We start from the raw sequence: 58,820 nt of genomic DNA, 5'->3' as shown, positions 1-58,820 counted from the left end.
TATTTAACTCAGCAAACTGCCAAAAAGAACTAATTGATCAGCAAAAACTTAAATTAATAAAAGCAAACTTGCATTATCAGGCTTTGCAATTGTATGTATGTATGTATGTATGCATATTTTAGTATTTTTCAAAATTACTTTAATGCTTTGCGGTTTTCTAAAACAACAAACACGCAACTGACGCCAAAACGTAAGCACATACGGATGTCATTCATGGTCACTTGAATGAGGCGCGCATTTGACGCTTGGAAAAATATTAGCTTTGCTCAAAATTTTCTAAATAAATAATAAATATCGCTTGACGTATACATGTACGTATGTATATACATATGTGTATTTCATTCAAACATATAAACGTGTATATGTATTAGTGACGCACAACCGAGGAGCCGGAGAACCGGGTACTTTAGAGAACCGGCCGGTTTTACAAGAACAGAAAAACGGATCTAACTCAACCGAAGCTCACTTCAAAAAGAACCGAAAAACGGTTCTAGAAAAACCGAAACTCGATTCTAAAAGCAAGGACCGAGAACGCCGTCTGGTTTTGGTTTAGTTCTAAATGAGAACAAAATGTAATGTCAAGAACGTTCCCACACAAAAGAACCAAATGGGAACATAATTGTTGAAAGCAGTTTCAACGGGAACAAAATGAGGACAATTTCATTTCCTGCAAAAGAAAAAAAAAACAAAGTTCGCGTTCGTTGACCTTATTGGCATAATTATCTTTAAGTCTTTTTTCATTAATTTGAATATATACAAGCATTTCAAACAAATGCAATGCTATGCGAAAATTTTGTTCTCGCTTCCAGTCTTCGCGAATACTTCAGAGAAGATTTGTTCCCGTTTCAATCTCTATCAAAAAGTCCTGAGACTTTGGTTACCAAGTTTCTCTTCGAGAGAAAGTTTCTTAGACTTTTGTTGCCAGTTTTGTTCTTTGCCAGAACGTTCCGGAGACTTCTGTTCCCATTCTCTTCTCTTAGAAGAGAGTTTTCGAAAGTATTGTGCGCATTTTGTTCGGCTTGGGGAACATTCCACAGGGCTTTCTTCCTATATAATTCCCGTTGAGAACGTTATCGACAGTTCTTTTCTCACTCTCATTCTTTGGAAAACACTCACGAAGGTTTTGTTCTCATTTCGGGTTGGGTACTTGGGAACAAAACTACGAGTTTCGATCATACCTTTTCTTCTCAGTCCCTGTCCAAAAGACTCAAAAATTATCTCAGAAAAACAGAAGCCCTAAGTCCAAGCAAACTGAAAAATCATTTAAAATAACCGAAAATAGTTCTTCCCACAGAACTGAAGATCGGCGCCGAAGCGCACATTGTACTATGGGCCAAAAATTTACTTTTTTTGCATAAAATTTAAATATGAAAATATCAGCCCGAAATTCGATTTTGATTTGTATTATAGAGTTCTGAGTCGACCTACCAAATTTTGTTCGGTTCAAGGCACTATATCATATAGCCGCCATATACCCGGTCTGGCCGACTTATGTATATACATACACCAAATTCGTTGTTTTTCTTAATATCGACTTGAAATTTGGTTTGTGTACGTATTATGGAGTTCCGAAATGACCTACGAATTTTTTTTCTTGCCTTTAATGTTATGCTAGTTTTCTACCTTATCTTTGACATTTTGAAATCGCTATCAGCTGTTATTTGAATGCGTCAAAAGAGCAGCGACAGCATCAGAAAAAACATGCTTTTAAAATTTAAATGGAAAAATTACTGTGGTTTAATTGAAATCTTATTGTGGAAAACGCGTACTTAAATTTTATTTTTATAAAATTTTTGTAACACAAATGTCAACTAAGGAATGAATAAAATATATTTACATATTTATTTTCCTTGCAAAAATATGAAAAGAAATTAAACTTTTAAAATCGTTTCGTTTAGCTATTTCGATAGGGCCTATTTCTGTTACCACTTCGTCAAACTCCGGTTCTCTGGCAACCTGAGTTCACAAAACCGGTTCTAAAAATACTCGGAACCGCACATCACTACTATGCATAGCAAGTGTTATATATGTACATATCTGTGACACAAAACAACTTATAAACAACTTATCTCGAGTTAGGCCATTTTCTTTTTAAAGCAATATTTCATTGAGTTCCTAAACTATTTTTTCAAGATTAACTACCCAAAGGCGTAGTTTAAGATGCTCTTTTAATAAAAGTTAATAAAAATTTCAATTTTTTTAAGAGAAACTTATTCTTTTTTAATCCAAAGTGAAACCTTCTAAAGTCACTTAAGGTGTTTTATCACATTGACACAGATATATATGTATCTACGTATATACATATGTCCATTCCTATCCAAAATTTTTCCTCGTTTCTGTCTCTTTTATTACTTAATAAGCCAAATTTCGTGAAATACTATTTGTATATCCACGGTATATATGTACATATATACTAACGTACATACATACATACAATTATACAAAGCACAATTATTAAAAAGATATTTCCGATTCTCATGCGCTTGTCAAGGTATTCAGTAACGTACGGTTAAGTTCACGGTTAGTTGCGTATCAACTAATAAACAGCAAACTAATTTAGCTTAAGCAAATAAATTTCACAAAATATTAGTGTTTTTTATACGCATTCGTGCGTGTGTGTAAAATGGAACGCATTCAAGGCAGGCGTCGCGCTGCGTTGCGTTGGCGTTGCCATTGTCATTGGCCGCCGCCCCCGCACGCTTTTCATCTATAGAAATCCCTTAATGGTCTGCTTGGTTATATTCTCATAATATTTGCTGCGACGCCAAGCGGCATTTGGCTTTTGACTATTAGTATTATTGCTGCTATTACTGTTAGTGGTATTGGTATTGTTGTGATTTTGCGTTTGCTGCTGTTGCTCAGTACTTGAACACGTGCTCACCTCCGGCGTCACCGATGTGACCGGCACTACTTCCGTCAGCATCTCTATGGTTGGTGCATCGACTATGCTAGATGTATCCAAATCAGAGTCTGACTCCACGGGTATGCTACGAAAATTATATTGCTCCATATCACCATCACCAGGTGTGGGTGTAACACTTTGACTGTGCAACTCCTCCACGTCAGCAATGCTGCTGCCATCACCATCGCCATCGCCATTGACAACGCCTTCATCAGCGGTGGGTGGTAACGCGTAGGCGCCACCAGCACACTCTTCTGGCTCTTCTGTGTGTTTCGGTTGACGATGGATCGTTTGTGTTTGCTGTGGTGAAGGCATCGATTCTTGTTGTTGAGCTGATACGAAACTTTGCTCTGAGCCATCGAAGGACATATTAATGTCAGCGGGAATTTCATAAGTAGATGCGAAGGTGGAATCATCAGCTTCACTCACATCAAATGAGTTCTTGTCGGAACTAATGTATGAGGAGGTGCGACCAGATACGGTTTGATATGAGGATGAATGTGAATGCGGCGTGAAATTGCCTTCGGATGCTGTAACAAAAGAGTCATCCTCCGTAGAACGAGAGTGCCAATCCTGGAGAAGAAAAGAAATATTATGAAAATAAAAAATATTAAGATTAAAAAGGCTTAACGGCAACAGTAGCCAATTATAAATGTGAGCTTTAGTCTAGAGGTTGCTTTACAATCATGCGCAATTTGGTATTTATTTAAACATAAATTTGGCTTGAAAATGAATTAGTAGGATTATTTTAACATGTATGTAGGTGTCGAAAGTTTCTTACACAAACAAGTACTAGCTGCGAATAGAAAGCATGCCTCCAAACTTCATGGCGTTGATCGCTTACGCCGTAAATAAAACATATATGCTGAACAAAGTGCTGAAGCTCGAACAGGTGCGGCCGCCTGAAAAGCATTTTGTGGTACAGTACTCTTAAGCGGTAAGAGTAAAACTATACAGCAAGCTTTTCAGGCTTTCAGTAATCTATTCAGCCATATGTTTTATATTACGGTTTGAGTGCCGGAAGCGACGGCACCGGAAAAGCTTGTTGTGGGGTTCTACTATAAACTCTTTGACCGACTTTAAAGACATCATATTTTTGGACTAATCGAGTCACGTAGAAGTTTTTGTAGCCGAAATCGATATTGTATGTAAGTATACAGGGTGTCCTAGACCACCCGTCCACCCTCACTAAAAAGGAGGGGAATGTTTTTGATTGAAAAACGCAAAAATATGACCGACCAAATCAGGGATGTTCTATCGGGGATGCTTTATATTTGGATACTATTTTTTGAAAGAATGAATGTGAAAAATCTCATAGACTGACAAACTGCCGCGCCTACTACAATAGGAGGAGAACATGGATTCAATTAAATTCCATTGGTAACTTGGTTTTAATCAGAAAAATTTAAATGTGACACGCCCACTAGTTAATACCTGCTCTTTAATGTAATTTCTTTTCTTGAAATGGAGAGCATCGAAAGCCGTTACCCCGTCAGTGTGAGGCTTTAGCCCATTAAAACCCACCACTTCTCATCCGGATTTCCCCCTGGTACTACCGTCAAGTATTTCCTTAGAAGGCCGTTTGGATAAAATTGCTCGAAAAATCCTGGTCACCATTTTCAGAAGCTTTTCGCTTACCAGCAGCTGTTGTATAATTTCGGCTGATACACCACAGATAGTCTTCCACGCCTTCCCGCACTCGATCATTTACAGAACTAAGTTTTCTGGTGAAACGTTAAGTCTCCAAAGATTCTTTCAATTTTCGTCGGTGATCACTAAAACTCGGACTAGCAAATATCACATGCTCGACGTCTTCTTCGATCTCTGGGCCGCAAATCTCGAAAAACGGATCTTTCTCGTGCCCGTGGAGTTAACTTCTAAAGCAGCTGTGGTCACTAAAAATTTGCGTAATGTAGTGGGCGGGGAAATGTTTAGGCAAAGATACTACATGCCGAATTGAAGTAAAATCGGATTTCAATTACTACTTTTTTCAAAGCTTATATGAGGACCCCCAATGTGAAGCATCCAGTCTAAGAAATATAAATACAGGGGTACCAGGTTCTAGCAGCTGGAACTTGTTTCAATAGTTTACCCAGGGTTTAGTGAATGTCGTAATTATAATAACACCTTGGGTACGTTGGCGCAAAATAGTTACACTCAGGTTCTCAACTCTGAAATAACTAGGAAAAATTAAAACTACGACCTCAAGTGATTTTTGAATACTACTTGTGCCAACGATAAAGACACAGTCCAGCGAATTAAAATACAGCGGCGCCGCCGGCTTGGCCATATCGTTCGAATGAACACAAACGCTGCAGCCCTGAAAGAAGTACGACCGGAGTACTTTGTTGAACTCGGCTAAAATTGCTTAGGCGGTTACAGAGCCAAATAAGAAGAAGAAGAAGTTGTGAACAGCAGGCAGTCTAATCTGAACAAGAGCAGAATATCGCGAACTCTTTAGCCATCACTCTATGAGCGGAGCCTAAAGATTTTTCGGAAACACTGAGCTAAAAGCCGCAGCCGTTAGGTTCGGAGCCGCACTTAGGCCGACTTCTGTAGAAGTTTGAAAGGTGAAGAAGAGTAATAATTCATATTGTACAATGCCTGGCATTATTTAAACAAAAACACATCAAATTGCGGGGAAACTATTTCTGCGAGGCCTGGACGACTTAGGCACACACTTCTCTAATAAGAAGATCAACGCATCCTTAAGGAGGGCTCCCCAAGCAAAGAGTATGTGGGTATTCAATTGACTACAAGTGGTCTGTTCTTGAATACTTGTAAAGTATCACGAATCGGTAAGGACAGCTTCTAAAACTAATCAAGTAAGACGCAGCTCTAGATATTGATCTCAACATATTTTCCTCTTGTCACATGGTTTTGCGGGGCTACAACCTCAACATTTAGGGCCTTATTTTCTGGCAATATATTTTATAAGCGATTCCAATCGTTACCGTTTGTTCAACATCGTCTTTCTTTCCCCAAAGATAACCATTCAATAGTGCCACATATGGCAATTAATAATATCCATCTAAGAGTGCACCTAGCTTAGTAATCTAACCTGGTTAAACTAAACAGATTTTCCGGGAAAATCCTGTATGAAAACAATATTCACATGCAAATAAAAATATTTCGAATGTTCCACCATCAATTTAACTCACCTCACTGCTGTTACTCCTCATATTCTCCCGCTTCTTCTCGGCACTGCTTGTAGCATTCGCCTCCAATGCTTCCGCATCTTGCTGCACATCCCGTATAGAGGCGTCCAAGGATTCGGCCACCTCGGCAATCTCCTGCAATTTATTCGAAATGGCCGTACACGCAATTTCATTGTTACCAGTGGGTTTTATAACGATGGTGCTGGACTCAGCAGTGCTCTCACTTGTCGTTGTGCCATCCGGAGTGGAGGTTTGAGTGTGCGTATCACCGGCAGGACTAGATGCATCCGTTACCAGCTCATCAACTGCAATGCTAGAAGTAATTTGAACATTTTCATTAGCACCTAAAATAGCTTGTTGTGCAATTTTTGCTGCTACTAAAGGCTCAGGTGAAGTTTCGCTGGTGTTGGTTGATGTCTCAGCATTATTGCTGCACTCAGCGACAATTAAGGAAACTAAATTTATATGCGGTTGCCCTATTTCGTTCTCATTTCGGGCTGCCAAAGTACTTTCCCCCATTGTGGTGTCTTCATTTTCGTTAACTGCATGTGCAGCTTCACTTTGCTTAACACCAACATCTACCGATACAGTGTTGACCTCAATTTTCGCCTTGTCAACTTTGACAAGCTCGCGCACCCCATTTCCGTAATTTGCCACAGCTTCTTTGCCGGCTGCGGCGCCTACATCTTCTGCACTGTCGTTTTGTCGTGCTGTTTCTTCACTTTCTGGCGTATTTATAGATTCTCCTGTTTTATTTTCGTTGAGACTTGTGTCGAAAGTGCTTTCAGTGGGATTGGACGTGCTTGGCTGAAAGAATTGCGGGAGCAGCGCTTCGCTACTCTGCTTTTGACTAGCGACTTCTGCAAAGCGGTCTGCCGAAGATGTTAAGCTTTCAATGCAAGTGTTACCAGCATTTTCAGGCGAAAGGCTTTTGTAGTTTTCGGAATCCTTAGCCTTTTCGTAATCAAGATTTTTTTCTAATTTTGTCTGATCTATGCCGCCATTGCCGTACGCGTTATTGTTAGTCGCGACTTCCGGTTCCGGTTCCGGCTGAGTTTCGGTTTTTGCTTTCGAAAATAGATTGCGAAATCGCGAAAACATGTTCGGTTATTCGATGATTTATTAATTTTGTATTTCGATTTTCGTTTTTAAATTATTTTACTTTAAAAGGTCGGTGATTTGCAAAAAATTGTTTCGTAAGTGTGCCAAGCGCTATACACTTTTCTCTTCAGCTACAATTATAATAATCTAAAATAAATTACTCGTTAAATGCGTGCTTTCATTAACTAGCAGTTGTCATTTTCTCAGAGCATCAAAACATTTCTATTTTTAACCAAATATTCAAAAGATTTATTATGCTTAAGTATTAGCCACAACCGCCACTGGCGCTCCGCTACTTTTGTTGAGTTATTTTTAAGAAACTTTTAGATATTTCAGCAGCTTCTTTCATTCAGTAACTCTTTTGATTAAACACGTCGCTCGCTACACACTCCCCGCCGTACGCTCCCAGCGCGCGCGCTATTTTCTAAGTCGAACCCTGCGGCCGTAATACCGACAACGATTTGCTCCGAAAATATTTCTACACTTTTGGTATTTTACTTAATTGTTGAAGAACCACGCTGGATCGCGCACTAAACTATACTAACTTGCCTATTGTGTCTGTCTATCATAGTGGTCCTCTGCGAGCTCTGAATTTTTCAAAAAATATGTATTATTAAACGCGTATTCCTGGCAGTCGGCGAATGCGACAGTGTTTTTGGTTTTTGTTGTTTTTGGTTGCTGTTTCTTCGTGAGTGCGACGCGTGGATGGGTAAAATTATGTGACGTTTTTTTTGTGTTTTTATTTTATTTTATTTTTTCGAAAATTTAGTAAAAGCAAAGTTTTGGGTAAAAGCAATTCTCCCCTTGTGTGTTTTCCGGCGGGCCGGTATTTTATTTGAATATTCAGATAATTTCTACAGTAGCCACTTAAATACTATACGTTTACTTAGCATAAGCAGGGGGACAAATGTTTTGGATTTTTTTCCCGTTTCTTTTAGTTTTAATTTTTGCTTTTGCCAACAGCTGCATTAAACTTCGAGCAATTCAGCTTAACGGAAAATATAAGGACTGACGCATTTTAGCTGTATTTTGTTAAATAACATACGAGTCGATATATAAAGTCATTCATTTGCTGTGTTATCTAATTACTGTTGAATTTTGTTCGAAATTTTTATTCTTGGAAAATAACAATTTATTTGCCATACCCACCTATTTGGAACCTCGCAATAAGCATACATACATTTTTCGAGCTAGGCATAGAAGAAAAAATTTAGATGTATTACAAAAACTAAAATTGAAAAACTTTGATGACCTTATAGGTTCTTTAAATTCTGAACCAGCCAAAAGAATGAGATAGAGGAGTTCTTTGGAAAAAGATTAAGTGAAAACGAAAGTCAGGAGGCTACATTTGACATTAGCAGCCTCATGCTATTTTCAAAAAATTATTCTTGTAACGCAATAAAAAAAATATATAACTGAAAGCCCTCTCAACTGGTGGAGTATCAAATCTGATATCATTAACAAAAAATGCCTTCGCATATTATATACATCTAGGGTAATAATTTTTAAATAGGTGGCAACCTTAGTCAAAAAAAATTAAGCCTTATTGCATATCCAGAGACGATAGCCTGCCACTTAGAACCTCATGTTTTATCTAACGAACGGTGCGGATCTCATAATTCTTAACAGGTGGCAATCCTACTCTAAAGATATTACACTAACGCACATCTAAAGGCCAAGTCCGTTCATTTGACACCTCACTTTCTAGTCCAACGAACAGCCCACATCTTGACACCTCATTTCATTAAACTGAATTAATTGTGTAAATCTGATATCATTCGCAAAAAATGCCTTCACATTATATATGTATGTATGTAAGGTAGTAATTTGTAAATAGCTGGCAGCCCCACACAAAAAAAAAATAAATAAAAGCTTATCTCGCATCCGGAGACCATACCTTTTAATTTTTTAGTAAAACTAATGGTGAAGATCTTATAACTTTTTAAAAGTTGGCAACCCTACTACAAAAATAATACATTATTGAACATTTAGAGGCCAAACCCTTTCATTTGACACCTCATTTTTTTTGTAATCCAACGAACGTTGCCGATGTTATGCTATTTTAGACAGGTGGCAACCCTATAGAAATTCTAAATCCTATAATAGGTGGAGATTGGGCTTCGACCCGTTGGTGACCGACTCCCTATGAATGCCATTAATAACTCGCTGGTACGTCGCCAGGTCCAGTGGTTGGGCGATATAAGTCTGGGCCGCATCCATGTACTCGAAAAGATCCCTTCTGACATGCCTCGGCGGAGGCTCTTACTCAAACTGGGGTATGTTACACTGCTCACGCCTGTGACATCCAAGCAGATACTTCTTGCTGAGCACTTTGTTATGCTGCCGGGTATTTGGACGTCACTGTGTACCCGTAGGTGGGCATGGTTCTCGGCAACCACACAGGCGCGGCATAGCTCAGAAACGCCAGGCTAATTGCTTTGTATGTTACCAGCAGCGTTGAGGTGAGGTGATGTGAAGTGAGATGAGTTGGGTTGACATGAGTGAATATTATAACGTGATGTAAAACAACTTAATTCTCAGGTTGATCCCTACCTTTTACCTTTTATCTTCATCTCTACCTATCTCTATAATTTTCTTTATCTCTATTTTTATCTGCGCCTTTGTGTTCATATTCACCTATTTTTCATTTTCATCTTTTTTTTATTTTTATCTTAATCTTTAAATTTATTGATTTTTCCTGAGCTTTGCGCACAGTTAGAAATATTATTTTTACATATGTTCTTTGTTGTAGCATGAACTACATATATTTTTTTACATTCGCGAAAAAAAAATTAAAACAAGAAGTTTCACAAAATCTGAGAAAGCGACGAACGAACACATGAATCTCTTTTAGTGCATTGATTTATTGAAGAAATTGCTAATTTTAACTTTTTATGTTGACAGTTCGGTCATAAAATTAGAATACGTATTATAATTATTCTAAAAGACTTCGCTAAGTCTTATGAACATACGTACATACGTAAATATTAAATTTGAAAAATCGTTTAGCTTTGACAATATTTCAGTCTTTTTGCCTTAGCGACTCAGGTAGCACACTGGTGTATAACTTGGTGTAAATTTGTGAATTTTGGTGCAATTAATCAGATTTATACCGAAATTCGTAAATCTACACCAAGTTATACACCAGTGTGCTACTTGAGGATGCAGCACCAATTGATGTGTCATACAAACTTTGGGAAATCAAATTGCCAATGCTTATTTAATGTCAGTATGTACTTCCCCGCGGGGGAAGTAGCGCTGAATTTTGGTCAATCAAGTGGCATTGAAATTATTTCAGCGTCCTATGGTGACATGGACTCCTTTAATGCTGTTCGCCTTGCCATGGCGAAGAGCCTTAAATGACGACATGGAAATTCCCAAAGGGAGCTTCTAGATCGTGATGAAATAAGAGGAAAGCTTCATATCCTTCGCAATCGGGAGGAAAGCTAAGAAACCAAGCTAGTATGTGAGCAAAACTTCCCGATTGGAAAGTATGTGGAGATAGCCGCACCAGCAACACCCTAAGCCAAGGTGTTGAGGTACCCCTGCCGATGGCTGAATGGTTAGCGGGTGTATATTGAATAGCCGACCGCGAACGGTCCCCTTCGATGCCCGGGCAAGGTCAGAGGTATAAGTGCCTTCTCCACGTATGCCGGTTCTGTGGACGAGTGACGAACCCGCTCGAGGCACCAAATATGAAAGACGAATTTAAAAAACAAAAACAACAAACATCAACTGAAACCAAACTGATGACGAATACTGGATGGACAATTGACTTTGGCACTTACTTATCGGAACCCGGGCACCGTCGTTACGGAGTCTGATGAGGACACCCTTCTTACCTCCAGCCAGGAGACAATCAAAAGTGTTCCCGGTTGTACCAACCATAGTACACCAGAAGCACAAGCAGCAGAACAACTTATTTCTAAGGATGCCAAACCAGGTATCCCTACCAGCCAAGAACTTCCGCCTTCCTCCAAAGCTGCCGGCAGTACCAACCACAGTACAACGGCGGCGGGAGCAGAGCTACCTAAGGGCGGTCTACATGCTGGACAAAATATCTAGAAATTCGGTTCCAAGCGGCTCCTATGAGTTGAGGGGGTTGAATACTACAAAAAGGTGGTAGAGTAATATGAGATGTCCGTGAAAGAGAAGCAATCTTCAAACCCCAATCCACCTGACATGAAGCAAAAGGGCGAATCTCAAAAGAGAAATCATTTCACCAACGACAGCACTACCGGCAGAGAGAGCAAGAAGCCTAAACAGGCTCCTTCAAAGATAGTCTCTCGAAAACTCCGGGGGTGGAGATCGACGGCAATCTATCGAGTCTCATTATGGACTACGCCCTCGATAACTCGGCGGGTCCCCATCCGGAATATGATTCCTCTGGTTCCTTTCGTGGATACAGGGTTATCAGATGCGCGGACTAGGCTTCTTTGGACTTCTTAGCTGGGTGAATCGCTAAAATAAGTGAAGCATTCGTCAGCGCGTAACTCGCAAACAGACACATACCGTGTATAGCAGGCTGCAGCTTATAAAAGTTGATCAGCCAAATAAAACCAGCAGACCTCTTCTCAGATTATATACCTCCAACGACAGATTTCAGGAGAAACTTTCAGGTGAAATTTCCTTCAAGACGTGATTGGAGTAGGGGCAGGATAATCGAGGAGAACTCCACTGAAATCTATACTGACGGGTCCAAAATGGACTGCGGTGTAGGTGGGGGGTATTCTCTGAAACGCTGAAAGCCTCTCTGTTGTTTCGAATACCTAACTTTGCTAGCATCTTCCAAGCGGAAGTACTGGGCATCGAAGGGGCCTATATAGCAATAGAGAGGAACTGCGTATGAGTACGAAAATCATACATTTTCTCAGATAGCCAAGCGGCACTTCTGGCAGTTGCCTCACCGGTGACAAAATCCAAAACAGTCAGAGATTGCAAATGTGCATTAAGCCCGGCGGCCGAGTTAATAGACATCACTTTCATCTGGGTTCCTGGCCAAAGGAACATACACGGAAATGAGAGGGGTGACGAGTTGGCTAAGGCCGGACCATATTTTGATAAATCCGAAGCAGAGACTATAAATTGTCCACTGAGACTCATCAAAAGGGAACTACATCTGCAATTCACACGTATGGCTGATACACGTTGGAACAACCTTCAAACCTGCAAAACTGCGAGGAACATATGACCGAATTATGACAAGCAAAAGACAGAAGAACTTCTCAAGAGGTCGAGGAAAGATATAGTCAAATGAATAGCCACGATAACGGCCCATTGGTGAACATGCAGCTAAAATGGGCCTTCTGTATAACCCTCGGTGCCGTAGCTGTAATCTTGAGGAAAGTAAAGAAACGGTCATTCCCCATTTTTTGCGAATGCCCAGCATTGGCACAAATAAGACAGAACACACTCGGAAGTTTTTCCATCCAAAATCTTGAGGAGATTTCCAAATTCACCATTACTAGCCTAAATAGATTCATCGGAAAATCCAAATGGTTTGACGAACCCAACGAATCATGAAAGCAGATAAAATCAAGGGTCCCAGAGAAAGCGTATCAAAATGGTGCTTTCAACACAAATTGGGCCCTGTGAATGTACTCAGGCGACCAACCATGGTGACATGGATTGACTCCATACTCAAGAGCAGAATAATCAACGCGACCATAGGCACAGGATCTTTAAGAAGGAAAACCATCAGGGGCACGCTCAAGGGCACGTACTATCCCCACTCATCTGGCTCCTGGTCGTGAACGAATCCCTGGAGATTTTTAAAACTAGGAGAGTTAGGGTTGTCGGCTATGTCGACGACAAACTTCGATCTAACTCTTACGTGGGGACCCATATCTATAGATTAGTATACAAGAAAATCCAAAAAGAAAACCAAAAGAACTCGTTATGTAATATGCTAAAAAATCGTATTATTATTCTAATAGCTATTCTGCTCCAATAACGACAATAAACATATTAATAAAAACTAATTACACGAAACTAATGAATTTCAAATTGTTCCCACATCACCTTAGAAATAGCTTTAAATCACGTAAAGCAATTTAATCGCATTTACAGCGCACGTAGCATAATTTCGCTATAATCATTGCTTTGGCGTCAGAAAGGTAGTCAATAACCTCGGCCTACAGACTAACTGGCTACACTTTCAATATCTACATATGTATGTGTGTATAACATTTTTATGCACATACAAATGTACTGTAGTTATAAGTGTTGGTATAAATTCATATAAAAGTGCAGTAAGAGCAAATTAAAGTTTAGTGTTGTATGAATATTTTATTAATGCACATTAACAACTGCAACAAAAACTGAAGACAGTCCCGTTAGGAAAATATGTAAGGATAAAGCGCATAAAATTCGTTTTTCTGAGTGGCAATGTGGCAACTATTCACATTCAAGATAGACATTATGCATTAGGGATGTTAATTTTTCGATTTTTGTGATACCAAGATTTTCGGAATGTCGTTGGTTCAATCCCGAGATCCCGGGATCAGTCCCGGGATTTTGGAATTTATGATTTTTCGAAAAGTTAACATGGAAATTGCATCAATATGGATGGAGAAGCTCTCCTACCATATATGTAATAAATAATATGTAAATGGGTTTGGAACGTACTTTTTTATTTAAAGTGAAAATTATTTCATAGGTAACAAAACGAAAGACAGTTATTAAATGTCTGTGCACGTATTAATACTTTAGCGTGTACATTAGACTGGGTCGAAAAAAAAAGTTGCTAATGTCCGCCCCTAAATTTAAAGATTATGTTGAGAGGGTTCTGGAAAAATTTTTTTTTTTTTTTTTTAACCCTCCGAAATACAGCCGAAATGGTTTTTTCGTTGTAACTTGGTTATTTGACGGCCGATTTTTAAAATTGATATGTCATTATTTTTGTCTTGAGAAGCTTCACTTTTCGTTCTTATGTCTTTTTAAGCTTTGAAGTCGCGTTCGCATGATAAGGGCAGAAACAAAATTTTACCCCCCCTAAAGTATATTTTTTTCCTTACCAAACGAAAGTACTTAAAAATTCAAGAAAATGTTGCCTTCAAACTATATTACTAAAATAATAAACAAAGGAGTTATAGCACTTTTAATATCACAGGTCAACATGAGTTTCAGATGTAAGTATAATAACACAGTACAACAAAAATTGATTTTTTTTATGCAACAGAGTAACCTAAATTTAAGGATTATGTTGAGAGGATTTCGAAATTTTTATTTTAGGGGAGTGCAAAACTGACGCTGTCAATAGCGAGCTAACCTCTTGTAATTTAATCATGCCAATAAATTTTATAAATTGTGGAAGTCAAAGTAAATAAGTGAGTCAAACCTGTTGTTTCGTATTGATAATAATAATTTATAATTAATACCATAAATTGTGCTGGTGAAATAAAATTAAAAAGTGACTTAACAGTGTGTGCAATTTAAAAATGGCTTTCGTTAAGCGCGATATTGATATTAAAATGTTACCTACGAAACGTGGTGTTATTGAATATTTTTTGTTCCTTAAATATTACGGCTCTGCAAGTGTTCCAAAAAATCGAAGTCTCAATGAATATTTGCCAATAGTTATGAACACAATTTCAAAGTTGTGGCAGCAGGCAAACATCCCTATAGTTACAAGAACTACGCTCCGGAGAAACATTGAAAGCCTCCTTCAAAGTTATTACAATGTAAAAAAACATCCTTATGAATATAATGATCAGGAATGGAATAAAATATTGTTAATTTCAAAGTGTAAGTGCATTATGGACTTAAATCGACAATGTGATTGCCCTAGTGCAAGTAAATAATGGTGAATGCGATGAATATCTCGCTAGTAAGAGCCCCGGTCCCGTCAGTACAGCTCGGTGGCTTACAACAGCTTCCAGGTTACTTCGGGTATATGTTTCCAAAGAAAGCCCGTCAGCGGAGTTGCGAAACATGGTAGAGTTTGTTGTGAAAGTTTATGCACCATTCTGGTTTCTTGTAAAGAGCCAGCCACAAGCAATTCATGGAAGTAGACACGTTTTTAAGTATATTTGCTGGATACGCGAACTATCAAATGCTGTTCAAGCCATTATACGTTCAGCTATAGAAAATAATGCATATTATTTTCACCCAGCAAATATATTATTAGCCATGATAACCGACGCTGATCCAGAGATACGTAATGATGGGTACGAAAAAATCAAAACAGCACGTCAATATCCACCAGCAGGGCTTCGCGTGTTCAAGGTCCCAAAGCGTGGCGTAATAAACTTTGAAAGTAAGTCGTATGTCAGCATGATCGATTGGAGTCAGTTTAAGATTACGGAACCCCCTTGTGTGCAGTTCTACCCAGATAGTGAACTTACAATGTTTCAATTTTCGGAAAATGAAGTGATAAATATCCCAGGTAAATATCTTCAAACTAAAAACTTCACGGGTCTTATAGTACTTTTAAATCATTTTTTTTTAGAGTTCCTCTGTCATTCCCAGAATACCGAACGGTTTGTGCGTGTTGTTAGTGAGTCTGCAAGTGCTGTCACTGATGAAAAGCGCCTGGGCCACATTTTTGCAAAATTAGAAAGCCGAGACCAATATAAAAGCCTTGATTCGCGCCAAAATTTGCTTAAGTAGCAATAAATATTGTAAGTGAAATAACTTTTTTGTTGATTATTTTAGTAATATAGTTTGAAGGCAACATTTTCTTGAATTTTTAAGTACTTTCGTTTGGTAAGGAAAAAAATATGCTTTAGGGGGGGTAAAATTTTGTTTCTGCCCTTATCATGCGAACGCGACTTCAAAGCTTAAAAAGACATAAGAACGAAAAGTGAAGCTTCTCAAGACAAAAATAATGACATATCAATTTTAAAAATCGGCCGTCAAATAACCAAGTTACAACGAAAAAACCATTTCGGCTGTATTTCGGAGGGTTAAAAAAAAAAAAAAAAAATTTTTCCAGAACCCTCTCAACATAATCTTTAAATTTAGGGGCGGACATTAGCAACTTTTTTTTTTGTATGGGGACCGACCCAGTCTAGTGTACATGTCTGATAAAGTAATTTAAGGTATGTCGAAAAAAGCTCGATGCAAAACAAAAAAAATTTTTGAAAAAAATTTATTTTCTGGTTAAAAGCAGTTCATAATACTAGCGTCAGAAATAAAAGAAGCGCCTTAATTCGACCAGTTTTGTCTATATTCCTTTTATTTATTCAAAATTTAATTTTTTTTATAAAATTCTACCTCATATTACATATAATTAACTGCATCTAAACGGGCATTTCTCTGACGTCATGATGTGTTTAAAAAGACTTTGTAATTTTAAAGATATAATTAATTACAAAATTTATTTAAAAAATTCAGTGCAATGTAAAACCAAAAGATGGGTACCATATGAAAGAATTTTTTGGGTTCACAAGGACGAATAGGAGTTGAAAATGTCCTTTTAATCTGTTTTATTTTTTTAAGCTAATAAAATTAGTCCTTAACATATAATTTTTTCAGAAATAAGAATTGCAAAATTTCAAGGATATTCAAGGACAAAATTATAAAGGAGCATACCTTCAATAATTCAATACCTACCCGTCCCTTACGCACCAAAAATGTAATCCGTTTTAACTCTACATAATCTTCTCTTTCATTTGATACCCATACTGGTTTTTTAAGTACATTGCACTGAATTTTTTTAATCATTTTTTTTATTAATCATATCTTTCAAATTTCAAAGTTCTTTTAAAAAATCCTGACATCAGAGAGAAACATTAAGAACGCAATTGTACTATATTTGGCCCTTGGGTTCGCAAATATTTTAATTTTTTTTTGTGCAAAACTGCATGTCGACTGCTGAGTGGAAGATCGACCTATCTCGGTAGCCAGTTCGAAAACGCTCTATCTCAAACAACTTTTCAAAAATGCCCTATTCCAGCTGTCGATTCAAAAACGCCCTATATCAGCACATTTTCAATACATTTTGAAGTGAGATAGGGCATTTTTGAATCGAATTCTGAAATAGGGCGTTTTCGAACTGGCTGCCGAGGGAGGTCGATCTTCCACTCAGCAATATTAAATACACAAAAGAAATATAGCCAAAACTGGTCAACTTGAGGCGTTTCTATTATCCCGGGATTCTAGGCAAATAATCTCTGGATTTTCGGGACTTAAAAAAGACCGGGATCCCGCGATCTTGGGATTAATATTCCTATTATGCACTGTTTTAAGCATTCACTTTTGTACCCAGCTGTACAATTTACATGCATACCAAAAAACAAAAGAAAAACCATCCGTTTTTTTCGGTATATTGTTGGTGCTTTCTGTTGTTTAGTTTGTGAAAAGCAAATCCATATTTTCTGCAGTAAGTCAAGCTGTTCCTCCGCTAGGGCAGGAACCTTTCCATGGTGCGGGGGCTTAGTCGAATCATAATCAGACCATATCAGCGGATGGTAGTGTAATCGTGTCTTCACCTCTGTGTACGAGTACTGTGCGCGTGCACTCCATTTCCTACGGTACTACGGTACGCGGTGCTGAGTCCTCTTGTCCGTTCCTCTTTAACGGAGCCGGAATCGACTCCTGAGCAGGGTGGGGTAACTGCTGCTGCAAGGCGCAGTTACGGTTCGGAACCGACTCTTGTCTGCACCCGTATCGGGAGGTGCGGGCGGGAACCCAATGTGCACATACCCGGGGTAGGGACGCTAGTGAATACGCCAGCAGTCAGAGCGGGAATAGGGCCACAGACGAAGTCGTCTGCGGATGTGGACAGGGGGGCACCAGACAGTATAAGCGGCACCATCGAAGGACTTTCAACCAAGCTCGTAGGGGATTCAACCGTTAGGCCTAAACGGCGCGCTGGGCTAGCCAGAAGAGCACGTAAGAGCCAGGAGAGCTGTAATGAGGGTGCTTTTGAGGTTGCAAGCGCATCCCGTAACGACCCTTTTAAACGGCAGAGGTCGCAGGAGGGGGAACCCCCTCCCTAACAATCCCATAGTGGGAGAGAAGCCTAAGCTTTTCACCGATATCGCTAAGCAGGCGGGCTCTATCACTCTGGGCGTTTTGGATCGTGGTAAGGAGGATTGCGCCATCGCCAGGGAGTACTGGAGAAAGGCGCCGTCAGCTTTATCCCGGGTGTTTATGAGAGTGGTCAGGGATAACCCTGTACCGCCGCCACGTTGCAAGAGTGCCGGATGGCACCACGGTATCTTTAAGAGTTGGTATGTACCGTCGAGCGGTCGGTCTCTTTGTTTAAGGCGGCAGTAGTCCTGGTCGGGTACGTCTGGAAGGGAGCCAGACTTGAAGACTTGAAGCTGTAGATAAGAAGGTGCTTCACTTGCATCCGCGTTCTCGAGTGTAGCTTCGCTCTGAACATTTCTTGCCGAGGAAGATCGAAGAGATCTTCCGCTACTGAAACCCTGGTCTTCCAGCGCACAACTGGAAGGTCATTCGGTTCGCGAATTCCGAGGGATCCTACCGGCAAGCGCTGATCGTACTTGTATGACTAAACCATTCACATCTCGGTTATATGTGGCTTGATAAATGAAATGTTTAAAGACACTTTTATCAATGTTGATAAATCTGACTTTTGGCAGGTTTTATTACACAAAATCCACCTATGTGCATTCGTCGGTTTGGGCCAAGACCAATAGATTTCGCCAATCTCCCTTCTACTTCGCGAGGTTGCACCAGTGCAAGAAACCTATCTAGTAGGTCTCTTTCTTATGTTAAACCAAAAAGCTAACTAGTCCTAATTCAATTGCACAACAATTCTACAAAGTTCATACCATCTAATTTTCCGACAGGGTATCTTAACATAAGTACGTATGTAACTCTATATGTATGAGCATCCGAACAATCCCTGCATAATTAATTCATTTGCGTGCAACGAACAAACAACTCAGTTCTTTGAGTTCTGTAACAGAATAAAAGAAGTTGGCGTAAAAAGAGGAAGTAAAAGTACAAACATAAATGCTTCACACGTGTGTGGGTAGTCACGCGGAAGCAGACATGCCGTAGACAGTCTTTAAGAGTAGCGCTAAAATGCATTAGTACTATGTATGCGTGAAGGTGCTATGAAATTAAAATTGTCACACATTTAGGACCGTACTATAGAGCTACATACATACATACGACAAAAGACGAGTATCACGACAATAAACGAAATTAAATCGACATTGTAATCGCATTACGTTGGCCTTTACACCCACAAACAAGAATGTGCATGCGTGTATGTAGGTTTCGGCGCAGGCGGTTGACATTTCAAAGGTGCTCGATTGAGCGTGTGTGGCCTTAACAAATTGGAGAAAGACATGATTTCCTGCACTGTGAGATATTTAGTTGAATATAGTGGTTTTTATTTGTTTCTAAATTTATTGGCGCACTGATTTAATTCAAAAAGGAAGAGTTAATAAATCTATTAGGATACTGGATATTAATATAAAAAAGGTAATTAGAAAAATTTTTGTCCCGCGGTACGTGAGGTTTCGAACAACCTTTCTTTAATAATAAGTAAAAAATTATTAAAAATCATTTTCTGTTATTAATGAAGAGCTGTCAGCTTTAGAGTGCTGTTTGAGAGTGTTTTGAGATTCGAGGTTTTGCCAAGTTCCGTCGATATACATACATGACATGCTTGCCGTAAAAGGTGGCTAAATACCACTGGCGCCAGTAGTCCGACTGCAATTGGCGTGCCTCGGGAATTAGCAGGATAATGGAATGAATACCCTAGCAGTTTCGTAAAACAGTCAAACCATATGATGGATTATATCTACTGCAGGTGGTACCAACACGAGCAAAAATCCACCCACACTTGGGGCAGGGTCATAGATTCTAGAAGGCCTTACCATCACACAAGTCTACCGCGTTTATACGAGTATACGCGTATCCTGGAGGAAAGGGAAGTGGTTTGGTCTTTTCACTCTTCTTCAGCGACGAAGTCGGACGGAAGAGTTTGAGGATACCTTGTAGCTACTCCAAATCAACAATATGGCAATGGATATCCTGTACACGAGTCTTGGGAAAATGCCATGGGGCATTAGTGGTGATGCCTTCGTCGCAATAAGTCCAACCACGCCAGCAACATAAAAACTCACTCTAGACATGGAGATAGCAAATAATGTTGGCTTTCCTTAAGCCTACGCGATGTGGAGAAAAATGAGCTGGAGATAGCATCTAGCCACGGGTAGGAGTCAGAGCTTGGAGGTGAATGGGTGTTTTAAATAAACCTCTAAAAAATTAAAGTCCCCTCAGACAAGCACTTCCTCAACTTAGGGGGAGTCGGACATTGAAAACTATTTGCCTTGATTGATTCTAACTCTTTTAACAGGTGGCAACTCTCTTCAGAAATTTTTTTTTCGAAGAAAAAGTTTCTTTAACCACTCTTGCTTGACTCGCATATCAAAGTATGTATTTCATTTAACTTGTTAATTAAATTTATTTATAATTTCCTAAGAGGCGGCAGCCCACTTCGCAAAACTATTTTCGAACCCAAGCTTTCTTAAATCCATTTCAGTCTTTAACCTTTTTAACAGGTCGCAATACCCTTAAGAAATACTTTCGAAACAAATAGTTTTGGACCTCCTTTACTTTGACTCACATATTGTTGTAATATTTTATTAAACTGATTATTGGATTGATTTTTACTTTTCAAAAAAGGTGGCAACTCTCTTCAACAAATAACCTATATGTTAATCTGGGTTATAACCTATCTTAGTGTCTAATTTCATTGAAATATATCCCGACGTTTTAGCGTAAGAAGTATACTCACGCACTCACAAACTTTCACATTTATAGTAGTAGTAGGAAGTAGGATTATTACCTAAACACAAAAATTTTTGCCCTATGGAATCATTGAAGTAATAATCGAGATCTCTACTGGAAAATATTAGCAGAAAAGCAATTCAAACCAAGGCAGCTCGGATCATATGCTGAGCTCGAAGAGAACGTATACATAGTCAACCACGAATACTCCCAAGTGCCAAGCCAGTGTGCTTCTCCATTCACCCCAAAAAAAAAATTCACTAATCATCTTGTTACATATGTTAAATTTAAGAAATTACACGCCTTACGCATAAAGCAAACACTTGATAGATAGCGGTGAGCACGCGCTTCAAAAACTACTTCCAAGTAATCAAGACTGGTTGACCGTCGGCCGTCATGCCTAGTCTACGCTCCGTGGGTGGCCAGAACGTACGGCAAGATTGTAGCAACCCATTCAAGAATGGCTAAACGCTTTTGATTAAGTTACACACTTTAATTTTCAGTTAAAACCAGTTTTTCTGTGCACACATATGTACATATAAACATGTGTCGTTATGTATGCAAGTAAAGTTTTGTGTTGAAGAGTTATTCAAAGGTTTAATAATTTTTTGTTTAATAAGAAGTACGTTCTACAATGTAATTTAATATTAACTAATTGCTGTAGTATTATGAAATTAATTTCGTTTACCAAACTCGGAATCACAGGTTGTTGGGAAACAATCAAAATTTTATATTTAAGCCTATCTTTATACCAATCTCAAGCCACAATTCACATTGAAAGCCATTGCAGATAGACCCCTAATTAATTTATACTTCAGCGGCTGTACCTATTACCAATTCGAACGTACTTACCGCTGCAACAGCCTGGCAACACTAAAGACACCAACCAACAAACTAGTAAATGTTTATCGATAATAACTAAAAACTAAACAGAACTTTTTAGAGTACGCACCTCATCCCCGTAATAGCGTCCAAGACAAATGGTTCTTTCAAACGAGTTTTCAACAATCTGCCCAGTCGCACCATGCGACCCACTTCGAGCAGCAGCTGTTCGCGCACCACCAAATGTTTGCGCAGCTGATCACGCAACAGTGCTGCTGTTCCACTTGCTGCCGAGGTCGTCGGCGTTGTCATCGTTGTCGTCGTCGTCGTCGTCGTTGAAGTTGACTTGTCTGCAAATCCACCAACACTATGGCCACCTTCATCTGCGTCTTCACCATTTCTACTACCAATGATGATTGGCGGGGAGGCTCGCGTATCCGATTCACTGCTGATGCCGCTACTGCTGTTCGGCGTTTGCTTTAGATTGCGCACCGATAAGCGTAACTCCTGCAGCTGTTGGCAATATTCTTCGACGCTGCGATGGAATACGGCTGAAACGCGCAAACGCGTCATATGTTCCTGACTTATGGCCTGCAGTCGATGCCAAGTGTGTTGTAATTGCTGTGACAAGCGTTGTGGTATGGCATCAGCATCGAGACGACAGGAAATTCGTAGCGCCTGTGAGGCTTCCAACAATTGACAGCCATAGTTGTAGATACTCTGCAACGGGAAATTTACGTATGTATGTTTATTGGACTGATAAACGTTGCTGAATATGTACACAAGTAACTATGTATGTAGTATTTAATTGTATTTGTGCACAATAATGGCGCACTTAAGACATTCTTTGGGGAAAATGAGGGTAACTGCATATACATATATGCAAATATGCATGCCTCACGGCAGCTGCAACATACATATATACTCGTACATACATACAGACATACATACATACATACGAGCATTACATACTTATTAAGGAATGACGCGCGAATAAATTCTATTACTTTGCTACAGGTGCAAATTCGAACGGTTTTCAAACCCGGAAGATGGATAAAATAACGTTACGCGATTACGTGTTTATGTAAAATTATACACGTACATATGTATGTATTGAAGAAAATCGCTGAACATTTTTTTAGACTCAGGTATACAATAAGTAATGTAAGGACCAAGTGAAGAAGGATCTGCCCGCAGAGCTTAACGGTCTCGACCCATCACTATAAGTGGTTGCAGTGCTTTGATCGGGTCAATTAAGCTGGCTAACCACCGCATATGGCTTCACAGAGACCTCAAAGGTTACCAGATAAACTACGACCACATTAGACAGCTAATCCTGAGTACCGGAAGCAATGTTGAAGGATATCGAACTCCTCTTGGCAAACTAAATTACCTTGTTGTACGCTATCTTAGCGGCGGCTTCCAAATAAGGCAAAAGGACTACTCCCAGCAGACTGATCCGCAATCTGCTGTGCACGCTGCAACACCCGCAGAATATATGCTATACTGTCTTTCTTACCTTCTGTATATCCCACAGATATTTTAATTGGCCAGTGCTAGTTTAAAGGCGCGCGATGCCAGCAGGCAAAGTCCGGTTATAATAACCCCCAGTAGCCTAGTGGCCACCATCTTGAGGGAGAGTATAAACTTTGTGTGATCGAATGTTACAACGTTCTGCACATAATCCTGCACACCTTGCAACTTTGCGTTTTAATACACACCTTCGTCGCCTTCTTCATCATGAAAGGGTCGAGCTACCGTTTAATGGGATGGAGGGAAATCGGTACTTCCTCCATCAGCACATTTTCCGACAGAGTCCACAACGCCGGTGCGCCCGACAACCAGTACAGATTGACGTCAGTACCACTATGTGGCAAATCCAGAGCTGCCCTGCATTGCTCCACACTTCTAAAGGAGCCTGACTGTTGGTATTGAGATTCGCCTGTTTATTTGATAAGTTTCTGCTCAGTAGCTCCGCCGCTTTCCTTATGGAAAAATACCTCCGCCTGGAAAATGCTGCAGTAGTTCGACAGCTTATAGGATTTGTTAAAACCGACCTCTGCCGCACAGTGTGGTAATTGAACTTACTTCATGAAATTTAAAACCCCTCCCCTTGAAGGTCATTTGAAAGGTTAAAGTAATTTTTTATCCAGCGAAAATAATTTTTCTGAATTCTTCCTCTCAAAAGCCTTAAAACACTATTGAATTTTTCTCACTAGCTGTTCTCGTTCTGTCGCCCCTACGCTTTCTTCCATCTTCGACCCATCTATATAGACATTCCCCGAGGCAGCACTCTTCATCTCCTTACGTCGCACTTCGAACTCTGCAGTAGCTTTGAACTTTGTCCCAAAGTGCAAGTCCAGAATCATGTAGTTAACCCTTCCGAGTAAATTTAACGCTATACTACTATGTACTGGCCCTGCACATTAACTCCCTCGTTGGATACAGCCTGGTGGCAGTAATTAATTCTTGGCCGATAGGTCCGCCGGCAAGAGATGCAACATGGTGCAAAATTCTGCCATTGGTGTAGTGCTAAGTGCCCAAGAGATGCCGATCATTGATTGCCTATATACACTTTCTTTTCTCCTAAGCTAAATTTTCTTCTCCATTGCTGCCCATCAAACCAATACCCCATGCAGCAGTATCACCTTGGCTATCGCCGTCAAGATCCAGTGAGAAGGAGAATTTGATAAGCCCTAGGTTCAGCCCGGCATCTTTTTACACGCATAGAATATCAGTGAGGCCTTCTTCGCCCTCTCCTCTACATAAAGACGCCGCGTTAGCTTACTATAGAGTATTATTCCCAGGTAGTTGGTGTTTTTCTTCAGCTGTAGGGTCACTCCATCCAACTAAGGTTTAGACTAGTTAGTAACCTTGTATCTCCTGGTAAAAAGTACCAGATGCGTAGTTTCACTTAAATGAGCTGAGTGTGAACAGTCACTTTTCGCTTCCCTAAGTTCGGCAGATCTTCCTTCCCTTTTCTTTGATATCCTGTTGACCAACAGCGACCAAAGCAGCCTGTTTGGGGTGGTCACCCCTTACCCCAACGCGCCGAAATACTTCTTCAGCTCAAAATAGTGCTTATCCAGTTCGAAATTACGGAATAAACACTTATCGCCGTCATTCCATCTAAAATGGCTCGATTTGGGATATTTCTGAAGGCTTCCACTACTTATATCTAATGTTGGGAGTCCCAACACAAATTCTCCGTTCTCCAGTGCCGCGTCTATTCGTCTAACAACATTATGTAGGGCGGTATCTACCGATTTTCCCTTCGCGTAAACGTGTTGTACCCTTGAGAGCATGCGTCCCGCTAAGTCTTATAATAATAATAATCCGAACGGTTTTTACCCTCCATTCCCGCCCATCCGCACGAGGGGCGCAGTCCGCATGACGTACGGAACCAATATTTTAAATTTTTGTGCCGAGTCACGATAGGCAGGAGTTTGTTAAGTGTCGAGATCTAAAACTGTTCAGCTACAGAACTAAATTCATCAGCTGATTTTATGTATTTATGTCCATAATTCACTTATTGAGAGAGGAGAGTATCGCTTTCTTAATGCTGAAAAGCGGATCTGATATATCAAACGTGCTGGAGTGAGAGTTAAAATCCTGGCATAAGCAACGGAGTGGGTCGTGCAATTCAAAATTGGTTTTACAAGCTTTCAGAAATATGGGACAAAAGTGTCTTGATACGCGTGAGGGAACATTAAAGTTTACATCAGCCAGAAGAGACGGACTTGAAATTGAGCCTGTCAGTAATTTAACCGTAAAAATTATACCAAGCATTTCCCTGCGACTGGCAGGTGTAGGAAGGTTAATAAGTTTTAAGCGACTCGTATAAGGTGGAAGACTATATTGAGAATCCCATCGGAAATTTCTTAAAGCAAAAAGTAGGAATTGTTTTTGAATTGATTCTATCTTGTCTGAGTAAATTTAATGTATACGTCTTTTAACTACTCTAGGGTCTATTGAAGAAACGATCTTAGGCTAATAAGAATATAGCCCTTGTGAAATGCGTGGCCACTTCTTCCCACTTTTAGCAGAAAGACCGCCCTCACAGTCCTCCAGAACGTTGGAACGTCAGCCCGTAGTCATCTGACCCGTCTTCTGCAACATCGCAGAAAAGATGTCAGCCAGAGGTTGTAGTGTCAAATTAGAAGAAGAAGAAATTACCAATGAAGCATTAGTATTTCTAATTATATCATAACAAGAGCTCGAGTAGCAGCAATGTAACGTTATTATGCCAACTTTTCATTTTCTATCTCCGTTCCATCACAACTTCCTCATTTTCGCCAAAGCAAATCGGCGACAAGAAAAATACAAAAACAACAGCACAATGTGCAGATTATTTTGTTGCGCTAAATTACACCATTCGCCGCATTAATTTAATGGGAGCAGAACCAGAAATGCCGTGAACAGGTTCCACATAATAAGAGGGCAAACCGAATACAAAAGCATGCAACAAAACCTAAAAATCAAAAAAAAAAAGAATATAAACCGGTGATGAACGGAAATTGGACCGCTTTAATTCACCGACCATAACAATAACACGCCAGCAAGAAAGCAACAACAATTCGAACAAAAAAAAAACTATCAACAACAATGCCAACAACTCAGGATGCAAAACGTGATTATAAACTGCGATAAATCGCGTGCATTCCACTGACCATTAGCAGCAACTAACTGCAACCAAACAACCACTGACTATGGACAAACTTAAAAAAAAAAACAAAAAAAATACAAAACAAAACAAAAAACTAAACAAAACGAAAACAAAGAACCACAGTGTAAAACAACTACTCCCAGATCCAACGGCAACCTGCCACACAGCTTGCCCACGGGCAGCTGCGAGTGCGCACAAGTGCAATCCCCACACGCTTGCCAAACAAACTTACACACAAATACAACACAACACAACACCACACCACACCGCAAGTATTCCCTCAATGACCAACTGGATGAATGAGTTTTTGTTATTTTTTTTTTTTCCTTTCTATACTTTCGAGCACTTACCTTTCCAGTTTCTTGAAATGTCTGCAATTCATCCTTCTGCACCTGTATCTCGTGTATATTGCAGCCGACGTGCGAATGGCACTTGATCATGACATTATACAAATCTTCCATCCACTTAATGGCCATGCGGCCATCCTGTTCGTACGTGTAAATGTGTGTCACTTGTTCCAAGGTGAGTTTCTGCAGTTCGACACTGTCGCTGAAGATGTTGCGCCGCGCCAATGTTGTTTCCAAAATATCGCGTACATTGCAAATGTCGTCGCTGTAGTCGATGTGTAGGTCACGGCCAAGCGCATCTTTCACCGGCATCGCCAGCATATCGCTGAGTTTTTCGCCCTCTTTAACGAGTTCGCGTTCCAGGTTGGCTGTTTGGTGTGCAGCGTGCAGATTTCGCGAATGCATTGTATCGAACACAATTGGGCGATTAATTGGCGTCCGCAAAAAAGTGTGACAAAAAGGAAAGGGAAGAAGGAATGCAAAATGTAAATATTTTTAGTGAAATTTTCATGCAAAGGCATGCGCTTAAAATAGCCTTACATACGAGTACGTATGAGCATACAAAGCCATAAATATGTATGTATGTATGTATAAATAACAAGATTGGTGGATGCATATTTAAAAACAGAAAAAACTTAATGCGTGTAGTCCCTACTACCGGAAGTAGTGAAACTTAATGTGAAACTTATAGAAAACTCCATAATGGAAGACGTTAGCAATAAACACTCTACTATTGATTTTTCAAATAGCTGGCAACCCTCCTACATGTAATTACAAGTTATGGCCGAATCCAATACCATTTCGATTGATACCCATATTGTAAGTTATCATTAATCTAATTACATAATTGTAACTAAATTAAATTTAAAACAGGTGGCAACCCTTTGAAATGTTTATTATTTTTTTATCATAATATCTTTTTACAATAAACGAGCACTCCTTGTATATGGGGCGTTCCATACCAAAATGGACGGGGTTCACTCTTCATGTCAAATCAAAATATATTATTAAAAAAAAATCACAAATACACACATCAAAATTCTCTATGAAAATCAATATTTTGTTATTTTTTTTCTTCACATAGAACTTTTTTTATAAAAATAATACTTTTTGAAAAAATGCCATCCCAAAAAAAATAATCACAATGGTAGCTCTGAGTATTGCACATTAATTAAGTATAGTATTATGAGATCCATTCTACAATAATTTAAGTTATGCATTTTTTTACACCGAAGTTGAGTAAAATGAGTACATTATAAATTTACAATTTTTTTTTATTTTATTTAGAATTTTTTTTGAGTATACTGTTTTGTAGCCCATTAAATTTTAGTATAAAAAGTGCAAGTTTCAAGCCACTGCAAAATTTCATTGATTTCGTATTTTAAAAATCCCGAATTAAAAAAGAAATAATAGGGTTGCCATCTATTTTGAATCGCATATTTGTTTATTTATTTTTTATAAAAAAAAGGTACAATATTACTATTCATGATTACTAAGAGAAGGTTCTTAAACAATGCTTTTCCTATATACTAAGTGTTATCCCTTAGGAAAGATATAGGTGAGAACTTTGGTCCGAAAATATTTTCGATCAGGGTTGCCAGGCTTCTATGTAATAAAAATGTTTATTTTGTTAATTTCAATTAGCATTTTTTTTTTTGTATGTATACGGTATATATACCCTCAATATATGTACTACTCATTCCAGCGTATTTCTAAATAGGGTTACCACCCAAATTTTAAAGTAAAAAATTTACTTCATTTATATATAGATATCTAACTTAAATTTTTTTTCCAAAATACTTTTTTTAGCTATCCAAGTGATCAGTATTTGATACCCAAACCTTGAAAACTTTAAAAAGTATATGCACTCCGAGCAAACTCGGTCAACCTGATAATAACTTACTATTTCAAAAAAAAAAAAACATATAAGTCAAAATTTCAAACTTTCGACGACTTTTAAAAAATATTGATTAAAATTTTAAACATTTTAATCAGATTTTCTATAATTGCCTTGAGTATGCCGTTTTGTAGCCCATTAAATTTTATTACAGTCGGTAACACTGAAAAAGGACACAATGTGAACTAGTTGGGCTGAAACGCAAAATGGTAGCATTTTGGTTTACAACTGGTAGTTTTCCCAGCAAGGTACGAATAACCTCTGCAGCAATTAAGACACACCCTAGGATAGCCCTCAGATAGTCTCTATTGTTACCAGCGCTAGTCTCTCATAATTCCCGTGCCAATGGTTTCAACTGCCATCTTTAACATTGGCGTGCCATTGGAAAAGGACCGGTCCAATCAACACTGCCCGTAAGATAGTCCTGGACTAGTCCAATTTTGGAGATTTTTTTCGTTGGAGTAAGATTGCGTTCTGCACTTCGCAGATGCTTTTTCATAATTCGGAAACACAAAAAAAAAATAAACTTTATCATTTTATAACCATGTTGCTTCTGACGGCATTTGAACCCGGACCCTCCTGAAAGCTAACAAATAGTGGCAAGCATCTCTGCGCACTGAGCTACAGCCCCGCATGTAAATGCGTGTTTAAATATTCACTTTGCATTAAGGCCAGACCAAGGGATTGGGACATTTATAGGGTGGTGTTCTTTAATTAATTTATTTTTTTGAGATGCAAGCGAATGTCCAATTCAGACCAGTCAAATTTTAACCACTGAAGTACTTACTAGTCCTTAACGGAAAATTGGCCGCCTTATTGCTACAGGGTAAGTGCAGTCAGCAAACATACAGTACAGATGTATAAAATCGATAAGGAAAACCTAGTAGTCGTATGTAAAAAATTACACTTGAATTGGAGTGATTCTCCCGAAGGCACACAAAGCGTTCTCATCTTCGATCGACATCGTCAACATTTCTGTGAGCGTGATTTTTGTTCGTCAGGGCACGATTGCAATTCTGGCCAAAATGTACAATTTTTGTGTAAATTTTTTTCCAATTAGTATACTAGTGCATAACACTCAAATTTGGTAAATTTTTGAAATCTGGAAAAATTTGGGGATGGGGTCGGGCCCAGATTTTTCTGAAAATTAAGTTGGAAAATAAAAGTTGTTATATTTTTTCAAATTTGATAAATTTTTAACCGACTTTGCAAAAAGAAGAAGGTTATCAGTTCGTCGGAACATATATATGTTTTTTATGTATGTTACCGCATAACTTTGGACCACGTTAACCGATTGCTATATTTCTTTTTTTAAAGGAAAGGTGTTACCTCACAGGTGGTCCCAATTCCCAATTAGATTCAATACAAGCGATAGGTTAAATAAATTACTTCAATGTGAATATAAATCAAAATCGCTTTGAAGAAACTTTATTTCCAAACTGCATGTAGGAGGGTTGCCACCTGATTTTATAATTAAATACAATTTGAAATAAGAGCATTAGGTAATTTAAATATGTATCAAAATACAAGTGTCAGACGAAAAAGTTATAACGAGGTTTTGGTTTAAAAATAATTTGAACAGGATTGCCAACTGTTTGAAAATTCGAATTAAATCAAATTATATGAAATATTGAAATATTGGCGTCAAACAAAGCAGTATTAAGAAATATTTACACCTTTTCCAACTCTATTTCAGAAAAACACAAATGTATTTCAGAAAACCTCAAATGTATTTCAGAAAAGGGCAAATGTATTTCAGAAAAAAATCAAATGATTTTCAGAAAAGCACAAATGTATTTCAGAAAAGCATAACTGTATTCTAAAAATATTCCTTCCATCTTAACCTCGAGAAGGTTGGACAGTCTCAAAGAAAGTGTGGCTATGATTCCGCGATAATACCAATCGCACAATGGCCTGTCAGAACCTCCAACGTATTTTTCGTGACCTTTAAGGATAAAGATGGATCTCTCGTGACTTGCGTTGCAAAAAGTATTTTAAAGTGCCCTATGAAAATATTTTCTGCAGCAGAGAAACGTCTTTTTACCATTTTATGTCACAAATGAGCATCGGTGTCTTTTATCTTCGGTACAAAGTTTAAAATTTGGACTTACATGGTTTTTGTTCAAGTCTTCTTCAGCTTAATTGGCGCTATAAATAGGTTATGGTTGGTATTTTTTAATGGGAACACTTAAAAGTACGCACACATTTTTTTGTATCGTGGCCTTGTCGGCATTGTCAGTTAATTAAAGCTGTATCCGCTTTCAATAAAGTTAAACCCCCCCCCCCCCCCCCAAAGAGCCTCCTACCATTCGCATTCACCTGTATTATTCGTTAAATAATAACATACATACATACTCATATGTACTCATTTGTGATTCGTACCTGTATGTGAACATTTGTCTCTAACCGCCATTCACCACTCAATCTCAATCCCCCTTCTCAACAACTTACCTAAACTCATTTGGCTCTCCTTCAATTGCTGCAAATTCTCCGCTGCCACCTCGAAATTCTCCTCTGCTATCTTATTTCCCATGACTAGTGTTTCGAAAACCGCAGTCGTCCGATCGAAATACTCGCTGACGAGTCGAAAAAACCGCAACGATGTGATGAGCACATTCCGACGCCGCTCAAGCCGTGTAGCAAACGAGCGGCAAACAAATTGCATGAAATCACGCTGCGACAACAAATCCTTATAGGCGTATGTATCCTTGAACCCGGCGAATGCATCGATTTTATACAGCAATTCCGCATAGAAGCCATACGTTTCGCGGCACTCCAGCTCGAGTGCATCGTGTGCGGTACGCAGCGTCTCGCAGCTGTGCACATCACCGCCAATGCTATACTGGCGACTGAGCAGCTGTTCGGCTGTCTGTAGAATCCAATTTGTAACGAAGGCGACACCCTCTTCCAGATGTGTCAGTTCGCGTGCTTCACGTATGCTCTGCAAAAGTTCCAGCCACGCGGTGCGTATTTCGGTTTGCTTACGTTCGATTTGATTAAGCAGAAGTTCGATGCGTGCGCGTGCACTTTGTAGATCCGGCGGCAGGGACAAACGTGCAGCGGGCGAATTGGTTGAGGTGCAGGTGGCATTCGAAGGTGACTGAAAGCTGTGGCCATTTGGATCGTGGCAGGAAAGCGCAGATACGGCATTTATACTTATGACAGTGGACGTGTTTGGCATTTGATTTTGTACGGGTAAATAATCGCTCGATGAATGGGTATGAGCTGAGACTAGTTTGGGGGGTGAATACGCCTCGGCCAATCGATTTAATACGCGATTGCCTGGAAATGTAAAAGGAGAAAAACAAAATGTTGAATTTAAATGAGCCAAATGAACTTTACTGAATTTTGTAGAAGCACACATTTTCCGTGTGTAGTATTTATGTAGACTATAGAGCACAATTACTTTTCTACGTGATAGCGTAAACGCTTCAACTCGCACTTTCATATTCTCTAGTACTTTCGTTTTGTATCTTCAACTGCAGGTGAAAGGTGAACTACGGTAGCTGCATAGTCTAGAAATCAAGTGTGTTGAAATTGCATTAAACTTTCCTTTGCGTAGCCAATATTGCATTGAAAAAGTTAAGTGGAAATTGGTGTTTCGCTTAGAGTAGAGGAAAGTAAGTATTGAATAACATTGCTTACAAATAGTGAAGCTAAAAAGCTATGTATGTATGTATACAGGCATATCTACATGTATTACTTAAGTAGATGGGTAAGTGGTAGGGTCTTCGAGTTATGCGAAAAGTGGCAATTCGAAAAAAAAAACAGTTCCCTACAACATGTAGTCGATTCACTGCTGCTACGACAAAAAAAGGGAAACATTTTCGTTAGGTTTTCCTTTTATTTTTTAAGTAATTTTTTTCAGTGAAAAATATTTCGGTATCTCACGATTTGTACAGTTATAAATATTTGTACATTTTGACAGATACAAAGTGGATTTTTTTTTATTTTCGATACAAATTTCTAGATAACATCACTCTGTGACTATCAAAATGTACAAATCCGTACAAATATACAAATAGTGTGATCCCTGCTTAGTAAAATTGTAGCAGGCTGATATCTTTACATTATAGATATTAAAGAAAAATTTTTATGGGAGGTCTTTACTAGAGCAACTGCAGCCAAATCAAAATTTTTTTAAAATTTTTGTCTGTGTATCTGTATGTTTGTACGCGCATCATTCAGAAACTAAAGCATGAAATTGAATGCAGTTTTGACTGGTGCATTGCTAGCGGTCTAACTTAGAATTTAGAAAAAATAATAATTAGAGAGTTGGCACCAGTTTGAAAATTGCAATTTAAGTACATTGATTAGATGAAATAGATATCGCAGTATGGCCGTCAAAAGAAAGAGGTTTAACAAGGCTTATAGCCGAAAATATTTTTGTGGAAGGTTACCACATGTTTGAAATTTTTAATTTAATTTAATAAAATATTGCAAATTGGGGTATCAAACTAAAGAGGTTTAGGCAACTTTACTCCCGAAAAAATTTTAGAGAGGGTCGCCACCTGTTTGAAAGGCTTTATTCAATTAGACTGATAAAATAAATGAAATATTACAATGCGGCTATTAAACCAAAGAGCTTTAAGAAAGTTAACTGCCGGTAATTTCGGCGTTTCCAAAAACCTAAAACTTTATTTAAAAACACATACTAACAACATGCGTCAACCTGGCAAAGTTGGTCTTGAGTTTCTTTCCAATCCTCCATTGCCATTTCAAACACAATTGTCACAACCATTATGTTTTATTCACTTTTTTTCTAATTTCATACTTATTTTCAATAATGTAACTGCCAACTAGTTTACCACTCAAAGTCATATTCATTGGTGAAATGTAAATGTCGCAATCAAAATCATTAGCGTATGACGAATATGATACTACGTAGTTACATATTTACTACAGACATAAGCCATTTGCATACACAATACGCATGTATATTTATACATACACTCATACATATGAATGTAGTTACAATACAACAAAGTACTACATATATGGCTTAAGGGCATACCAAATGCCTTTGGCCTCTTTCTTTTGCGCGTATTTTTCAACGAGTGCCTAAATTGCTGAAGGCCTAACTCATAAACTTATAGATCTACTTATAGCAGCATTATGCAAAACTGATCATAAAAAGAAATAAATATGTCTAAAAATATTATGCTGAAGATTAAGTAGCCGCCACTTTGTCTAATTTCCGTTTTGTGCATTTTTGCTACTCAAATTCGCTAATTTACATTTTTTGCATATTTCACTCAAAAAGCCGAAAACCTTTTCAAAAGCTATTTAGCTGTAAAAAGCGATTAAATTATTCATAATTTTTCATTAATTAACTAAGATTCACTTCAAAGCCATGGTCCGCATGCATTGTCTAGCAATCTATCGCACAGAAAAACAAAAGACTCAAGCGACAAACTTGTTTTCCACAGACCTTCGCAGCAGCCACCGTTAATGTGCCACAACCCGTTTATCAAAGCTTTTACGTTTTGAATTTTTAATTGCTACAAAAGTATATATCACACAAATTTTTTTAAAAGCATTTAATTTATGTTAACTTAAATCAGTCGGATGTGCGTCTCACGTCTTAATTAAAGTAGCAGCATCTGAGGCTATAAAAAGTTCATAAAACGCATATTTTTTTTTCTTAATAGGCATTACTTAATGCACTCTTTATCAGCTTACCCAATTCTATGACCACTTCGATTTGTTGTTGTACGCTTGTATGCAGCTGTGCGCATTTCTTTAGCTCAACATCCGCTTCCGCTGGCCGCAATGATTTATTATTCAGCAGCACTACATGCAAGTTTTCCATGCTGTTGAGTGTGGAATCAAAAGTCTTTTGGAATTCATCAATGGCCTATGGGAGGCAAAATAGAGCGAATAAAGCGAATTTACATAGATAAACGAATGTGTTTGCATTGTTGTTAGAAATATTTTAATTCATATTATTTTAATATACAACTTAACACAAACCAAATTTAATAAACTTATATATATGTAAGTATTTACATAATTATAATTTATTGCTCCCATAAAAACCGTTTCCCAAATACCTTTCTCTGCTGCAGCCATAAATCATAGTTAAATGACAAAGTGCCACCTAACTCCTCCGGCAATTGCGACAGGTCGAAATATTTTATTAAGCGCGCCTTCGACAATACAATAGGCTGAAATTGTGGGAATAAAAAGAAAATAAAGTGCCATAAAATTAAATTTAATGCATATATTTATTTGCATTTTTAATTATGCTTATTAATTTGTAGAACGAGGCTACTTTCTCTATTTTTTTTTTGAATCACTTTTTAATAACTCTCAAATTATGCAAATCATTTCTTACCTCTCCCTTTGCCTGCGATTTGCTTGTACACGTCTCCACATGCTTCTCCCAGAAACCCTCCGCTCTGACTAGAAATAAATTGACTGTAATATCATCGAAGAGCGCATAAATGATACGCGCATGCGTACGAGTGATGCGCGTTGTACTTTTCTGTGCATCCACAATGACAGTAACGCCTCGTTGCAAGATAGCAGCGCTGGAAAACAAAAACAAAAACAAAAAACAAGAACAAATATATTCGTAGGTCATCAATTTTAATCTCAAAAAAATTAGTTAGCTTGAAAGCTTTCCTCACTATATTTTCTCAGCAATTACTTTCTATATACCGCTACTGGCATTTTAATAAGAGTATTTAAGCTGTTAATTTGCTTAACGAAAGGCTACAGAGAAGAGCGCATAATCGATTGAAAAAGCATGAAATACAGCATTTATGATAATTATATGCATTATAAAAAAAAAAAAATTGCGCATTTTTTCGGAAAAATATTAAAATTTACGTGAGCTATACCTCTTAATTATATTTATGCCGTTGATAAAATTCGTAAATATTTTTTTAATGTAGGCCTTTTATGCTTAAACACTTCTATTATCTAAGGTGATCTTTTTAGAAAAAATTTTGAAAATATTTTTGAAAACTAATCTTATTAATAGGTGCAGCTTACATAAATCTAAAAACTTTTCCGAAATATTTTGGAGAAAGTCTTAAACTACATATAAAAAGTTGTATATTTCCGATGGAAACACCGTACTTTTATTTTTGTATGGAGAGTGATGCACCCTAATCTATTTACATACTTGTCTGGAAAATATTCTTTCGAGGCTCATTTAAACTAACTCATTTGCGCGTAATTTTTTCAAATTTTTCCATATTTACACTTTAGTATTAATATGTGCCATTTATATAGATTTCGATTTTGAAAGCCACTTAAGTTTAGGGATCCAATGGTTTGTTTGCAAAAGCCCGGCGCAGTACCAAGTGCTTAGGTTCGCACAATGACACAGAAAGCGATCAACTGATTCGCCCTCATCCTCATTGCGGCAGCTTCTGCAGAGAGCACTTGTGGAGTTTCACTATCATTGGAGCATTATTGCAACAAAACAATGACCCTTGATGACGCCGGTAAGTACTCTTACTGCAAATTTATTAAGTTTTAGGAGCTCTTCTGTATTTTTCCTACTAACCCATGGTCATTATAATCTTGAGATCTCACAGTGTTCCCGCTTGTTCCACGGGTCTTTAGTAACGGCTATGTTGAGAGTTATCCGCTTCGTCAATTGTCATCTCAGTGAAATACCTGGCCAACTTCTTCCCTTCAACATAGCTAATTATGTCCGTGGATCCAACAGAGAGTGGCGTTGATATGGCTCTGTGATGCTAAAGTGGCACGACATTTCCATACAATCCCCGATTTACACATTTTATGTAGATACCTGGTGCTTTCTAAGCTGTTTGACTAACAACAAAGATAGTAGCTTTCCCGTCTGGAAATACGCTATTCAGCAAAAGGCCAGCCGCCTTCTCTGCAGCGTTGATCTCTGCGTGGAAGACACTAAAGGCGATCGGCAGACGAATTGAGGGGTTGATCTGCACATGTTCCGAGTAGAGACCGCATCCGGTGCCTTTCTCCATCTTTAAACAATCAGTATAAATGAATATACCACCCTCTTCTGCGTGAAACTCTACATCACATTCTTCTCTAATCACAAACCTAATGGGCATCTTAGTATTGAAGTCTCAAATCGGCCTCATGTAGGGCTTATATATTAGCTTTGTTGCAGGAAAGATACACTAAGAGTTCTTTTTCCCTTATTTTAGTTTTCATCTTTGCCTATTTCATCAATATTAAAGCATATATTCAGGAGGAATTTCTGTCTCCCTACATATGTACTGGATTTATCATTTACATTAATGAAAATTTTTATATTGATTTTTGCGCTTTACATTAAACTAATTTCAAATTCGATTAAGATTCTACACTTCCTCATCAAAATACCTTTCGAATGATAAATATATAATCGTTTATACCTAAGAAGCATATTTTAGGCGTAAAAGGGATGTAAAGAAAGCATCTGTCTATTTATATAGAAGATCTGCTAAGCTCGGCCCAATTATTCGTTTTAACCTATTTTATCGTATTATCGAAAATAATTAAAACCCAGTAACGGCGATTTTTCAAAAAGACCAAAAAACAGTTTCGCCCGCACTTAGCCTTCTTCATTTGTGTTCTTTATTTATTTTTTTTTCAAAAACGCAATTTAATTTTAATTTAATTTTAACAAATTAATTTTATAAACCTAGCAAGGTAGTATGCTTAGTAAGGGAAAATTTCTGCTGCCAAAATATTTTAAAATATCACTAAAAACTCGATTAACCATTCACTTTTTAAGTATTCTCTGAATGCATACAGCCTCTTGTGTCAATTGGCATGTCCAAGTACATACATACATACATATGTATGAAAACGAACACATTTTTAAAAGCGAATATATATTTACGCACACGTGTAGGATAAGCACATACTTATGTAAAATAATTATGTGGGAATTTCTTCTTCAAAAAAAAAAAAACAAAACAAAAAAAAAAACGCCATTCAAAAAAGAGGGCAAAAAACACTCACCTCAAAGCACGTTTTAAGTAGGCAATCGATAGTTCCAAACATCTGCGATTCCACAGTTGTAAATCATTGATGATATTAACAACAACGATGATTTTGCCCGTGCGATCATAGCCGCCAGGTAAGTAGGCCGTACGCGTTTGCAGTGCGTTCAACACGTCCTCCTCCATATTGGCGGCGGCAGTGGCAGTGGAGCTTTACTCTCTTCTTTTTGTTGATTATTTTTACAGCTTTATTTTTATATACATACATATATATGTACGCCGTTTACTTGTTGTTATTTATCTTTTATTGTTGCTATGTGCTTTATTGATATGCGTATTGAATAACTTATGGCTTTGACTTTTGTTCTGGTCAACATCATGCAACATTTTACACTGGTTCCCAGGCTAACCAGTCGATGAACATAACAGAGTACATATGTACATACACACACTCATATGGCGCGCAAGTTAAAGACACACAACAACACTGTTGCAATGCCATTAAATGTTGCGCACGTCAATGTTGTTGACGTTGATTTTCCGGTCAACGGCAATGTTGCGCGAAACGCTGGCTAACTGAAGCAGAAGGTAATGTACATATATGTGTGCGTCCATATGTATGTACATATTTATGTGTAGGTGCTGAAGACGGTAGCGCGGTAGTGCATTCAGCTGCCACAAATTACCAGCATTCCATTGCTGAATATGCTGCAACATACATTGGTTGAGTTTGTATATATATATTTTTTTTTTTACTTTGTGGGTTGATAGTTGCCTTTTTTGTTTTTATTGTTGCCACTTCTTACTAAATTTGGTAGTTGCAACAAATTCCAGTAGGCAACTTCATTTTTTTTCCGCGAGTTCTGCAAGTGTCTGTATAATTTATGCGTGCATTTTTATTCCTGAATCCAGATTCCAGATTCAGCAAGACTGTTGTTACATCGTTATTTTTATTTTTATTTTTTTTTTGTCTGCGAGATATGCTCAGAGCTGTTGCTTTTGTTGTTGTGTTTATTAATTTTCTTCACCAACACTGCATGTATTGCTGCTGCCTTGTTTGAGCTAGAAAATTCAAGTAATACAAGTTAAGTGGTGAAAAAAATGGAATTCAATAAAAAAAAGAAAAAATAATAATATTGCATACGAGTATAGAAAATGGAGAAGAAAAATTAAAAAAAAAAACAAACACGGCCGATAAAGCGACAAAATGAATTATAAATATTTATGTATGTACATTAGGCCGTACCACCAAAAAAAAAAATAGTTCAATTTGTTTCAAGCTATTTTGAACACTCACTATGAGAGTTTTTCAGTAGTGGAATTTTTTTCAGCCCCTTGTAAAAACACTTTCTTATTTAATGTCCGATTTCTATAAGGAATGCCGAATTTCCGCAAGTTATTAAAATTACAAAAAATTGGAGGCATTTAAAAAATGCCATGTGTTAGGCGAGAGTCCAGAGTAGGACTCACTTAGACTCAGGGTCCTTTTCGATATCGCAAGAGGTCTTTTAATTATCCCCGTTCCCCTGTAAACCACTTGGTGCTTAACAAAAATGTGCATAGGCTTCTAACGTTCATAGCTTAAATGGCTCTCTGCTCTGTGTTTTGACAGAGCCGGTCATTGGCAGAAAAGATGTGGGATGGTTTCCTCTTCATCTTCATCCATACAGCTTCTGCAGCAGTCGTTCCAGGGTGCGCCCAGTAAACTTCTATGAATTTTTCATTTCAATGGCCAGGTACCCAGACAACGTGTGTGCTGAATGTATCAGCCATCTCGTTGAGAGATCAGCGGCATTGAGCAACTACTTTTGAAGTCAGCGACATATTTCCCAGAGATTTAATTGCCGCCTGGTTTTAAGTGAAGATGTAGACATCATGACTAATGAGGAATCGTATCACAATGTACCAGTGATGCGACCTTTGAGATAGCCAACAGTTCCGCCAGAAAAACATTGCAGTAGTCAGGAAGGCTGAAGCTGAACGATAAGCCTAACTGTTTCGAATGCACCCCCCACCACCAACTGTTTTTTCGAGCCTTGATCCGTCCGTGTAGACATAGATTTATCCTCTTTTACTGACTGCTCCATTGACCATTCCTCCCTTGAGGGAAGAAGGGTCGTGAACCCGGCCTTGGAAGTGTGGGTGGGTGGGATTTAGGCCACTGAGTAAGGTCCTTCAAGATTTTACAGTGACCAATATGTGGATGTGTCCATTTCATGGACGTGTTGAGCCTAATTGCGGTGTACTACATGCCATCTTTCTCGCATATAGTTCAGTCAGGAGAAATTCTAGTAGCGTGTTGAGCGCTTTGGTGGCTGTTGTCTTCATGGCTCTTGTTATCAGTAGAGAAGCCAGTTGTTAAACTTTGTCCTTTTTCTTAGCGCTAACCTTTTTATTGAGAGAATCCCACCAAACTACTAAACCGTAGAAAAGAATCGGTCTTACCATCGCTGTGTTACAATTTTGGGCTCCAGACGCCAGTTTTTGGTAATAGCCCTGGTGCAAGTGTATACGGCAGTTGTGGCTTTCGAACCCTTTCATCGATGTCAGGTCCCCAATTTAATTTCCTATCTAGAATTAAACCTTGATATTTAACCTGAGAAAGCTGACAACGGCAATGCTTCATAGTTGAGTTGAGAGCACACCTCCCTGGGGGTTCCCCTTACTGCGCACATTTTGACGGAGGAGTCTTCTAGTTCTGAATTTATAACCCAATCTCGGAGGAGGTTGTTGACAAACGCTACCAGCGTGTTATAAAGTCCAAGTTAGTGGAGCGGTAAAATGACTGCAACCGGACTGATATTATCGAAAGCATCTTCAATATCCAAGAAGACAGACAGAGCATATTCTTTGTGATACAAAGATATTTCGATGTCAAAGATAAGGCTATGTAGAGCTGTATCCACGCTTTTACCTTTGTTGTATGCATGCCGGGAAGTAGAGAACTTCGGACCAACTAATTCCCTATTCTGGTTTCAGTATGCGCTCTATTGACTTCAGTAAGAAGGACGAGAGGCTTATTGGTCTGAACTCTTAGGGTTTGCTGTGCGAATATTTACCCGCTGTGGGTATGAATACAACTTTTACCTGCGTCCATCTTTGTGGTATATAGACGAGGCTGATGGCCGCTCGATAAATTGCTTTTTGTTTGGGAATAACGATATACATTGTTTTCTGAAAATCGATGGGTAGAATACCATCGACACCAGGTGACTTGTAGGGAGAGAAGCTGCAAATAGCTTCCTTAATGCACCAACAAAAATAGTGATAAGAGGGATTTCCCCATCTGGGACAGTGATATGTGAATTATTCGAGCCTCTGGTGTCGGAATTATTTTTTTTTAACAACTCTAATGTATAGGCCCATTTTCTGGTATGTGTGTATGTGTGCACACGCATACATTTGTAGGCACGCAAGTCATCTTACTCACAGTTATGCCCGCCGCCCATGGCATCCGTCAGCTGCCTTCGCACCATCCCAGTTGCAACGCTTCAGCTGCAGCTGCGGCATTGTCAGTGATGCTGTTGACATAAAACTCGTCTGACAAGTTTACTTCCATAGTGGCTTCAATGAAGAAATGTGTGCCCGGTGCGCGTCTGATTTTCATTTACTAATACTTTTTCCACTTGTTTATGGCTTTTGTTGTTGTTTATTGCCGTAGCTTTCTATTTAATGGCACAACTGTATTCATACATACATATTTAATTATTGTTTTTGTTTTTGGGAGCGAATGCAAATTGCATTTGACACATATACTTAGTTAGTTTTTCCTCTTTTTTTCTATCGCGTCAACAGTTGGTAACGAACCAAGTTGCCAGGTTGTGGAAAATTCGTGTTTGAAAAATTTCTGTTAGGAATTATTAATATTCCTTTATAATTAAGCAAATTCACGATTTGTAACATTTTAGATGTAAAGTTGCTATGTAGCGATCTAGTACGTGTTTCGTTCTTGGAAAAGCTTAGGCGAATTGCTGACATTTTAAAAGGCACTGCGTCATTAAACGTAGTAGAAGAATAACAAATACGCATCGACTATCGAACTCAGCAAGGTCGGTTGTACCGCAGCGTTAAACGACAACTTAAATTGACGATTCCACGAGCGGTACGGTGGCGAATAACCAAAGCCTGCGACGCTAACGTGGTTCATTTTTCCATGGAGAGGGCATTGGGAAACGATTTCAGTTCCTGATAATTAGGAGGTATGTAAAATCGTACATAAACACATGCCAAGAGTGGTGTCTATTTAAGGTAAAGGGAGGGAAATCCTAAAGTCAGCTTCATGTTCTCGAAGTGTTGCCGATACCATTTCGTACTGTCAACATCGTTCACTAGGGCCCTATTACAAAAAGCGAAAGGGGCTAGGCTTACATTTTGGTTATTGTATGTGGCTTCGGCAAATACGTGCTACTGAAAGCATTAAGGAGTGCAAAAACTGAACCACCAACCAACTGAGCTTACGTCTGACCGCGGAACAGCGTTCGCATGGCAGCCCTTCTTTGCACTCGTTTCACCTTGGCTCTGGACAAGGTGTTGTTTAGCGCAGGCCACCATACGGTGACCCCGTAGAAGAGGATGGGTCCTATCACAGCTGTGTATATCCAGTGTACTATATGTGGTTTTATTCCCCATGTTTCGCCTATAGCCATCTTACAACCATACAGGGTGGTATTGGCCTTGCTGGAGCGGTCCATTTTCTTGTCTAGAGTAACTCCAAGATAAATGACCTCGATTGAGAGAGTAAGTGCCACCCCGTTTAGGGTGGTAGGTTGAAATAAGCGGTTTTATACTTCGTTGTGAAAAGTACCATTTCTGTCTTGGTAGGATTGACACTAAGTCCACATTCTTTGGACCAGATCTGACCGAATGCATTTTGAAATAACTCACTCAGAACTTGAAGATGTTTGCCCATTGCCACGATTGCTATGTCATCACCGTACGATATGATTTGACAACCGGTGCCCTTTCGGCTTAGAAGTAGGGTGTTCACTGTAACATTCTAGAGTAGAATAGAATATGCATGCTGATTCGAGGAGAGGTTGTCAGTTTTCATATTCCGTCAAATATATTCGTCGATGAGCCTCTTTAGAGTTTTAAGAAAGAATGAAGTGAGGCTTATAGGCCCGAAGTCCTTCGCTTTCACATGAGTGACTTTGCCTCCTTTTGGAAGGAATACAACCTTTGCCTTTGTCCACTCGTGTTGTATGTGAGTCAGGGTTAGGCAGGCTGTAAAAATCCTTAGCTTCCTGTAGTTGAGCGCGAAAGATTCCGTCAAGGCCCGGAGATTTGTAGGGCTGAAGGGACATTCAAGCCCATTCCACCCTCTTCTCACTTACAACGTCCCTAGCGGTATAACCCATAGGCAAGTAGGTCCTAGGACCGGGCGAAAAGCCGGAGGTGTCGTCCGAGCAGCCCGGGAAGTGAGTGCTCATAAGGACCTCCAGCATTTCGTTACCTGATGTCGTCCAGTCACCGTTAGGCTTCTGGATAGAGTTCATACTTGAAGGGGATTTCGAGAGAACTTTCCTCAGCCGGCTGGCTTCAGAGTTCTCTTCGATGTTGTTGCAGAAGTTTAACCAAGATTCGCGTTTCGCCCTCTTTATCCCTATCTAAATCTTAAGGAAGATATCACCAATGACGCTCCTTCCGTAAAACCAGTGCTTAAATTAGCGCAGCAGCAGATGAAACTTGTCAGAAAAATCAGCGAGCGTATAAAAAAATTTTTACCCAACATATAAAATAGACATATACGAACTTCGACCAACATATGCCATAAATATAACCAGTTTCTTCTTAATTAATTTCTCGCTTACTCGCCAAAATTACCAGTTTGCCGCTGATTCCAGTTTATGCTTAGAATTTTTTTTTTTCGCATGTGTGCATAAATGCGGCCGCAATCATTCTAAATAGTAAATATTCGTAAGTGAGACTGTTAGCCAGTTACAGTTAAACGTACTTAAGTGCAACATTGGACACCACAACAAAGCAACTAACAAGTGCTTAGCAACGAATACAACAAATCGTTTGTATGTACATACAAAGCGAACAAACAAGTAACTCCACAAGATTGTGGCATAAGGGAATTCCATATGAGCGGTGCAGCAGTAGCTCCAGGAGCACTTAACGGCTTTCAACCCGTCGGGCTGACCGCTCAACCGGACGAACAAACAAACAAACAAACAAACAACAAAATAACATGCTAAACTGACAGCCCATAATCTTAAACTACAACAAGAACAAAAACAACAAAATAAAAGCAACCGACTGCCGGCAACTGCATTTTAATTGAAGTCAAAGCGGCCCACTTAAATACCCTGACCGATGCCCACCAACCAATGGGTTGCTGCTGTTGTTGCCTGACTGTCTAATGCATGCCGGTTTGGCTATGTAGCACTTTGCCGGCTCGAACGAGCTGTAGCTCAACTACATGGCAGGAGCTGTTCTATTTTTCTACGTGATTTGTATATGTAAAAATGTTTACTGGACAGGTAACACATAAAAATATTTTAACTCTGGGCAACGAGAAAGTACAACATTTGCAGTGAATATCGATGTATGTAAATACTCGTACGTACATACATATGTTTGTGTACGCATTAGGGTGGTCCTAAAATGTAGGAAGCAAATTTTCACATCAGATTTCCAAATCCTCAACCCCAACGTCGAGTCTACTATAGTCAAAGATATCACATTTTGGTCCCGATTGGAGACGGTCAAGGCGTGTCGCACAGGGGTCAAAGGGGGGTGAAAGTTCAGATTACCCTATGAAGACGTCTTAACCGACTCCAATTGGGACCAAAATTTATATGTGATACCCCCGATTTTAGTAGTATCGGCCTTGGGTATTAAATAAAAAAAATATATATATTTTGAATTTTTTGAGTCCATAGAGGCCACGCCTTAGCCGCCTCCAATTGGGACCAAAATTTATGTGTGATATCTGTGACCGTGGTATTACCGATTGAGCGGGTGAGACTGAAAAAAAATCGTTCATTTGATTTTTTAAGGACCATCCTAATGTACACACATTCCCATACGTATATAAGCATTAAAGATCGAAAAATTAAAAGCTTTTGTATCTTGCACTTTATTAAAAGTTTAATGGATTTTCTTTTTGTATAGAAAATTGTTGGGCATTTCTATAGGTAACCACAATGTGATACACCTGCCACTCATGCTTTGGTTTTTTTTTTGTGGTAAAAAGCCAAACCTTTCGCTGTAAAAACGATTAGTAAAATTAATCACGTCGAATCGAGCCCATAGGAGTTCCAGGAATTCAAAAGAACAGTTGGCCACGATTTAAAGAATCGTCTGGCAGCAGCTTTGATGGCGATACTCCAGGGACGTGAACCGGATGAAAAACTTGTGCACCTTTGGACTGGTTCTTCAAAACCGTTTTTCGTCTTTGAACCGGAGTTTCGGTTCGGTGCAATGGTTCAGAAAAAAAAAACTATTTATGTACATATATTTGTGTTATTCTTACTAATATTATAAATTGTAAAAGTTTTTGAGTGAATGCGTATTTATGTAAGCATGTTTGTTGCTCTTGCAAGGCTGGACGTATTTCAGTAAATTTTGGCACACAGATAGGTTATAGTCTGGACTAGAATATAGGTAATTTTTTGAGGAGAGTTGCTAACTTTTGCATAAGTTAAAATCAATTAATTAATTAAGTGTAGATGTCCAACGAAAGGGGTGCCATGACGATTTATTTCGAAAATATTTTTTAGGGGGTTGCCACCTGTCTAAATCGATTGATGAATAAGTATCAAAATAATGTGGGTATCAAACGAAAGCGGTGCAAAATGATTTATTTCCAAAATATTTTCTAAGAGGGTTGCCACTTATTCACAAAGTCAACAAAGTCAAAATCAAATTTTAGTGAAGGAGTAAAATGAAATATTTAAATATAGATATCAAACTAGAGAGGTTTAGAAAAGCCTTATTTCAAAAATATTTATAAAGAAGACCTGTGGCAGAGATGTTTATAAATTCAAAATCAATTTAAATAACAAGTTAAATAAAATATTTTAATTATAATTTTCTACGAAAGCTGTAACTATTTCGAAAACATTTTTGATGAATTTAATTGACAACTTAAATGAACTAATTGACAAGTAAAATGAAAAACCGGCACGTTTTTTTGCTCAGTTTAATGCAGTACTACTAATATAATAAACGTTAGAGTTTGTAAGTGGTGTGTAAGTATGTTTGCTGGTCTTTCTTTGCATAAAATTTTGCATACCGATAGCTTATGACCTTGATTAGCTTATAGCATATTTTTTTATTTTTAAAGAGTTGCCACCTGCTTAAAAAGTTACCTCTACCTCAAATAATAAGTTCATCGAAATTTTACTGTATGGATGCCAGACGAACGAGGTTTAAAAAAATGTATTACGAAAACTTTTTTATAGGATTGCCATCTAATTAAAAAGTCAAATTCTATTTAATTAATAATTTGAGTGAATTACTACAATATGTGTGGCAAACGAATGAGGTTTAAAACGAGTTATACTCCGAATATTTTGTAGAGTGTTGCCACCTGCTTAAATGCAAATCCTACTTTTTCATACGTTAACTAAAGTACTACAATATGGATGTCAATCATAAGAAAGATTGGTTTAGAAAATAATTCTAAAGGAAATAATTCTAAGGTTGCCACCTATTAAAAAGTCAATTTAAATTTAAAAAATAAGCAGAATAATACATTACGAAATGATTAAAAACAATATTTAAGAAGTCTTTATTTCGAAAATATATTTAAAAGTAGTTGGCATCTGTTACTCAGTTGCTTACAATATGGATGTTAAACAAAACAGGTTAAAAAAGCTTTATTAGGAGAACAGTTTTGTTGGTGGTGTCACCTGTTTAAAAAAAATTCAATTAAAGTGAGCGTGCGCCAAAAAACACCATACTTAACAAGTGCATCAGTAGATGGCCAAACATTGATGAATTGTGGTAGCCAATACTTCAAATGATAAGCGAGAAATTCAGTTGGCGAAGTAGTTAAAGGAGAAGTGGAATGTGGACTGTGCCAAGTGTACTATTAGTTATGTGTGGTAAAGCGAGCAACAGCGAGTCAGCTGCTGCAACTAAAATGCCTTCCAAGTGCATGGCCATCGCAAAAAAATATATACAAACATACAACTGTTTTTTTTTGTACATACAACGTTACATAGCCAATGCACAAACTTGGCCAAGAAGATCGAACCATGAAAAACATGTATAATTGTCAAATGACTATAAAAGCGCGCACAGCCATGTCTTGAATGACCAGTAATCGGGCAGAGTGTTGGAGGGGACTGGGTTAGTTGTTGGTTTTGTTTGGTCGCTTTCTTTTTTGTTTGTTTTATTTAATTTTCTGCGGCTCGCCACTGCTCTCTGCTGGCCACATTGCTGACATTGTCCAGCTGCGCAAGCCCGCGCTTAGCTTGTCAGTTTAATGGACAAATAGCAGGCAAACAAGTTGACGGTTAGCGGTTTTAGGTTGCAAGTTGCAACGGGCCTGCACACTGCAAGTACAGGTACAGGTAAACTGATAAGCTGACACAAACACACATACCCACGTGTTGCATCTTTTAGTAGGTACATATGTATGTAGAGTATGTATGTATGTAGAGCTATTGGCTATCCATGTTCATCAAAGCGTGCGTATGCGCGTGCGCACATATCCATTGCTTCCGTATTGGATTACAATTAGGCATTTTCATTTGCGACTAAGCACATTGTGTATAAGTATGTGCACATTAGATTGCCTCACCAAATGAATTATAAACGTTTGGGCACTTGATGATTCAAGCCAAAATGGTTATTGGAGAGCCATACCGCGTTGAAAGTGTCTATAAAAAGTGTTCTTATACAAATCAACTCGCATCACAAACCCGCCTGAATTTATTCAAAGTAGATTGGTGAAAGTTATTAAAGAGACCAAATTTCAAGATTTACTTTTTTTTTGGGAAACATCCTAATAAATATGTACATATGCACATATTTTATATATATGTATTAGTTTGTAAAAGACACGCAATTCGTCGCGGTTGACAATTTCCCTTCAATTCGCTTATGTCCACCAGAAGTAGATTTTCTAGGTTACATGGAAGGTAGACTCATTGAATTGCGAGTAGCTTTAGGTAGGCATCTGAGCTAGTGATGGACATTGGCAATTGAAGTAGTATAGAGATATTAAGGAAGTAAAAGATTATAAATAAAGCAAAAGGCAAATTAAATAAAAAAAAAACTTGTGTCGTCATGGTCTAAAAATTTATTTTTTTATATCTTTTATTGCATGTCGGCATGGTGAGTCAGGACGTGTGGACGAGAACTTCATGTGGAAATTTGTTGTGCATATCCAAGTTTTTATGCAAATTATATGCATATAGGTGTGTGAGTTATATATATAAAAAAATCAAATTTTAATTAAAAATCAAATTTTAAGTAAAAACCTAATTTCAGACTTGAAAAGCAATTGATCTTACCATTACTTTGACGTATGATTGCATGAGTTCAAATAATATATATGTATGTATTCCGAATTCTACAACCAACGTTACACAATAATATATACATACACATGTAAATATATACGTATGTATGTAAGATCCAGCCAAACCATTCAATACATAAATATACCTGTATATAAATACATATATGTAGAATATGTATGTGCATTAGGGTGGTCCAAAATATGTGAGGTCGGAATTTTATTGCTCTCACCCCCTAGGATTGTTCTATACCAAAAAAAAAATATGCCCATATTTATTTATTTTGAAACCAAGAAATATTTAGAGGTCGCTCAAAGTTGTTCATGTATTTTATATGTGGAAAAAACCACTTTTCATAGAAAAGGTATAGATTTTTTTTAAATCTATATTTTTCGATCAGAAAACTCTGGTTCTATTCATTAGACTTCCAGTAAAAATACTCAGTTGTTTATTTAACAATTTTTTAATACTAAAGATTTTTTTATTAATCTCCCCATTGCATTTTCTGGCATAAAAATTCCGACTTCACCTTTTCTCATGCATTTTTGGGCCACCCTAATGTACATATGCGCATATACAAACACATTATTTTTTCCACTAATTTATTTTTCGGCCTGCATTGATTACAATGGCATTAAAGCCTCGATGACGGCATCACATTTCCCGCTGTCATTTGTCATGATTACCTAAAAATGCTTCCGCTCAGTTTTTTTGCCAATAACATTATATCGCGTGCGGGGTTGTTACAAATACATACATAGATACACTAAGAAAAAAGTAATATGATTTTTTCAAACAGAATCTTTTTCGCTTATTTCATTTTAGCGATTTGAGAAATCTGTGAACAGAAAGAATATTTTGAAATCTATCTGTTTCAATGGTTGCGCAATACTTAGGTCAAGGCACTCCAATTTCTGTGCGAAAGTCAAGTTTCGGATATGACAAAATTCATCTTTTTTTTTTTGTAGTCATTTTAGAAATACTCTAAAACCCCGGAAAGTATACTTAAGGTGTGCTTAACGTAATAGATCAGCTCAAATATATATACAGTGTACATTGTAGGGAGGAGAAGGTTAATAGCTAGGTTTAAAAGAGTTGCCACCTGTTAAAAATTTAAATTAAGTTAAATGCCAAAGAGTTTAAGAAAACTCGTTTAAAAATAAATTGTTTTTAAATAAATATTACAATATGGGTGTCAAACGAAAGGGATTTAAGAAAGCTCACTTTCCCAAAGATATTCTAAAGAGTGTTGCCACAGGTTTGAATAATTAAATTCATTTGAACCATATAAAAAAAAAGTTGCTTATAGTTTGACATCGATATACATAATCAATGTTCCCACCTGTTAAAAAATTAAATTCAATTAGTTGAAATCGAAATGGTTTTGAAAAGGCTTGGTTTCTACAAAATTAAATTTAACTTGAATTAAAGGAATTAGGTAAAATGAAATATGTATCACAATATTGGTGTCAGATGAAATAGGCTAAAGAAGGATGCGGATTGAAAACATTTTGAATATGGTTGCCACCTGTTTAAATAATTAAGTTCAAATAATTTAATAAGTTAAATAAATTATTTTTTTTATGGCTATCAATCAAAATGATTTTGAAAAGGTATAATTTTCAAAATACATTTAGGAGGGTTGCCACATCTTTAAAAAGTCAAATTCAAGTTAAATTAGCGGAAGTAGGTAATTGAAATGTGCATAAAAATATGGATACCACACGAAAGGGGTTTAAGAAAGATGTAGTTTTAAAATATTTTTAAGAGGGTTGCCACCTGTTTTGAGCGTCGAATTTAATTTAATTATACACATGTTAAACATGTTAGGTACTTTGAGGTACTTTGGGGTTTGCAACCCCTGCAACCTATTTAAAAATTTAATTCTTTTGAAATTATTTTATAAATTAAACATGGATTAAAAGAAGTAGTAGGAATTGATACATGTATCACAATATCGGTGTCAGAGGGAAGAGCCTTAAAAGCGTTGAAATTAAAATTTTATATAAAAAATTTTACTGTATCGCCGAACATATGTACATAAACTGTGCATTTATTGAAGCAAAAAAAATTTGTTCATCCAAAAATTTTCATTTCATTGATAGAAGACCGTAAAATTAAGTTACTAAACATACTTAAATCACCACAAATTTACAATTGAACACATTGAAAATAAGAAAATTTGTTGTTATTTTTTCATACCCTAATATACCTTGGTTGTACTTGTATATTTGATTTGAGAAAAATTATTAAACAAAATATGTATGTATGTATGCATGTATGCGTTCGAGAAAAAATTCCCCTTTTGGAAATATTTCTGAAATTCATCAATTATTCACAGCTTTAATTGTAATTTAATGCATAAAATTAAAAAAGAGACAACTAAAAATAGCACTCAAAATGATTTTATTCCTTGAAAGCTATGGCAAATTATAGCAGTTTTTTCTTTTTTGGTTTATTACTTTTGTGGTCAATGAAAAATCAATTTGAGTAAAGTGCTTATGACTCCCAGTTTTTGTGTAAGTACATACATACATACATATGTAAATGTAATGCACAAATTTCACTAAATAGTTAAAGATTCGAGGTTACGGCTCTTGCTAAAAAAATAGTAAAAATTCATTTGTCAAATGGTCATTTTAATTTTAATTTTTACAACAAAAGCGAAACATATTTCGCATAAAAACTGCTATGAAAAACTAAAATAATGAAAGTTACTGTTGTAGACTTAAAATACATATATACACACATACATAAATTTGTATGCGATTCCCGCAATACATGTGTCACCTGACCCTAGCACAGCATCAACATAGCTCCGTAAATTACACAAAACTACCACAGTACCTAACGTCGTACTGAGTGTCTACAACTCGTGATTTTAACCGTTCCTGAGGGAAAGCTCTCTTAGTATTGTTGAACTTCTCACTTCACGCCTCTAGAAGGCACTGAGGGTTCCACAGTGTGGGTTTGTCTCCCCTATTTTGTTTCGTCTTTATATTTTGAAGCTCCCGTAGCCACCAGAGGAAGTTTCGCTGATCTCATACACTGACTATTGTTCGAGATTGGCGTTCGACAATGACATTTAAGTCCTGTACTCGTAAGTAAACGGCTAACTCTATGAACTAGCTCACTTTTTCACCACAATTATCCTTTAGCCTAACTCTTTCCCCCACAGCAACCATCCTTTTGAGTGTGAACAACCCGAAGATCTTTGGGGTCACTTTCAACAGCCATTTCTCTACTCAAATAACCGCAATCGCCAAAAAAGCACTGAACCGCAACAAAGTCATCAAAGACATATCTACATTTACTCTCGTCCTGTGAATGCAGTGCTAGGAGTTAAAACACCACCAATTGCAGAGGAATGGCTTCAGCGGCATCGCCAGATCCGCAATACTCTGGTACAATTACAGTCTAGATCAGAGGTTTCCAAACTTGCTTTTCTCGTAGACCCCTTTGAAAACTTTACTGGTTTCGGTGGACCACCCCAGCTGCCCTTTCTGACATAATCCTAAAGCTCACCAAAAAATGTGAAGATTAGATCTAACGATGAAAATTTGCATCGTGGGTGAGTTCCTAACCTAAATTCGAAGTGGAAAAAATAAAAATAAAATGTTTGCTTGCGTTCTATTTATTAAAATAATGTGATTGACACACTTGCAAGTTAAAAAAAAAAAACAGAGCTCTAAATACTATCTCACCCTGAGGAGTTATATCCGAATCTGGAAAAATAGATGATAAACATTGTCAGTTGTCATTTACCATGGGAAGTGAGCAGTCAGCAGTCTAACAAGTTTTCTGCAGTTCCGTCCTCTCGGTGAGACCAAAACACTATAGACCTTCTTCGATGGCTCTCAGTCATTGCTGAGCGAAGTTTTCAGCCAGTTTCTAATGGTGGCTTCGATGGTGGAAGTGGGGAGTGCTATAAATGGTTGCGGATCGAGGAATACCTAAATGTCTCATTGCCAGGCACTCCCGAGTGACCTGGCACCCAGAGTAAAGTGAGCTGTTTATATTTTCCAACATAATTTAAACGAGACATGCATTGTCGATCTAGTTTGGAATTACTTAGATAGAGGGCTGGCCAATGCCTTAAGTCCAGCTTGGCTCACACTGCAGACACGTTAACTCCTTCCCCTACACTTTTTTTCCCACCACGTGATCTGTGGCTTTGAGGATTGCAAATACTTTAGCTGGAAGGTCGAAGTATATTTCGTAAGAGAAAAGTGAAGTTTATCCCCATTAACTTCGAAAAAGATCTGGCACAAAGTCAGTGTGTGAGCTCGAGCTCAATGCTGAAATTAAACCAGCATTCCCCCTTACGGAACTCAGCATTATAGACACAAGTGCTCAAATCTCTGCCGCCAGAAATTTCCGCCTCCCTGACTCAGTGTTATATCAACATCCGTTTCTTTTTAGTCTGCAGGTGGCCTTTAAGGCTTCCCCCCGTCAAGATAAATAATCAAGCAACCATTTTGGTTCTTTGCTATCGAAACCGGATACTTTTTCGTGGACCGTATTTATTTCGTAGCGCCGATTATCTTCTGTCTAATACTGTAAGATGTTTGGACCATAATAGATAATCAGTCGGAATGGATACGAGTTGTCTACTGTCACAGATTTCACATTTCGAGGCACTCCGGTATAACTGACACTCAGACTAGTTTGGAAATAATCAGGGTGTGAGTGTCTAAAGCTTGACGGTTAACGCCTACATACCTTATCACCGATCCTTCACGACAAACTGATTGCATGTAGCCCGGTTTGAAAGCATAATATATTTTCTGCTTACGTCGGCAGAGCCATGAATCCGTTTCCTGCTTATAGAGAGGACGGTATTAGTTTTGGTTGGGTTAGCGAATGCCCATCGTACCAAACTGTGCATAAAACCATACCTTTGTATAGATAATCCCCTGTACGTAGAATTAATCATTCTAAAAAACGGGCATTTCAATCATCCTATAGCTTATGTGACTGGACCACTTAAAAAATTGCTGCATTGTGATACCTCAAGTAACCGGTTAAATTCCAACATGTGGCCTGTTAGTAGACTTCATACATCACAGACTCTATTTTTTACGATGGCTAAGTTCTTCATAAATCCCAGCTAATAAAACCAACTTTGTCATTTATGAAAATTGGGCGATACCAACGCCTGAAGGTATAAAAAATCTTATTTACTTATTCGCAAACTATATGATGTATTTTAAATAACATAATGCATTATTTTTTTTAACTGTCTGCGATCGTCTTGCTACGCACCCATCTATTTGTTCAACTTTGCGCTCAAACCTTTTTATTGGATTTCTTGCTTCTTCATCATAACTTCTCCATCATTGCAAAAGACAATTCAACAGCACATATAGGGATACGAATATCGAAAGCTGTGCCTCAGTGTTACTTCAACTACCTACTCGCAGATAAATTAAATCGTAAAATGAAGCAGAAAATAACAATAAAAACAAAGAAGTGCGCGCGCACGCTCAATTAGTTAGATGTCACTAGGCTGAAGCCGTTGAACTGACAGAACATAGTAATATGCGAATAAATATTGGTATGTTTTGTGGATACGTAGGTTGACTTTCATTAAAAGTGGTTTTTATGGCAAACAACGATGGCTGCTCAGATGGTTGGGGGATTGGTTGTTGTTTTGCATATCAGCATAGCAATATACTATGTACATTGGGGTCGTTCCAAAAAGCAAAGTCGGAATTTTAATGCTCTCACCCTCTGGGATTGTTGGATATGAATAAAGTATACCCCTATTTTTTATTTTGAAATCAAAAAATATTTAAAGGTCGCTGAAAGCGCATAAAGTTTTCCATATATTTTATATGAGAAAAAACAACTTTTCGTAGAATTGGTATAGAATACCTGAAAATCAATATCTTTCGATCGGAAACCTCTGGTTCTCTTCAAAAGACTTTCAATAACAGTACCCAACTGTTTATTTAACCATATTTTTTAATAATAAATATTTTTTATTGCACCTCGCCCCCTCCCCCCCCTATTTTTGGAGGTTTTTGGGGATTTTTGGTGGACCTATGAATTATAGTTGCTATGAAAACATGGTCCAATAAAAAATAAATTGAGAATCTCCTGCAGCGAAACAGAGTTTTCCGATCGAAAAATATTGACTTTTAAGAATAAAATTAAATTTCTACGAAAAGTGTTTCTTCTCCATATAAAATATTTACATGGAAAACTTTGAGCGCTTTGAGCGACCTCAAAAAATTTTTTTATATCAAAATAAAAAATAGAGGTATATTGTTTGGTAAAGAACAATCCTAGGAGGAGAGAGCACAAAAATTCCAACATTACTTTTTCAAATGCATTTTTGGGCCACCCTTATGTATATATTTATATACAAAACATATGTACAAACATACTTTTGTATATTTAAGTACTGTAAGCTACATATAGAAATATAAAATACAGTGCACTCGCAATTACGTGAACACGGTCTCTCGTGAACACCGCTTAACCTGAACACTCTTTTGTTCACCATTGACTACACCGTAATGTGAACAAATATAGAAAGCCCTACAACGTTAAGAAAAATTTGGTCAGTTTGTCTATATAGAGAATACATAAATCTGTCGAATTTTACTTTATCTAATATTAAAAAAATGGTTTTATTTATAAATTACCTATATTTTTATGCCACCGACCTAGGTTGCTTTTGGTATGGTGGCACCCTTCCAAGGGGCTCACTTAGACAGCGAATGAATGTCCATTGTGTAACCAGTAAAGAGAAAAAATAGTATCCTCTAACGGTACAACAGGTAATCATTTATGGTTAGGAAAGCGCTGGTTACTCGTTATGAAAATCCCCAAAAAGCGAGTGTCCACTCTAGAGAGTTTATCCGAAGCTATTACTAAGTACCCGAGATGTTTAAGCTCGAGCTTCTCTAAAGCAGGGCAGTTGAGAAGGTAGTGCTGGGATGATTCTACCTCATCATCCTCCACAGCAGTATTAAGACGTACTGCATGAGTTCCCACCAAAAGCGAGCGTTGGCGCTTAGCAAGCTGACCAAAAGGACCATGCAACTTTGCATTGCGAGGTTTCCGCCTAGCATTCGCTGAGCCGACTAAAAGCCCGTTTGTCGAGAAAAAGTCCTTCATTTCATTGATGATGGCTTCTAGAGAGACCTCATTTGCCAATTCATCGGCATTTCGCTGTACCTCGGAACCCAAATCGGGCTGATGTGCAAGTAATCCGAGGCGATAGAAAGAGAGGTCAGGCATTACTGGACAATTGTTGACAGTATCATCAGCAATCCCAGGGCTCTGACCGCCTCTTGTTTATCATAGTATTTATTTATCTCTGTAAAGGGTATTACACAAGTAAGAGAAATCCGGTAACCTAGTTTTTATATCTAAGAGTAGTCCCTCACAAAAGACACCTCCTCCAACTCTGCCATCAACCTTCGACCCACCCGTTTAAATAACTACTCATCTTTCCGTTGCTCCATAGGATACCCAAACAAAAAGGTTTAATGATGCTTTCATACAGCCAGAGGATATCCTTGAGGGAGAGACCCCATCTCTTCTCAAAGGAACATTACACAAGCCTTCATTTACTGGGGTAGGAGCAATTTTCTACATTCCGAAAATGAACCATCTAGTAAACGTGAACTCCCTTGGTCTTAATTTGTTCACATTATCACGAGTGCACTGTATGTAAATATGTACATACATATGCGCAAAAAATGCGTACATACTTAACTGGTTGACGAGTTTGTTGGTGTGGCACTTAAATATAGAAAATAGTTTATAAGTAGTTGTTCAAAGTTGGTTGGTTTTGTTCGATTATTCCTTTTTCTAGCGCACGCCTAACCTAATTTTCACTGGCTATTAACGCATATCTACATTTGTTTCTGCGTACATATATATGTATGTATGTACATATAAAAAGGTGTTTTCTCAAATTGCCGATCGCAGATTGACTACTATTTTCAGGTAAGAAAAATATCAAACAAGCAAAAAAAATAAAACTGCACACGCTTGAATGGGTGCAAATGTTAAGCATCTCAGCACCAACTGAGTTTCTGAGAACTGTTTTATAGGTACGAAGGTAATTGTTTCGTACGTGTTTTCTGGATATTTAAATATACACGAGAAGTAAATTCTCTTAAAATGCATATATCTAGTTGTTTTGTTTTAAATTACACCAAAAGTCAAACCGAGCTCAGCCGTTAAGGTCGAACAATCTTCCACACTTCCCTTTAATTTTTTACATACCTTAAAATCACGTTTCACAGTTGGCATTTTTAAAAATAATTTCAAACTAACTAAATGTTTAAAACCGGAATATATTAAAGCCCATGCAGTGGCGAAAAAAAGTATAGCAGCCATCGCCCGAATTCGAGGTGTCACAGTCGGCTGAAAAATTTTAGCTACTGATTGTATAAACTAGTGAAAAAAATGTCTCAATATTATGAGAAACTATTTCGTGAAATGCAAAAAACAGATTCAATGCGAAAACTTTTGTGTTTCGAAGGCTGGAAGTTGTTTGTTTTGAAGGTGTCGAAAAAAAGTATTTACGATAAATTAACTTTGAGAAAGATCTAAGAAAGGGAAATGTAGTAATTTTCCGCTTGCCTTAATTCAGGCAACTTTTTTACCTATTTTTCTTTAACGTATGAAACAACAATACTATATTCGACAGCACATCTGTTGTAATCTAAGAAGATATATACTAACGGAACCTTCAACTCAGATACTAAAATCACTTAAAAATTATATAGTTGCAGGTCCTGCCAATGCAGCATCGGAAATATTAAAGTATGGAGCGAATTCAAAAGTTCACACTATAATAGTCATAATAAGGGATGGGTTGTCATCTCATCCCATTAATTTGTGATAAAGAAGTATTTATAAAGCCGCCCAAAAGAGTCGACCCCAGTCAATGTTAACCTTGCTGCCATATAAGCTATAAAACTAGGGACCGTAACAGTTACAATTTTTATTTAAAAAAAAAACGCTCTTTAACAATTATTTTGTGACTCTTATTTAATTACTCCTCAAATAACAGTTATTTCTGACTTTTTTTTTGATTTTCATCTACATAATTGGCAAGTTATTTTTGATTTTTAAATTATGTCTTAGACAACAGTTATCGAAGACTTTTATTTATAAAAGTCATAAATAAAAATCAGTCACTGACTGTTATTTTTTAAATCATACTTATAAAAGGCATTTGTATAAGTCGTAGTAAACTTTTGTTTCCCAAAACCTTCTTAACTGCGAAAAATGTTAATAACTTTTATAAGAATGATTTAAAAAATAAAAGTCGGTGACTGATCTATATTGATGACTTTTAAATGTAAAAGTCAGTGACTGATTTTTATTGATGACTTTTATAAATAAAAGTTTTCAATAACTTTCATCTAAGACATATAGTATAAAAATCAAAAGTAATTCTTATTATTTAAATCTTGCATAAAAATTGCAAAAAAAAAAATATTTTCAAATTTGAGTCTCGGTGAAAAATAAAATCGATTGATATATGTACATTTATCACTTAGTTGTAGAACATTTCCTTTATAGTGAATTTTTCCATGACAGTTTTCATCAATAACTATTATGTTCGGTGCCTGTATAAAATAAGGTAAATAAAATTTTAACAATTTTGCAGATGGCATCCCGTAAAAATTGGGTCTGTAGCTGAGCTGTGATTGCGCCTGTCACGCACCGTTGCAGATTTGCGAATGGTTGCTTCACCTTTAGATTATTAGAAGCTCTTGCCAACAAGTGCTACTTTGGACTGAGTAGGACTAAATTCCTCTCTCGACATACGAAAACCACACTCTATAAGTCACTCATAACGCCCGTGCGGGTACATGGCGCTGAAGCATTGACAATGACAACATCCGATGAGGCGGCTCTTGGAGCATTCGAGAGAAAGATTTACGGGCCTTTACGCTTTGCGACGGCTGTATGAGCTTTACAACGACATGAACATAGTACAGCGAATTAAAATACAGCGGCTTTTCAGGCTTGCCATGTCGTTCGAATGGACCGAAACGCTCCAGCTCTGAAAGTATTCAACTTGCAACGCGATTGTTGTAGCAGAGGAAGAGAGTGGTGCTACTGCGATGGAAAGACCAAGTGGAAAAGGCCTAGGCTGCACAGAAGAGAAACGACTGGCGTGCTATGTCGAAGTCAGCCAAATCGCTTAGGCGGTTACAGCGCCAAATAGGAAGAAAAAGAATTTCCGAGGGTTGCAGCGGATTTTCCTGCAAGAAGTTTGCATAGAAAATGTGCTCTGGATGTTCTGGATGTCGTCATATCGTGTAAGTAATAATATGTTAATATACAGGAGAAAATTCGAAAACATCCTGTGTGATAGAGTCCATCCAGGGCTGAATTTAACCAAAAAAATTTGTGTCAAAGTGGGGCTGAATGTAGGTTCAGCAAAAACCACTACACTTAATACTATCCTCAAGAAAATATAAACTTGATACTCGAAAACGAAAGCCTAGATGGTACCAACATTACGTGCCAAAAAGAGCAGTAATATTAGATCAAAAACTACTCTGGAAAGCACACGTGGAAGAAACTTCGAAGAAAGCTATAAGATAATTTATGGCGTACAGGTCCATGCCAGGAAAGAGCTGGAGATGCGCACCAAAGATACTGAGAGGGATCGTTACGACGATAGTCTTATGGATCCATCATTTGGGCCGATATAACTACAAAACTTGGAACAATCAAAGCACTCTGCAACTTACAAGGCTGGCATGTGTATGCATAACTGGAACCATGAGAGCTTGTCCAACCGCATCC

General features: G+C 37.8%; 2 protein-coding genes across 2 annotated transcripts; one reads left to right on the top strand and one right to left on the bottom strand.

Annotated features, from left to right (window-relative positions):
* Positions 1–2,592: 2,592 nt before the first annotated feature.
* LOC118747278 lies at positions 2,593–41,305 on the bottom strand. Its single transcript, XM_036481278.1, has 11 exons — positions 40,979–41,305; positions 37,568–38,610; positions 35,078–35,145; positions 34,950–35,017; positions 34,666–34,779; positions 34,295–34,469; positions 31,064–31,894; positions 26,719–27,083; positions 21,833–22,422; positions 6,064–6,373; positions 2,593–3,475 (listed from the first exon to the last, which is right to left on the bottom strand). The coding sequence occupies exons 2-11, from the start codon at positions 37,732–37,734 to the stop codon at positions 2,708–2,710; spliced, it is 3,456 nt and encodes a 1,151-aa protein (XP_036337171.1). The 5' UTR covers positions 37,735–38,610; positions 40,979–41,305; the 3' UTR covers positions 2,593–2,707.
* LOC118747279 lies at positions 15,276–15,859 on the top strand. Its single transcript, XM_036481279.1, has 2 exons — positions 15,276–15,547; positions 15,611–15,859. The coding sequence occupies exons 1-2, from the start codon at positions 15,292–15,294 to the stop codon at positions 15,769–15,771; spliced, it is 417 nt and encodes a 138-aa protein (XP_036337172.1). The 5' UTR covers positions 15,276–15,291; the 3' UTR covers positions 15,772–15,859.
* Positions 41,306–58,820: the final 17,515 nt, after the last annotated feature.

Source organism: Rhagoletis pomonella, unplaced genomic scaffold, assembly GCF_013731165.1.
Source record: "Rhagoletis pomonella isolate Grant_MI unplaced genomic scaffold, Rhpom_1.0 Rhpom_scaffold_00011, whole genome shotgun sequence".
Lineage (NCBI taxonomy): Eukaryota > Metazoa > Arthropoda > Insecta > Diptera > Tephritidae > Rhagoletis > Rhagoletis pomonella.
The sequence above is the reverse complement of the archived record's forward strand: the minus strand, read 5'-3'. Positions and strand labels throughout refer to the sequence as shown.

Coding starts and splice junctions, on each gene's coding strand:
- LOC118747279 (XM_036481279.1), top strand. CDS start 15,292: ATGATAACCGACGCTGATCCAGAGATACGTAATGATGGGTACGAAAAA. Junction 15,548..15,610: donor TGAAGTGATAAATATCCCAG/GTAAATATCTTC, acceptor ATTTTTTTTTAG/AGTTCCTCTGTCATTCCCAG.
- LOC118747278 (XM_036481278.1), bottom strand. CDS start 37,734: ATGGAGGAGGACGTGTTGAACGCACTGCAAACGCGTACGGCCTACTTA. Junction 35,146..37,567: donor TACTTAAAACGTGCTTTGAG/GTGAGTGTTTTT, acceptor TTTGTTTTCCAG/CGCTGCTATCTTGCAACGAG. Junction 27,084..31,063: donor GGAGAGCCAAATGAGTTTAG/GTAAGTTGTTGA, acceptor CACACCAAACAG/CCAACCTGGAACGCGAACTC.